Genomic DNA, 71305 nt, shown 5'->3' with positions numbered 1-71305 from the left:
TAAAGGAGATGGCACCAGTCCATGCCTCAGGGCTCATGTGGCACTGTAGGCCACAGAAGGCCCAGTCCACTGGGTGGTAATCCTCCCTGGTTTCTGCACGTGAACATAAAGTCCTCCTCAAAATGGCCTGTGGTCTGCCTTTCGGCCCTACCTTTAGGGTAGAAGAACTGATGTACCATGTCCATCAGCGAGTGAGGTTGGTGGCTCTTCCACCTGCTCCTGGCACACCCTTGCAGAGGTGGCTGGTTGCTCTTTGAGCCTGCTTGGCCTTGCCCGACACGCACAAGCCTCAGTGCAACTACCTTGCTACAAATGGAACCATATAGAGGAAACAAGCAGCAGGCTGAGGAGCAGGGTATGCGCTGCCTTTGGGGCTCCAGTCAGTGCATCAGGCCTTGTATGGCAATGCGTGCTTGTTGGTTGCCAAGAGGTGGACCACAGACCGTCTTGAGGAGGGCTTTATGTTCAAGTGCAGAAAGCAGGTGGGATTACCACCCATGGGACTCGACCTTCTGTGGTCCTGACCAGACTCAGACTTTGGGACAAGCTAATTCGGAGTAGGGTGTAAGTAGCTGGGGCCTGTGCATGCCAGGCAAGGCCAAGCCGGCTCAAAGAGCAACCAGCCACCTCTGCAAGGGTGCACCTGGAGCAGGTGGGCCAGCCAGCAACCTCAGCTACTCAAGGAAGCAGTGATGGCCAGGTTCCCAGAGGCTGAGTGGCTTCCACCTAATGACTGATGGAACAGAGGCCTGAGGAAATGCAGACGGTACGTTGAACTGTTTAATCCATCTTAAGTTAATTTTTGTATAAAGGAGATGGCACCAGTCCATGCCTCAGGGCTCGTGTGGCACTGTAGGCTACAGAAGGCCGAGTCCACTGGGAGGTAATCCTGCCTGCTTTCCGCACTTGAACATAAAGTCCTCCTCAAGATGGCCTGTGGTCTGCCTCTCGGCCCTACCTTTAGGGTGGAAGAACTGATGTACCATGTCCATCAGCGAGTGAGGTTGGTGGCTGGTCCACCTGCTCCTGGCACACCCTTGCAGAGGTGGCTGGTTGCTCTTTGAGCCAGCTTGGCCTTGCCTGGCATGCACAAGCCTCAGTGCAACAACCTTGCTTCAAATGGAACCATATAGAGGAAACGAGCAGCAGGCTGAGAAGCAGGGTGTGTGCTGCCTTTGGGGTTCCAGTCCATGTCTCAGGGCTCCTATGGAACTGCAGACTTGTTGGTTGCCAAGAGGCAGAGCACATGCCCTCTTGAGGAGGACTTTATGTTCAAGTGCAGAAAGCGGGCAGGATTACCACCCATGGGACTCGGCCTTCTGTGGCCCTTGCCAGACTTAGACTCTGGAAAAGCTGATTTGGAGCAGTGTGTAAGTAGCTGTGGCCTGTGCATGCCAGGCGAGGCCAAGCTGGCTCAAAGAGCAACCAGCCACCTCTGCAAGGGTGCACCTGCAGCAGGTGCACCATCCAGCAGCCTCAGCTACTCAAGGACGCAGGAATGGCCTGATTCCCACAACCTGAGTGGAAGCCACCAGATGGAGCAGAGGCCTGAGGAAAATCAGATGGCATGTTGAACTGTTTAATCCATCTTAAGTTAATTTTTGTATAAAGGAGATGGCACCAGTTCATTCCTCAGGGCTCGTGTGGCCCTGTAGCCACAGAAGGCCGAGTCCCCTGGGTGGTAATGCTGCCTTCTTTCTGCACTTGAACATAAAGTTCTCCTGAAGACGGCCCATAGTCTACCTCTTGGCCCTACCTTTAGGGTAGAAGAACTGATGTACCATGTCCATCAGCGAGTGAGGTTGGTGGCTGCTCCACCTGTTCGTGGCACACCCTTGCAGAGGTGGCTGGTTGCTCTTTGAGTCTGCTTGGCCTTGCCTGACACGCACAAGCCTCAGTGCAACAACCGTGCTACAAATGGAACCATATAGAGGAAACGAGCAGCAGGCTCAGGAGCAGGGTGAGTGCTGCCTTTGGGGTTCCAGTCCACGTCTCAGGGCTCCTATCGAAGTGCAGGCTTGTTGGTTGCCAAGAGGCAGACCACAGGCCGTCTTGAGGAGGACTTTATGTTGAAGTGCAGAAAGCAGGCAGGATTACCACCCATGGGACTCGGCCTTCTGTGGTCCTGGCCTGACTCAGACTTTGGGACAAGCTAATTTGGAGTAGGGTGTAAGTAGCTGGGGCCTGTGCATGCCAGGCAAGGCCAAGCTGGCTCAAAGAGCAACCAGCCGCCTCTGCAAGGGTGCACCTGGAGCAGGTGGGCCAGCCAGCAGCCTCAGCTACTCAAGGAAGCAGTAATGGCCAGGTTCCCACAGGCTAAGTGGCCTCCACCTAATGACTGATGGAACAGAGGGCTGAGGAAACACAGACGGCATGTTGAACTGTTTAATCCATCTTTAATTTTTGTATAAAGGAGATGGCACCAGTCCATGCCTCAGGGCTCATATGGCACTGTAGGCCACAGAAGGCCGAGTCCACTGGGTGGTAATCCTGCCTGCTTTCTGCACTTGAACATAAAGTCCTCCTCAAGACGGCCCGTGGTCTGCCTCTCGGCCCTACCTTTAGGGTAGAAGAACTGATGTACCATGTCCATCAGCAAGTGAGGTTGGTGGCTGGTCCACCTGCTCCTGGCACAACCGTGAAGAGGTGGCTGGTTGCTCTTTGAGCCAACTTGGCCTTGCCCGGCATGCGGAAGCCTCAGTTCAACAAACGTGCTACACATGGAGCCACGTAAAGGAAATGAGCAGCAGGCTCAGGAGCAGACTGTGTGCTGCCTTTGGGGCTCCAGTCAGTGCCTCAGGCCTCATATGGCAATGCGTGCTTGTTGGTTGCCAAGAGGCGGACCACAGGCCATCTTGAGGAGCACTTCATATTCAAGCGTAGGAAGCAGGCAGTATTACCACCCAGGGGACTCGGCCTTCTGTGGCCCTGGCCAGACGTAGAATTTGGGCGAAGGCAGGGCAAGCTGACTGAGCAGCGTGTAGGTAGCTGGAGCCTGTGCATGCCAGGCAAGGCCAAGCTGGCTCAAAGAGCAACCAGCGACCTCTGGAAGAGTGTACCTGGAGCAGGTGGAGCAGCCAGCAACCTCAGCGACTCAAGGAAGCCGGGATGGCCAGGTTCCCACAGCCTGAGTGGCTGCCACCTGACGGCTGATGGAGGTGAGACCTAAGGAAAAGCAGATGGCACTAGGACCCTACCTCTACGGTAGAAAAACTGAGGTACCCTGAACGGCAGCAAATGAGGTTGGCATCTGTTCCCCCTGCTCCTGACACACCCTTGCAGAGGTGGCTGGTTGCTCTTTGAGCCAGCTTGGCCTTGCCTGGCATGCACAAGCCTCAGTGCAACTACCGTGCTAAAAATGGAACTATATATAGCAAACGAGCATCAGGCTCAGAAGCAAGGTATGCGTTGCCTTTGGGGTTTCAGTCCATGTCTCAGGGCTCCTATGGAACTGCAGCCTTGTTGGTTGCCAAGAGGCAGACCACAGGCCGTCTTGAGGAGGACTTTATGTTCAAGTGCAGAAAGCGGTCAGGATTACCACCAGGGGACTCGGCCTTCTGTGGCCCTGGCCAGACATAGACTTTGGGACTAGCTGATTTGGAGCAGCATGTAAGTAGCTGGAGCCTGTGCATGCCAGGCAAGGCCAAGCTGGCTCAAAGAGCAACCAGCCACCTCTGCAAGGGTGCACCTGCAGCAGGTGCACTATCCAGCAACCTCAGCTACTCAAGGATGCAGGAATGGCCAGGTTCCCACAACCTGAGTGGCTGTCACCTAAAGACTGATGGAGCAGAGGCCTGAGGAAAAGCGGATGATATTTTGACCCTACCTCTAGGGTAGAAAACTAACGTACCCTGACTAGTAGCGAGTGATGTTGGTCACTCTTCCACTGGTTCCTGGCACACCCTTGCAGAGGTGGCTGGTTGCTCTTTGAGCCAGCTTGGCCTTGCCTGGCATGCACAAGCCTCAGTGCAACAACTGTGCTTAAATGGAACCATGTACAGGAAGTGAGCAACAGGTTGAGGAGCAGGGTGTGTGCTGCCTTTTATGTTCTGGTTTATTCCTTAGGTCTCCTATGACACTTCAGGCCTCTTGGTTGCCAAGAGGCAGACCATGGACCATCTTGAAGAGGACTTTACGTTCAAGTGCAGAAAGCAGCCAGGATTACCACCCCGGGGACTTGGCCTTCTGTGGCCTTGGCCAGAGTTGGAATTTTGGCCAAAACAGGTCAAGCTGACTCTGCAGCGTGTAGGTAGCCGGGGCCTGTGCATGGCAGGCAAGGCCCCACTGTCTCAAAGAGCAACAAGCCACCTCTGCAAGGGTGCGCCTGGAGCAAGTGGTCAGCCACCAACCTCAGGCAGTCAAGGAAGCAGGAATTGCCAGGTTCCTACAGCCTGGAGGCTGCCTCCTGATGGCTGATTTAGCAGAGGCCTCAGGAAAAGCAGATAGCACTGGGGCCCTGCCTGTAGGGCAGAAGAACTGATGTACCCCGCCTGGGAGCGCGTGAGGTTGTTGACTCTTCCACCGACTCCTGGCACACCCTTGCAGAAGTGGCTGGTTGCTCTTTGAGGCAACTTGGCCCTGCCCGGCATGCAGAAGCCTCAGTGCAGCAACTGTGCTACAAATGGAGCCATGTAGAGGAAACGAACAGCAGGCTCAGGAACAGGGTATGCGCTGCCTTTGTGGCTCCAGTCAGTGCCTCAGGGCTCGTATTGCAATGCGTGCTTGTTGGTTGCCAAGAGGCAGACCACAGGCCGTCTTGAGTAGGACTTTGTGTTCAAGTGCAGAAAGCAGGCAGGATTACCACCCAGGGGACTCCGCCTTCTGTGGCCCTGGCCAGACGTAGAATTTGGGACAAGCTGACTCAGAGCAGCCTGTAAGTTACTGGGGCCTGTGCATACCAGGCAAGGCCAAGCTGGCTCAAATAGCAACCAGACACCTCTGCAAGGGTGTGCCTGGAGCAGGTGGGCCAGCCACCAACCTCACCCACTCAAGGAAGCAGGAATGTTGAGATTCCCACAGTCTGAGTGGCTGCCACCTAATGGCTGATGCAGCAGAGGCCTGAGGAAATGCAGATGGCACGTTGAACTGTTTAATTCATCTTAATTTTTGTATAAAGCAGATGGCACCAGGGGCTCATGTGGCACTGTGGGCCACAGAAGGCCGAGTCCCCTGGGTGGTAATCCTGCCTGCTTTCTGCACTTGAACATAAAGTCCTCCTCAAGACGGTCCGTGGTTTTAGGGTAGAAGAACTGATGTACCATGTCCATCAGTGACTGAGGTTGGTGGCTGCTCCACCTGCTCCTGGCACACCCTTGCAGAGGTGGCTGGTTGCTCTTTGAGCTTCCTTGGCCTTGCCTGACATGCACAAGCCTCAGTGCAACAACCGTGCTACATATAGAACCATATAGAGGAAAGGAGTAACAGGCTGAGGAGCAGGGTATGTGCTGCCTTTGGGGTTCCAGTCCACGTCTCAGGGCTCCTATGGAAGCACAGGCTTCTTGGTTGCCAAGAGGCAGAGCACAGGCCATCTTGAGGAGGACTTCATGTTCAAGTGCAGAAAGCAGGCAGGATTACCACCCATGGGACTCGGCCTTCTGTGGTCCTGGCCAGACTCAGACTTTGGGACAAGCTAATTCGGAGTAGGGTGTAAGTAGCTGGGGCCTGTGCATGCCAGGCAAGGCCAAGCCGGCTCAAAGAGCAACCAGCCACCTCTGCAAGGGTGCACCTGGAGCAGGTGCACCATCCAGCAGCCTCAGCTACTCAAGGAAGCAGGGTCCCACAGGCTGAGTGGCTTCTCCTAATGACTGATGGAGAAGAGGCCAGAAGAAACGCAGATGGCACGTTGAACTGTTTAATCCATCTTAAGTTAATTTTTGTATAAAGGAGATGGCACCAGTCCATGCCTCAGGGCTCGTGTGGCACTGTAGCCACAGAAGGCCGAGTCCCCTGGGTGGTGATCCTGCCTGCTTTCTGCACTTGAACATAAAGTCCTCCTCAAGATGGCCTGTGGTCTGCCTCTCGGCCCTACCTTTAGGGAAGAAGAACTGATGTACCATGTCCATCAGCGAGTGAGGTTGGTGCCTGGTCCACCTGCTCCTGGCACACCCTTGCAGAGGTGACTGGTTGCTCTTTGAGCTTGCTTGGCCTTGCCCGGCATGCAGAAGCCTCAGTGCAACAACCGTGCTACAAATGGAGCCACCCAGAAAATGAGCAGCAGGCTCAGGAGCAGGGTGTGTGCTGCCTTTCGTGCTCCAGTCCATGCCTCAAGGCTTCTATGGCACTGCGGTCTTGCTGGTTGCCAAAAGGCAGACCACAGGCCGTCTTGAGGAGGACTTTATGTTCAAGTGCAGAAAGCAGACAGGATTACCACCCATGGGCCTCGGCCTTCTGTGGCCCTGGACTGACTTAGAATTTGGTACAAGGCAGGACAAGCTCACTCGGAGCAGTGTGTCGGTGGCTGGGGCCTGTGCATTGCAGGCAAAGCCGAGGTGGCTCAAGGAGCAATCAGCCACTTCTGCTAGGGTGGGCCTGGGGTCCGGAGGGTGGTGGACCTCTGTGGGGCCTGCAAGCCTGTATTTTCCTTCTGCAGTGCCTGAGCAGAGGTTTCCCGAGAGGCTCTGCCTCTGCAGCATGCTTCTTCCTGGAAACAGTGGGAGGTGGTTTTCCAGGGTGGAAGCCTCACCAGTGGTTAAGCACTGTCTTCTTGATGCTGACCTCGTGATAGTGAGTTCTCATGAGATCTGGTTTTATAGCAGGTTGTGGCACCTTCTTCCTCTCAGTCTGCTCCTTCTCCTGCCACGTGAAACATCTCCTTGCCCCTTGGCCTTCTGGTGTGATCAGGAGGCACCTGAGTCCTCCCGGAAGCAGAAGCCACTGTGTTTCCTTTGCAGCCTGCAGAACCGTGAACCCATTAAACTTTCTTTATGATCATACAGACAGTACTGTGAACTCAAGCCATGAAATGCCTTCAAGGCCTTTTCCCCATTGTCTTGGCAATCAGTGCTCAGCTTCTTTTCATGCAAATATCTGAAGCCTGCGTGAATTTTTTCCCTGAAATTGGACTTTTCTTTTACCACATTGCCAGGCTGTGACAAAGATAGCTGACAGTGTAGAAGCAGGTTCAGAAGTGGATAAAAGACAAAGGTCGGGAGAGTTGGGAGAGCTTAGAAGACATCAAGGTGAGGAAAAGTTTGGAGCACTGTAGAGAATTGTGAAATGCTTGTGATGAGAAGGCTGACAGAAGGATGGACAGTGAAGGCCAGACTTAAAAGGTCTCAGATGAAAATGAGGAATTTCCTGTGAACAAGAGCCAAGGTTCCATTTGATTGGCCTAACAGAGAACGTGGCTGCACAGTGACCCTGCCCTGGAGATCTGTGAAACTATGAACTTGGGGGTGATGATTTAGGATGTATCTTGTGGAATGAACATCTAGGCAGCATAGCTCAAGAGGTGTCCTGTCTGCGATGAGCAGCCTGTGTTATGTGTGAGCCTAAGGAATGACCTTAAGTTGGAACTTCTATTTAAACGAGAAGCAGAGCTCAAAAGTTTGGAACATTTGCATCCTGGCCAAGTGGTCAAAAAGAAATCCTATTTTCTTTTTGAAAATAGGATAGCTAACAGCTAATAGCTAATAAAATAGAAAATAGCTAATGGGGAAAATTCAAGAAGGCTCAGGGTATTTGCATAAAAAGGAGCTTAGTGCAAGCAGCCAAGACAAAGGGTAAAAGGCCTTGAAGGCATTTCGGAGACCTTTGCAGTGGCCCTTGCTGTCACAGGTCCTGGGGCCTAGCAGAGATGATTGGTTTCCTGGGCCAGCTGCATGGCCCCGCTTCTGTGTGCATCCTCAGGACACTGCTGCCTTCATCCCTGCAGCTCGAGCTCCAGCCATGACTGAAGGATGCACAGATAGAGCTTGGGTCACTGCTTCAGAGGTGGCTCCAAGCCTTGATGGCTTCCACATAGTGTTAAGCCATTCGGTGCACAGAGCAAGAGGCTCGGAGCCTCCATCTAGACTCCAGAGGATGTACATAAAAACCTGGGTGTGCAGGCAGGAGCCTTTCCAAGAGCCAGAGCCTCATGGAAAACCTCTACTAGGGCAGCAAAGAAGGGACATAGAGGGTTGAAGCCCCCACACAGGGAGGCTGCATTCTCCAAACCCCAGATTCATAGACCCACCAACAGCTTGCACCCTGAGTGTGGAAAAGCCACAGGCACTCAACATCAGCCCTGTCCATGAGAGGCAGCCTTGGGTGCTGAACGCTGCAAAGCCACAGGCGCAGATCTGCCCAAGGCCTTGGGAGCCCAGCCCCCATGCCCCTGTGCCCCAGATGTGGAACAAAGATTCAAAAAGGATGATTTTGGAGCTGTCGGATTGAGTGACTGGCCTCCTGGGTAATGGATGTTCATGTATCCTGTGAGTCCCATCTGTGTTTTGTTTTTCTTTCTGGCAATTTCTTTTTTCTGTTGCCTGGAATGTTTACCCGTTGGCTGTACAATCATTGTACCTTGGAAGTAGTTAACTTGCTTTATAATTCAGAAACTCAGGGGAAGAAAGGACTGTAGCCTTGTCTCAGATGAGACTTTGGGGTTTGGACATTTGAGTAAATGCTGGAATTATTTAAGATTTGGGGGACTGTAGGGAAGGCATCATTGTATTTTGCAGTGTGAGAAAGATAGGAGATTTGGGAGACCAGGGACAGAATAATATGATTTGGCTCTGTGTCCCTACCAAAACTCCTGTGCAATTGTAACGGGAAAAGTTAAATGTGGGGACTGGTGGATGGTGATTCAATCACGGTGGACAGTGGAGGTTGGAAGGTGGGGGTAGTGAGGAGCATTGCAGGGATTGTGGTGGGGTTCGGGGGAAAGGCAGGGGTGGGAGGCAGATCCTTCACAAATGGTTAAACACCATCTTTTTAATGCTGTCCTTCTGATAGTTTGCTTCATGATTTAGGGGCTTTGAGATTCAATGAATACTGGCCTGCTGGGTTTTGGATGTGCATTGGGCCTGTGGTCCCATTTGTATTATTTTTCTGGGAAATTTCTTCCCTTTGGATTGAGAAAGCTTACACAATGTCTGTACCATCATTGTACCTTAAAAGAACTCCATTTGAAATTCAGGGACTCATAGGCAGAAGAGACTGTAACCTTGTATCAGATAAGACTTTGAACTTTTTACATTTGAGTTAATGCTGGAATGAGTTAAGGCTTTTGGAAACATTTGAAGAGGCATGACTGTATTTTACTCTGTGAGAGTGACATGAGATTCAGGGGAAGGGGGTCAAGGGCAGAATAATATGGTTTGGCTATATTTCCCTAGAAAAACTCATGTGGAATTGCAATCCCGAATGTTGGAGGTGGAGCCTGGTGGGAGGTGATTTTATCATGGATGGGAGGGGGGTGGGGTTGGAGGGAAAAGGGGTGGGTAGGGTGGTGAGGAGTAAGCTGGCTGTAGGGTGGTGGGAGGGTGGGGGTAGTAGGAAGGAGGAGTAGCCTGCTGCAGAGGCAGAGGCTAGTGGAAAACCTCTACTAGGACAGTGCACCTGTGGCTTTGCAGGGTGTAGCCCCACGGCTGCTCTCATGGGCTGGGCTGATGTTGAGTGCCAGTAGCTTTTCCATACTGAAGGAGCGAGCTGTTGGTGGGGCTATGAACCTGGGGTTTGGAGGATGGTGGCCTCCTGCATAGGGGTTCCAAGCCCATGATTTTCTTCTGCACTGGCATGGTACAGGTTTTCCAAGAGGCTCTGCCTCTGCCTCAGGCTTCTGCCTGGAAACAGTAGGGGGTGGAGGTGGGTTGGGGGGTGGATCCTTCACCAGTGATTAAGCACCATCTTCTTGACGCTGACCTCGTGATAGTGAGTTGTCATGAACTTCCTCATAGTGTTAAGCCACTGGTTGGATGGAGCATGAGACTAGAGGCTTGGGAGCCTCTGTATAGATTTTGGAGGATGCATGGAAATGTGTGGGTGTCCAGGCAAAAGCCTTCCAAAAAGGCAGCACCTCATAAGAAACCTCTACCAGGGCAGTGCAGAAGGAAAATACGGAGTTGGAGCCCCCACACTGGAGGCCACCATCATGCAGACCCCAGATTCGTAGACCCCACAACAACTTGTACTGTCAGTGGGGAAAAGCTACACGCACTCAACACCAGCCCAGCCCATGAAGGCAGCCCTGGGGCATAAACCCTGCAAAGCCACAGGTGCAGAGCTGCCCAAGGCCTTGGGAGCCCAGCCCTTACATCCGTGTGCCCTGGATGTGGGACAAGGTTTCAAAAAGGATAATTTTGGAGTTGTAGGATTGAATGACTGGTCTTCCGGGTTTGGAGTTTCATGGGGCCTGTAAGTCCTTTCTGTGTTTTGTTCTTACTGGCAAAATTACTCCTTTTGGCTGGGAATGCTTACCTATTGCCTGTATAAGCATTGTACCTTGGAAGTAGTTAACTTGCTTTATATTTCAGAGGTTCATGAGTTAAGGGTCTGCAGCCTTGTGTTGGATGAGACTTTAAGCTTTGAACATTTGTATAAATGATGAAATGATGTAAGACTTTGGGGGATTGTAGGGAAGGTATCATTGTCGTTGGCAATGTGAGAAGGACATGAGATTTGGGCCAAGGACAGAATAATAAAATTTAGCTCTGTGTCCCTACCAAAACTCATGTGGAATTGTAATGGGGAATGTTAAAGGTGGGGCCTGGTGGAAGATGATTTAATCATGGTGGAGAGTGGGGGTTGGAAGGTGGGAGATAGGGAGAATGGGGCGATTATGTTGGGGGTGAGGGGTGAAAAATGATGGTGGCAGGTGGATCCTTCACAAATGATTAAACATAATCTCCTTATTTCTGTCCTGACAGCAGTCCCCCAGGGAGTGACCACATCACACATGCAGGGTCCGGGGAGCCTGGCCTGAGACATGCCCAGTGCACTGAAGGTGCACCTGAAGCCCACTCCACCTGATGCCTCCACAGCCCTCACAGGGTCTGACCCCCCAGCATGTTCTTGCCTCTTCCTGCACCCCAGCTGCCCACCTTGCCTGTTCCCTGAGTTCCTCCATCCTGTCCAGCAGGATGGGATGGACAGGGGGACAGCCTGTGTGCACATTTCGTGGCAAGTGGGAGTGGCACACCATCTCTGGGAGGCACCATGGTTCCTGCCAAATCTGACCCCAGGACTCTGTCCTTGAGGTGGTTTTACCAAACCCCAAACCCAGAACTGCGGTTGTGGCTCAGGGGTCAGCACCTGCTAGTGCCAGGACACTACTGGGAGGCTGGGACCTGACCAAAGCCCATGGTGTCTCTGACCTGAGGACAGGGTGTCTTGGGACTATAAGGCCAGGCAACCAATGGCCATTGGGTCATAGGGGTTCAGCCCCAATATTTGTCCTTCCCTGGCTCCTTCTGATTCAGGGCCATCAGGGCCCTGGAGCCCAAGACTCAGCATCCAAGGTCTCCTCCAGGAATCCAGGCAGCTCAGCATACTTTATCGCGTGTCATCTGAGAGCAAACATGTAAAATCAGATGCACAGAAAAATGACTCAAAGTGCTTACTGACTAGAAGAAATCTAGGAGAAGCAAGAAGGTAATGGGGAAAGGGAGGGACCTCCATGACTAGTGTCTGCTGAGCCAGGGGTACAGGCACCCAGTGCTGTGGCCTGGCACCAGCTGCCTCTCAGAGGGTGGGTGACACACTGTCCTTACCCAGAGGACAGCAGGCCTGGTCACCAGCTTTTCTACCTGTCCCTGTAAGCATCACATTGCTGGAGGAGAATTTCATCCCAGAGCTTGGACCATCCTTAGCTGAGGGGCTAGGGCTTGTCTCTTGGTGACGTAAATGAAAAAACAGGTCCAGATCAGAGTTCCTGACATTGAACACTCATCCGTTCTTTGAATCATGGGAGGGGAGGCCTGGTACTAGGTGGACCTAACCTCTTTGAGGAACCACAGAGCCCAAGGCTGGAAACCTCCAGAATCCTCCACCCCCGATCCTCCCTGGGACCCCTGTGTCCTGTCTCACCGAGCTCTCTCCCCGGGGACCCTTCTGGCCTGTCTCACTGAGCTCTCTCCCCGGGGACCCCTGTGGCCTGTCTCACCGAGCTCTCTTCCCAGGGACCCCTGTGGCCTGTCTCACCGAGCTCTCTTCCCTCCGTAGATGTCTCGGCTGCTCTGTGAGGGAGTTCCCTTTCAGGTGTGGGGCAGGGCATGGCTACTCCTGCTGGATGTCTAGATGGTGGAAACCAAGGGCCTAGGGAAATACCAGGTACAGCCTTTCCACGCTCATCCAGCGCAGGACAAACAGGCCAGGAGGTGTCAGGAGCCCAGATCTCCAGCTGGAGGGAACATCAACCTTGCAGTGGGAACAGGGGCCCATTGTACATCCTAGGCACAGACACCACAGGTAAGCTGGGCTTGGTACCTACCCCTCCCCAGATTCAGAAAGAAGCCAAACGAGGAGTTTTGTGCAGAATGAAGCCTCCTTCCTTCCAGAAGCCCTGCTGACTGTTTGGCGGTTGCCATTTGTGGCAGTGGGCCTTTTGTTTATTCTGAGGTTGGGCTGGTTTCTCCTCTTGGCCCTGACCTACAGATTATAAAGGAGAACAGCAAGAGGTCCCCAGGAAACATCCACAGATGGCATTGGAAATAAGTCACCTTCTGAGAAGCATGTCATGTTCTGGGAGGACTAAGGCATCAAGTAAGGCCTATGGGGTTGGAGGATCCCTGGGCAGGTGGGGCAATCCACAGCCTTGGGTTCTTCCCATGGGAATCGGGAGGTCCTGAGGCAGAGGCAGTGGTCCCACAGGAGGAGTCACAGAGCCACCTAGGGCTCTTCTGGCCCAGGGAGCAGTCAACACCATGGACTGAACACGTGCTGGGCTCAAAGTCCTGGTCCAGACTGGGGCATGTGGGGCCAGGAGGGAACTCGGAGTGGAAGGCAGAGAGACAAGTGTGCTCAGAGGGCAGCCGTTTCTGGAAGTAGTGTGGTCCAGAGATTTTGGCTGGGAAGGGCTTCCAGGGTTTCATATGTGTTGTGGAGCTGCTTCCTCTCCCCAGCCTCACCCTGCAGAAATGTCAGTGAATATGTTGCCGCCATCTTGGAGCTCAGTGCCCTCATAGTGTAAGGGCAGCAGCAGATCTGCCTGTGCACGGACTTCCTGTACTACATCATTCCTGAGGAGCAATGCTTCTGCAGGGCCTCTGACTTGGTGCACAACTTCAGACACCATCATCCTGGAGCAGTACTGCACCCTCTGGGGAGCCATGGAAGATGCTGGATAAAGGAGTGACAGTCAGATTCATCTTAGAGATGACTGTAGAAGGCTGCCTAGGAGTGAACAAGAGCCAGGAGACCAGGGAGGGAGCTTGTGGGGCAGGTCTGGAGATGGCAAGGGAGGGATCCTGCTTGGATGAAAGGTCTTCAGGCACTGTCTCAGGTTACACTCAGGTGCCCTCAGAGCTAGTACATTCAGAGTCTTGCCTCCAGGATGAAAATGGGAAGGAGTTGTCAGACGATGACATAGAAATGGAGGCTGGCATATTCATGAATGCCGGTGGTGGTCTCGGTGTGGGACTACTGTGGGAACAGGGGTCCTTCCATTCAGGGATGTGGTGGATGGACCCTACATCACTCCATTCTGCCCTTCTTTTCCCTCCTCTCATTCTCCCAAAAGCCTCAGTGCATGAGTGCTGTTCATCCTCTGGTGCTGAAGCAGCCAAGAGTCACAAGCCTGCCTGGCTGCCTCTGGGTATGACAGCAGAGCCAGTGGCCTCTACTGGATCCTGTACAACTTCACAAGACACCCAGACACCAGGAGTGCTGCCAGCACGTGGTGCAACAGTCCTGAGGGACCACAGTCCTGAAGACATTGAATGGTGGGTGCAGGGCCTCATGGCCTGTTCCCCAGCCCCTCTCATTGGCTCTGGTACAGGTGGTGAAGGGGGAAAATGTTTTTGTCAGTTCTGCTATGATTGCCTAGCAAGAAAAGGAGCAGAGCCCAGGAGCAGTAAAATCAGTTAGTAAAGTCAGTTTTCTTTTCTGAACTACATTTCTGCCATCTGTAAGTTGAGGGGAATTGCTTCTACCCTATGAGGCTGCTTGGGGAATGACAGTGTGTGTAGAGCAGGTACCACCAGCAGGCATTTGGTGTCCAGACCGCTCCTCTTCCCTCTTGATTTTCTGACTGCATTTGCATTTTGTTCCCAAGACCTTCACTCCCCTTAATTTTGCTCTTCCCTCTGATTCCCACCTTATCTTCTATCCCATGGATTCACCAGGATCTGAGTGGGTAACAGTCACGTATTCATGTGTGTGTATGTACATATACCCTGTGTTGGTGTTGGAGTGTGGTGTGTGTGTGTGTGTGTGTGTGTGTGTGAGAGAGAGAGAGAGAGAGAGAGAAAGAATGTGTGTGAGAGAGAAGAGGGAGAGAAAGAATGTGTGTGTGCGTGAGAGAGAGAGGGGGGAGAGAGCAATAGAGAGAGAGAGAGGGAATATGTGTGTGTGTGTGTGTGTGTGTGTATGTGTGTGTGTGTGTGTGTGTGTGTTGGGGTCACTGAGGGACTGAAATTCTCCACCCCAGGCTGTGCTCATTGCTGGAAGTGCTGTCAGGGCCCTTGCCGTTGACCCTCCAGGTCTCATTCTTGCAGTGCAGGCAGGGCATTCTGGAGGAATCATGCCCTTGGAAGAAGCCCTGAGAAGTGACTGGTAGGTAAGAGTGGATAAATACCCAAACTCCCTTGCTCTGGGTAGGATGACTCTGAGACACATGTTCTATGCTGTGTCTCAGAGGTACCCGGCAGGGCTGAGTCCTGACTGACCACAGTGGAAACTTTCTTGATGAAGGTCCCTTTAACTGCTGCATTCCATTCCTGTTTCAGTTCTCCACTCCTGTACTAGTGTTTCCTGCAATTAGTACCCTAAGGAAGAACTGGCAGCATAATTGCTGTCCTAGAGTCATCTCCAGATAAAATTTTTATACTTGAATCTTTGCCTCAGGATCTACTTCCAGGAAACTTAAACTAAGACACACATTTTTATTTCAGCTCCTCCAATCTTCATAGACCTGTCACTGTGCTGTTTTTACCAAAAATGATCATGAGGATCAGAGAGGGAAAGTCACTTGCCTAAAGTCACACAGCTGAACAGTGATGGAGTTCAACTTTGACTATGGGCTGTCTGATCCCAAGGTGTATACTTGTTCCTCTCCCAAGAGACTCCTCTCTTATCAGGCTCAAATGAATGAAAGGAGGATGTTAAAGGTAGGATCTCTGAAGCCTGTGCCAGAGGAACCCCAGCTCATTGCTGGCGCCTGTGTTCTCATTCTTACCTCATTAAGAGTAAAGTTTATTGAGTTTATTAAGTATCTTTAGTGAGAACTGGGACCAAACAGATTTTCTGACTCTAAAAGAGATATTTTTACAGGAACAGATACATACCTATAAGTATACAGACACGCATACACGTATTTCTTTACTGATCATAATTCATGTCAATTAGTCCTTATTAGAATGTGGGATGTATAAATGTAAGATAATTTTCATGTTAAAATTGACAGATACATATTTAAATAGTCCTAAAGGAATTTAATTATTTTTCTTTTAGAATTTTCCATTTTTAATGTTATTTTTATGAGAAACTATGTAACTTTATTGATAATACATGCAATAACCCTTTGTTTTTCACATTGAAAATACAATGTATTCTGCAAATAATTAAAGCCTAATTTTGTATTAGCATTTTAAATTTTCAATCTTTTTTATTATTATTATACTTTTAAGTTCTGGGACATATGTGGAGAATGTGCAGGTTTGTTACATAGGTATACACAGGACAGGGTAGTTTGCTGCACCCATCAACCTGTCATCGACATTCGGTGCTACATTAGGATGTGGAGAAATAGGAACGCTTTCACGCTGTTGGTGGGAGTGTGAATGAGTTCAACCGTTGTGCAAGACAGTGTGGCGATTCCTCCAGGATCTAGAACCAGAAATACAATTTGACCCAGCAATCCCATTACTGGGTATATACCCAAAGGATTATAAATCATTCTACTAAAAGACACATGTGCACGTATGTTTATTGCAGCACTGTTCCCAATAGCAAAGACTTGGAACCAACCCAAATCCCCATCAGTGATAGACTGGGTAAAGAAAATGTGGCACATATATACCATGGAATACTCTGCAGCCATACAAAAGCATGAGTTCATGTCCTTTGCAGGGACATGGATGAAGCTGGAAGCCATCATTCTCAGCAAACTAACACAGGAACAGAAAACCAAACACCACATGTTCTCACTGGTAAGTGGGAGTTGAACAACGAGAACAAATGGACACAGGGAGGGGAACATCACACACTGGAACCTGTCAGTGGGTGGGGCGCTAGGGGAGGGATAGCATTAGGGGGTTTAATAATTTTAAAATTCAATTCTATTGAAATTTTTACTCCAAGAAGCCATGTGTTTTTGAGAGCTAATCCTGATATATTCAAATCTTAATGACTTAAGTTGATGGAGCGAACTTCTTTTAAATTAGTGATTCCCCAATTTCCCTGACTGTTGGAATTTCCAGGGCATGTTGAAAACACAGATTATCCAGACTCTTACCTCTGCAGATGTATTTAGTGGTTCTAAAATGGCACCAAGGGACCTGGATTTTTCCCAGGGTCCCTGTGTAATTCACACTCATGAACAGGCAAGTTTGGGAAATAGTGCCTTAAGGAGATTTTTCACTGAGCAGTCTTCATTTGAAATGAAGATCATTTATCTTCTAATACCCATGCTTCCTCTTTCTCCTGCTCTCTTTATCTCCTGCTGTCTTTCAGTTCCTAGAAGCTTTAATTGAATGACAGATCCTAGTATATCTGTACCTACTAAAAACCACACTTCTGAAGCGACATGGCCACCAGAAGCCACAGCTAGTCTGCCATGTAAAAAAGGAAAGGTTCATGTGCCCTGAGGGTACAGGGGTGAGAGGCAGGGGAATGGAGACCCCCACAGCCAGCAGCAGTGGCCCTCATCACAGCCCTCTGGGAGATATGAAAGGAGGTCAGACGGTGGACAGTAGTCTTGCCTTCGTGCTATAGAACACGTTGTTAACACCAAAAAAGCTGATCTCTTCTAGGGGAATGGTGAAAGCTGATGCTAGCACTTGTGCTTTTTGTTTGTTTGTTTGAGATTGAGTCTTGCTCTTGTTGCCCAGGCTGGAGTGCAATGCATGATCTCAGCTCACTGCAACCTCTGCCTCCTGGGTTCAAGCGATTCTCCTGCATCAGCCTCCTGAGTAGCTGGGATTACAGGTGCCCGCCACCATGCCTGACTAATTTTTTATTTTTAGTAGAGATAGGATTTCGCCATGTTGGCGAGGCTGGTCTCCAACTCCTGACCTCGGCCAAAGTGTTGGGATTACAGGCGTGAGCCATTGTGCCCAGCCTGTGATTTAATTTAATTTAATAATTGCACAGCTTCAAAATGACAGCTAAGTAGCTGACATAAAAATGAAAATTCTGTGTACTTTGATGTTAGCAGGCTTAATATACAAACCAGAATATGATGAAATTTTTCTTAATCAAACTGAATAATTTTCACATAGGCAGGCCATTGGCAGGCCATTCAGCATCTGGCTTATGTTTGGGCCAGGCTGGGTGCTTCATAAAAGTCTGGAGGGAAATACAGAGGCCAATTCTCCATAAGCATTAGACTCAGAAATACCTTGCTTCCCAGTGAAAAGTTTAAATTGACTTTCCCGCCACCTTCATCAAACTGAGGTTGGTCAACACTTATCACCACTGCCACTGGACACTTTGACTTCCAATTTTGCTACCTGCTCTACAAAGATACCCCCTTCCTTCCTTTCCTGCATTCTCCCTACAACCTCATCTTCTTTTGAGTTCATCCACTCTGTCTCATCATTGTCCATCTCTGCTTCCCAAAACCTTATATAGTACAGAAATTGACCAATCAAGATTACAGTGTCGAAGAGCATCCGTTTACTGAATAAGGCAGCTGGCTTCTGGGGGCAGAAAAATGATTAGACACAGAGATAAAAATCATAATCCCTACTCTCCTGGATTCACTGTCCAATGGGGAGACAGACACATAAGCAAATGCAACTTGATAACTACAACAGTCAAGTGAATTATATAATCCCGACTGGAGAAAGAGCAAATGTTATCATAAGACAGTGTGTCCAGTACTTACTCTCTAACAGATTTCCTGATGAACGTCTAGGCTTGCCAACTTGTTGCATAAGAAAATTGGAACATGGGGGAGGGGAAGTACGTATGCTTCTTGGTATTTCAATCCATAAATGCATAAATAATGTAACTATTAATGATATCATCATGTTGATTCAATAAGTTTGAAACCAAAATTGAGAGTCATCTTTAGAAGAAACTGTGTATGTGTCTATGTGTGTACACATGTAGATATACACATATTGCTTTCTGAAATTTTCAATGACTTTGTGCTTCTTCTGAAGCAATTCAGGTTTAGAATTTGAGATCCATGGGTCAAAATATCTTCCTGAGTGTACTGAAGAACATTTAGATTAATTTCAGACATGTATTTTGGTTTACATAGTGTTTTTTATCCATACTAACTTATTTACTGTGTTTAAAATAAATTGAGAATAACAGCAGCAACCCTGAGTTGAGTGAAAGTCCTGAGAAGGGCATTGCCCAACCAGTGCATGTGCATGTTTACACTAATCTCCTGTCTGAACCTTGGAAGTGGCTCAATGAGCTAGCAGATGATCTCTTTGGCTGTATTACAAATGATACTTTATTTTTATTTGTTTCATTCATTCATTCATTCATTCACTCATTCATTTTGAGACAGGGTCTCACTCTGTCACCCAGGCTGGAGTATGGTGATGCAATTATAGCTCCCTGCAGCCTTCAACTCCCAGGCTCAAGCAATCCTCCTGCCTCAGCCTCCTGAGTAGCTGGGACTACAGGTGCACACCACCATGCCCAACTAATCTTTAAAACTTTTTTTGTAGAGACTGGGTCTTATTATGTTGCCCAGGCTGGTCTCAAACTCTTGGACTCAAGCGATCCTCCTTCCTTGGCCTCTCAAACTGCTGGGATTACAGGTTTGAGCTACTACATGTGGCCAGAAATGACATTTTAAAACCAACTATTACCTATGCAGACATATGATGCTTTCCGGTTGTTTTATTTAAAAATGGGAATGCCTTAGGTTTATTGGCTCATTTTGTTTTATCAAAGAGCTTAAATGCAGTTGTGAATATTTCTGTTTACCCTCATAATAGCCTGAAAATTTACAACGAATATAATTATTGCCATTTTCACAAGTAGAATTAGAATAAGATAAAACAGTGGAATACAGGTGTAGCTAAGAGTAGCAGAGGTAAGCCATCTATAGAATATTAAAATTTCTTCCATGTGCATTGTTAGAAATCTATAAAACCAAAATTTTTTCATGCCTGTAATCCCAGCACTTTGGGAGGCCAAGGCGGGCAGCTTACCTAAGGTCAGGAGTTCGAGACTAGCCTGGCCAACATGGTGAAACCCCGTCTCTACTAAAAGTACAAAAATTAGCCCGGTGTGCTGGTGGTCGCCTGTAATCCCAGCTACTCAGGAGGCTGAGGCAGGAGAATTGCTTGAACCTGGGAAGTGGAGATTGCAGTGAGATGAGATTTCACCACTGCACTCCAGCCTGGGTGACAAGAGTGAGGCCTCTTTTCAAAACAGCAACAACAACAACAACAAACAACAAACAACAAGAACAACAACAAAAAAACCCCAACATTTTCTAATACAAGCAAACTCACTAAGCTTTATGAGGCTCCCATTCCTGCAAGTATTATCCTTTCCATGTACCCCAACATTAATGACAGCAACCGATACTAGCCATGTGACATACAATCCCAGCACATTGTTGGGCTCTGATGTTTTCTAGGAATTTTTTCTTTACAGCTGTATTGAAATGAAGCTGTATTCCCTCAAGACCTGGTTTTTATAAACTCTCTATTTTTGCAGTTGAGGGAAAATAGTCTTAGGTCAGTCAATCCACTGTTGACCCAGAAATGGAATGAGGTAGGATTATTGTGAAGATGGAGAGGTGTCTGCAGCATCCTACACTCTTTCCAGTCGCTAGGTGACCATATAATTAAAATATCCTTGATATTTCTGTGTAGTTTAAGTAGTTTTTAATTCTAGAACCTCTCAATCTTTCTCTATTCAATTTAAATGAAAAGGCATTTGAGTATCCAGAACACACTCAACACTCAGAAGCAAAGCAAGAAAAATGGAAACATAATGGTCAATGCCCAAGTTCTCCCCCAGGATCAAATGAGGATTAATACTGAGAGTTGTGATTCTGAATAAGTCTTAACCTCATGAACATGTTAGTTGTTCAAAAATTTGTCATGTCAGCAAGGTGGTAACACTGAAGATTTTCTACAATCAAAATAGTATAGTTATGTTCTGTTGTATAAAATAGAAATAAATGTACCACATTGATCAGCAAAATCACACTAGCATATTCCAACAGCTTAATTTTTAAAAAGCTATGTTATATTAATAATTTAACCACATAGACCTGAGCTAGAATAAATGTTACATATTTAATTGACAATAATTTTTTTGCTCTCTTAGAGAGCTGTAGATAGATTTTGGGGTTATCAATCAAATGGTTCTGACTTTTTTTTTTGAGATGGAGTCTTGCTCTGTCACCAGGCTGGAGTGCAGTGGCACAATCTCAGCTCACTGCAACCTCTGCTCCCTGGTTCAAGTGATTCTCCTGCCTCAGCCTCCTGAATAGCTGGGATTATGGGCACACACCACCATGCCCAGCTAATTTTTGTATTTTTAGTAGAGACGGGGTTTCACCACGTTGGCTAGAATGGTCTCAATCTCCCGACCTCATGATCTGCCCGCCGTGGCCTCCCAAAGTGCTGGGATTACAGGTGTGAGCCACTGTGCCCGGCTGGTTCTGACACATTTTTAAGAAAGATTAGGCTGATGCTATGGTAACTCAGTTATTCATGATACATGTCATCTTGTAAGTAGGAGTATTCAATATTCATGATTTTCAAGCTGTTTCAGAGTGCTATAATCACCCCACTTGACAGACTTCAGAATTCGTTGAAAATCTCTGGAAATAATTAGCAAGTTATTATCACAGGCTCTAAACAGACCTTCAAAATGCATTACATAGTATTGGTAAAACAGATCGTCAGTCTGCCGAAAGTAGTCACTTTGATTTGATTTGCCTTGAATGAAATTTTTAAAATGTAAAGCTAAAGTCTTCAGGATCACTGCACTGGGTTTCTATGGGACAATACTGAACAGGGCTGCCACTGAAACACCTTGGATGAGAGCCTCAAACTCCCTGAACACAGCATCCAGCACACTACTGGGAGAATGACTGGGACTCAAAAATGTGTGCAATGAATGTACTTATGAGCTTGTTGGAGAGGAAGTAAAGAGGTTGTATGTAATTACCTCAAATTAGTACTACTACAGAATAATCACTACTGGTAAAGTAAAAGTAGCACTAAAGTAGTACTAATAAAGTAGTACTAATAGCCCTACACTAGTAGTAGTAATAAAGTGGCATTGCTATTGATTCTATCCATCTATCTACCTACCTGTCTGGATGGGAGGGCACAGGATTTGACTGATAAGATTGGGCTTAGCAGTGAAAAGAGCTCATGTATGCTTTAAGCAGGTATGCACTCAAACTTGGTATCATGTGACTGTTCTGAATTCCAGAACCATGGCTAAAGGGTGGAAGTTTTGTTTGACTGTGTCTCACATTTTCCTTTTGGTCTATTGTCTAACACATGTTGCTAGAATTCATTTTACTCTGACTACCTTTTATGTACAGACAACGCTGTTATTGACGAGATCACACCCAAGCGGATCGGAGATTGGCCCAATACTTACACCTACACCAAGGCCTTGGGAGAAATGGTGGTGCAGCAGGAGAGCAGGAGCCTAACCATCGCCATCATAAGGCCCTCCATTGTGGGAGCAACGTGGCATAAGCCTTTCCCAGTAAGCCCACTTACCTGGATTCTGTGTTTTGCTTTCAAACTAAGGTTTTTCTAGCCCAATTATTTTCTGATGTCTTTCTTCTTCTCCTCAGGATTTAAAGCTAAATGCAGCCAATCAAATATGAACCCATTATACTAGGGCAAAATCCCACTTTGGGATCATGAGGCTCTTTCTGGCAGTTACCCTGACTATCTTAGAGTTGGATGGAGATCTTAAATTAGCTTCTAACTACTCTAGTCTCAAAATTCCCATGGGTGATGTTTTTATATCTTGGCTTTCCCACTATAGCTTAAACAGACCAGAATGTTCTTGATGGCCAACTTGATAGTATTGCAACTAACTGCCAGGGTAAACAAGAGTTACAAAGCTCACAGAAGGATCTCAGTTTGGGAATAGTAATTTTTTTTAACCTCAGTATACTGCTGTGTCCTTCTGAAAGTACTTTGAATTATACTGTCTTCTTCAAAGCAGGTCTGTGAAGCTTTGGGGGCAGATAAATTCCAGCTCCACCACTTACTGGCAATGCGACATTTTTGAGTTGTTCTTTCCATAAAACAGGACAGATACTACTTTGGAGAGTTGGTTTAATGAGACAATGTATGAGGAGAGGAGTGCTCAGACTCTAGTAAAAGGCGGGTCCCTACTGAAAAGGCTCAATTAATATTAGTCCCTTCATCTTCTCCTCCCATATCTCTTGTCTCCCATTATACACATTTCAACTTTTATACTGTAAGGTAAAGAGACATAATAAGGTCAGCTGAATGGCTTGGGGCTTAGGAAACAAACTCAAAAAGACATTTCCCTCTAACTACTCTTAAGCATAATCTTTCCTGTAACATCTTTAAGCAAGTCAACACACATTATTACCAATCATGTTTTCAATGTTCTCCTAAGGAGGCTAAAATCAGGACTGAGGTGGAGAAGTATGGTTGGTGAATTGCTTAGCAGATCATGATATAAGGACAAGGTCCACCGTAGCCCTTAAGATGTCACAAAACGCTGCAAAACCATTCATGGCTCCTGCTATGAACAACAATCCTGGCCAAATTTTAATTATTGGACAAAGTTCACAAAATAGCCAATGCTTTGCCATTGATCTTTGGGATCTTAATAATACTGAATTAGATAGTTCTATTAGCTGGGGTCTCAGTGCCCTTGTTTGAAATTTATTGAGATTAGACTGCAGATGTTCCAAGATAACAACAATTTTCTAAAATGTGTAACCAATGGAAATCTTCTTTCTTTTAGGGTTGGGTTGATAATCTAAATGGACCTAGCCGACTCATTATTGCGGTATGTATAGGGATGAAGAAATAACTCTGAAATGTAGTGGAGGAATAGTAACAGAATTCTTAGTGCTGGCTTAGCTTCATTGATCCAAAAACGTAAATGCTACTTTACTATCAATTGAAGCATATTATTTCAACTATTCTGGTTATAATATGAAGGCAGGATGAAATTATTTTTATTCTTTTAGAATTTTTTTATCAGGAAAACAGGTAAAGCACTATCAATTACTATTTAAGAGTTCTATTTTGAAAAGTCTTTGAGAATTAAGGATTTTTCTTTTTTCTTTTTTTTTTTAAAAAAAAAAAAAAACTATTTTAAACTTAAAAATAAAACCAGCAAAAGTCTTATAAAAATGAAGCAAGTAGCCCAAAAAATGCCCACCTGCCGCTCTATATACAGTAATGCAATATTTATCACAGTTTTGTACAATATTATAAAAAATGTCGCAGACAGTACCAATTAAGGCCCTTATTTCTCATAGGACATCAAGCCTTATGACCTGGTGGGGTGGGAGGGAAGATGCCACTTAATTATTGCACCATTTTGAGAAACAGAACTCGTCAAGGCGAATAGTGGTCTTTTCCCACCTGGCCTTCAGTCACAGATGGGGGCTGGGGCGGTGGCGTCGTCTTCAGACCCTCTGTAGCCACACTGTGCCCTGCCCGCTTCTCTGGGTGCAATAAATACCGGTCACAGTTTGGGAGGGGGCCTTGCGCAGGTGGGCGGGGGCGTCTGGGCTGCATGTGCCGCTTCCTGTACAGGGCAAGGTGGGCTGAGCGCGAGAAGGCGCGGTGGCACCAGTGGCCCTGAAATGGCCAGTGGCCCCTGTGCTTGGGGTGGCAGAGCCATAGCTTGTCTGAGTGAGCAGCTTCCCGCTGCATCCATCCCAGTGGCAGTGGTTCGGCTTGTCACTTGTGTGCTGCGCGGATGTGCCTTGGGGTGAGATCTCTTGCTGTGGGGCTTGCCCTAGCCGCACAGGCATACATGGTGGTGCCTTTCCCAGGCCAGGAGCGGCCGCCACTCCTGGGCTTGGCCTCCAGCAGCTCCAGCCGGGACGCCGGCGCCACCACGAGGAGACCGCGGGCGACTGGGGGTGCCAGGCCTAGGCCCAGGGCTGTGGCGGCGGCGCCAAAGCTACCGAAAACGGACAGGGGTGGGGGTTGGGGAGCTGGGAGCTGGGGGGCGCCTCATAAAGGCCGGGTTGGGTGTCCTAAGCCAGCGCCACGGAAGGGCAGCGGGCAGGAGGGGCGCGGGCCAGTAGGGGCTGAGGGGCGGGTGTCGGGGGCGGCAGGGGGGACCCGGGACTTCGCATGTATGAAGCCGCCGGCCCTGGGCGCCCTCGTGTTTGAGGCCGCGAGGTCCATGGGTGAACCCGGGTGCGCCGCCCTGGCCGCCGCTGTCCGCTTCAGGGGGCCGGGCCTTAACCACGCGGCTCGGCAGCGCCAGTAGAAAGCGGTTTAGCAGGCCGGGCGCGGTGGCTCAGGCCTGTAATCCTAGCACTTTGGGAGGCCGAGGCGGGCGGATCACGGGGTCGGGAGATCGAGACCATCCTGGCTAACGCGGTGAAACCGTTAAAAAAAAAAAAAAAAAAAAAAACACGCACACACACCGTAAAAACACACACACACACCGTAAACACACACACACACACACACACACACACACACACACACACACACACACACACTAGCCGGGCGAGGTGGCGGGCGCCTGTAGTCCCAGCTACTTGGGAGGCTGAGGCAGGCGAATGGCGTGAACCCAGGAGGCGGAGCTTGCAGTGAGCGGAGATCACGCCACTGCACTCCAGCCTGGGCGACAGAGCAAGGTTCCATCAAAAAAGAAAAGAAAAAAACCGGGGGCCATCCGCGGCCGGTCCAGCTCCGGTCGCAGCGGCTGGGACCCACACCAGGCCATTCACGGGGGTGCCATAGGGCAGCTGCGTGCAGTATTTGGGTAGCAGGACGCAGACGGCGGGGTCGCGGGGGTTTCGGGGTGTCCTCGGCCCCAGGCCGTCCAGCCCTGTGGACCGAATGAAGTCCCACACGCCACGTGTTGAGGTAGTAGTGGGTGCCCCTTGTGCGGGGTCAGCCCTCCTGCAGGCGGTGCTCACGGTACGGGCTGGCGAAAGTGGAGACGGACGGCAGGATGGATTCACTTGGCCACATGGCCGGGAGCTAGGACAACGCACACCGGTGAGTGGCTGCCCGGGTGGGCTGGTCGGGGCGCGGGCAGGGGGGCATGGTTCTGCCAAGGATTTTGCTTTGTTTATCGCAAGATGGGGGTATTTCCTCCTTTCTGCAGTTTATAATTGCGTGAATTAGTGCAGTGAATTGAGGATGCAGTAAAAATAATATCTTCAAAGATTATTAAATTCGTTATTAACACATACGAGTTTACGTGTGTGTATGGAAAGCAGGTATACATCAAAAATTCTTAATGAATACAAGAAAGAGAACTACCAATATTGGAGCAAATTTTTCAAATACAAACACCAGTGAATATAGGCAAGGCCTTTTCTTTTATTATTATTACTATAAGTTCTAGGGTACATGTGTACAACGTGCAGGTTTGTTACATGGGTACACATGTGCCAGCAACGCCTTTTCAATAATGTCTTACAAGGAGAAACGTGGCTCCTCTAGGTAAACAGCCCTCAGTGCGCATCTCCCTGAAGTCCAGATGGATCCGGTAGAGCTGTGGGGTTCACAGCTCACACTGAGGCATTTAGGGCCTAAGCACCACTTTACTTTTTTGTACAGTGAGTAGGAAATGAGTGATCTAAATGAGTTTAAATCTTATTAGGGATTCGAACTGCGCTTCAGACTCTGTCTCTCTTCCTCCCAGAGCTAGATTCAACATGAATTAAAATACAAATATAAAACAATGAATTATGATAGTGACAAAGACCTTCCTTCGAACTTCAGATTTTTCCAGCAGCCCCTTTCTTTCTGTTTCCCACCTGCCTTCAACTCTTTCTCCTAAAAAAGTTCAGTTGGGGTGAAAGTTTGGTGACTTAGAACATCATTATTTTAACACGATCCCAAAGCGGTTTTCATTATATGAAAAGATGCATATTTATTTACATTTTTTAAAATGTTCTAAATTGGTTTCTTACGTCCAAAAGAAGGGGAGCTAGTTATAAGAAAAGAGAATTGAGTAAGGTAAGAAAGTGTTAATCATTTCAAATCAAAGTGGGAAACATGCAAAGCAGAAAGAATCAACTTCATAAACTCAACAAATTATTAATGTAAATAATTCCCAACTCCTGTATCTATATAACATTAGTGATCTGTGAGGTGAACTGAGATTCTGAATAAAAAGTAAATAATAAGACCATTTTTCTAAGCCAAAAAAGTTTTTGTCTTATTAATTGTGGAATTTCACCAATTAATTTTTTTTCAAATAAAATTTCTTAAACTTTTAGTGCCTACTATTGCTTGTGGGTTAATAAACCCTAGCAGAAAACAAAATCATCAAGGAAATGGTAAACATTAATGGGAAATTTGTGTAACCTTAATTCTTAACGTGTCTTATTAATTAATTTTTAAAATGTGAAGGTGTATTCTTGGTGTTTGGTAATTAACTAAGTTTATTAACCTCTCACAAAATATGAGGAATTTTATTCCCTAAAGGAACGTGAGGAACACTAGTAGTTCAAGAAAATGCTGAAGGTGACCTTGGCTGAGAAGCTAGGATAGGCTGACGAAGTCAGACTTAGTGTAGGAACCTGGTAAGCGATGGATCGATGTTAGCTGTCTTCACTTATTGCACTAGTATAATCAGTTTGATGATACATACTTTAGCCCCAGCTGTTACTTAAGACCTGGTTTCACATTTTATGTTCTTTTTCCTGTGCAGGCTGGGAAAGGGTTTCTTCTGGCCATAAAAACTACTCCAATGGCTGTGGCAGACTAAATTCCAATTCCGGTTGATACAGCCATCAATCTCCCGCTAGCTGGAGGATGGTGTGCTGCAGCTCACAGGTGTGGATGCTCAAGTGGGCTTTCAAAGATTTCATGAGAGGGAGGGTTCATCTATTAGGCACATTTTCCAAATATAGGCATTTCATTGTATAAGACCCCAAATGTGAGAGGGTGTTCATTTCAATATTTTATAGAGTTCCTAATATGCCATCATATATATGTTGAGTTGTTTTCAAAATACAGTTTAGTACTTGGCTACTCACAAAGTAATAAAACATTTAAATCACTTAACCATAAAATTCTTGATAACCAAAAGGCTTTTCTTTCTATTGGTAGTTTAACATTCAGCTTTCTTTTTTAGGGCAAAGGAGATAGAACTGGATGAAATGAGAGAATATTTTTTTTTAGTTGAACTCTGGTTAATGCCAAAAGTGTTCAATCGCTATGTGTGGGGAAGTTTCCTGGTACAAAGGAAAAAAAGAAAAACAGGTTGTTCATACATTTGGCTGCATTAGTAAGTGGTAAACAGAATTAAATTTTTCTTATGTGAACTCACACATATGTGCTTCATAATATGTCACTCCTATTTAACACGTCTTTCACACACACACGCACCCCCCCACACACAGCCTTTTGCTAGTCTTCTTCCAGTTTGCTTATTAACCCAAAGAAAGAAAAAAATACAGAAGCCTTCTTGCATAGGTTGCCTTAATCAGATGAATTATGGAAACAACTCTGTCTCCCTTATTTTTCTTTCATTAGTTTTCCATTCTGTTGTATTTATTTAATTTTTATTTCATTTTCCAGACCTAAGTCAATGTTAGTCTACCACTGTACATCTGGTAACCTCAATCCCTGCAATTGGGGCAAAATGGGTAAGTACTTTAGCCATGTATCTGCATAATTACTAGTGTCTGACACAGAGAAAAAATAGACAAAGTGTGTCATGGAGCTTAGAGCCTACATGGGGAGAAAGACAGAAAGTAAATAAAGAGACAAAATAATGAGAAATTGTGAATCTGTGGTAATTAACTAGAAGGTACTGTGGTTACCAAGGAAAGGAGTCATTGGGAACACATACATGATTGTAAGCAGTAGGGGGTCCATTGGTCATAAAGATTTTAAAAAAACAGTGATGAAATAAAGCAAAAGTTGGCAGTTATAAAGAATCTCAGTGATAAAATGCTGAAATACTCCTCCCTGCTGGGGCAGTGGGTCCTGTACACACCCCTTCCCTTCTTGATACATCACTGAGAATGTGACATGATCAGTGACCAATGGGATTTAGAAAAGTCGAGTGATCTTATTCCTTCCTGATTGCGTCTGTAATACTGACCATTAATTTATGTAACTTGCCTCTCTTGGGTGTGCATTAACTACTCTACTAGTGATTTGTAAAAGTGAATAGGAATCACTATGGGAGAATCAAACAACATCCAGATTCCTTAGACCCTGGGACCAAGGTCTTGGGTGATGCTGAGGAAACTATATTTTTAATAAGCATCTAGATGATTCTTGATACTTGGGGAAATGCTCTTTGAGAAACCCTGTACTATACAAATGATTAATTTGTCTGAAGGTAAGGGATTTAATCTGTTCAATGTACAAAAACCATGGAAATCAATTTGAGTACAACTTAAACATCTAATGATGGTAGAAGATAAAAATAGGGAATTTTGCTATTCTGTAGGATTTCTTAGTACCTGCGAACACATCCCTTCTGTCCCTGTTACATAGATGACACTGGCTCTTCATATTCCAATGGGAAGCCATGGTACCACACTGAGAGTTCTATTGCAGGACAGCTGGACACTGTGGCTCTACAGTTTCTCACACCTATAGCAAACATTGTAGGCTGATATGACATTGGTTATCCCTGTGCCAAGGCTCTGTTCTGGATTCCCTTCTAACACAGCATTTCTGGAAGCTATTACTAATTAATTTGATGTTGCATTCAAATTAAACTCATTTGTGTTTCTTATCGGGGACTCTTAGGAGGGATAAAAATGCTTCCTACTAGGAGCAGTAGCCATGTTAACAGGAGGTTGAGCATATATAGTCTCAGGTGATATTACAAGGAGTGATAGCTGTGTGGGTGAACATGGGCTATCTCTCCATAGAATTGTCTCCTTTAGTGTCCCTTAAGAAGAGTTTTTAATCTCCTGCATATAGGTCTTAAGCATCTTTTATCAGATTTATACCTGGGGCCTAGGTAATTGATGCTTTTTTTTTTTTTTTTTTTTTTTTTTTTACTAATTTAAATGTCTTTTGTAAAAATATATTTTTTAATTGTTTGTGGATGATGTCAAATGCAATTGATTTTTGTATATTGACCTTATATTCAGCTATCTTGCTAAACTTATTGCTAGAAATTGTATAAAATTTCCTCTTGATTTCCTATGTAGACAGTTACTTAATCTGCAAAAATACCAGTATTATCCCAATTTTTTCAAGCCTTAGGTCTTCATTTTTCTTGTTGATGGCACCATCTCAGCTCAATGCAAGCTCTGCCTCCTGGGTTCATTCACGCCATTCTCCTGCCTCAGCCTCCTGAGTAGCTGGGACTACAGGCGTCTGCCACCACACCTGGCTAATTTTTTGTATTTTTAGTAGAGACAGGGTTTCACCATGTTAGCCAGGATGGTCTTGATCTCCTGATCTCATGATCTGCCTGCCTTGGCCTCTCAAAGTGCTGGGATTACAGGCATGAGCCACCACGCCCAGCCTTCTTGTTGAACTTCTACTATAATGGTGAATACAAATGGCAATAGTGCATATTGTTGTCTTGTTGCTAATTTTAAGCAGAAGACTTCAAATATTAAACTCTCCTGCCATTTTTAGGATAAACCCAACTTGGTCATGCCATGTTATCTTTTTTTATATTTTGTTTAATTCAATTTGCTAATCATATAGTTCCCTTGTTTTTTCTATTCTCTGAAAATGCTTAGTGGAGTGAAAGTGTAATAGTGGAGTAATCTGTTTCTCCAAAACTTGGGAAAAGCACCTTTAAATTATCTGGATTTATAATTTTTGGTAAGAACATTTTTTATTGCTTCAGTGTCTTTAATAGTTAAAGAATTTTGCAGGCTTCCTTTTCTGCTGGAATCAGTTTTAGTTATATTTGTCTCTTTTTCTAAGATTTTATCTGTTTTAAAATGTATTTACATTGTTTTCATATTATATTAATATTTTTGTCCTAAACTGTATCTGTAATTATGCTTCTGTTTTAATTCATAATATTTGTGTATCTTATCTTTTCTTAGCTAGTCTCTAAAGGGTCTACTTTATTTCTTTTTTTCAAAGGACCAACTTCTTCTGGCTTTATTGACTTCTCTTCTCTTCTCTTCTCTTCTCTTCTCTTCTCTTCTCTTCTCTTCTCTTCTCTTCTCTTCTCTTCTCTTCTCTTCTCTTCTCTTCTTTCTCTTCTCTTCTTTTCTTTTTTGATGGAGTCTCGCTCTTGTTGCCCAGGTTGGAGTACAATGGCATGATCTTGGCTCACCACAACCTTGCCTCCTGGGTTCAAGCAGTTCGCCTGCCTCAACCTCCTGAGTAGAGTAGCTGGGATTACAGACATGCGCCACCACGCCTGGCTAATTTTGTGTTTTTAGTAGAGATGGGGTTTCTCCATGTTAGTCAGGCTGGTCTCGAACTCCCGACCTCAGGTGATCCACCCACCTCGGTCTCCAAAAGTGCTGGGATTACAGGCATGAGCCACTGAGCCCAGCCTATTGACTCTTTATTACGCTGCTGTGTTTTCTGTTGCATAGATGTATTGCCTTATCTCTTTTTTCCCCTTCCTCCTGTTTTCTTTGATTATGTTTTTCTTCTCTTTAACTTAGAAATATAGCCCACAAATATTCGGCTTGTCTAATACATGCATTCATGGCTTGTATTTCCCTCAAATGCCACTTTGGCTGTATCCCACACATTTTATTGTATAATGTTTATGTTATCATTATTCTCTAATCCTTAAACAGTTTTCATTTGAATTTCTTCTTTGACCTATGAGGATGTAGAGTGCAGTTTTCAATTGCCAAATTACATTTTCTACATGTGCATGAGTTTCTACTTGTCCGTCACATCAGAAAGACGGTAGCTTCATGGTTAAAAGTCTTGGGCTTTGGGATCTGATAGACTTGGATTCAAATCCTAGCTCATTCACTCACTCCTGTATTCATTAAATAGTCATTATTCTTGGTGCTGAGGATGTATCACTAAACAGAAATCCGTGCTCACATAGCTGTTATATGCTGGGATGCGTCCCACCATTCAGTAGACTCCACTGCTTATTAGTTGTATCAGTTTGAAAAAGTCTCTCAGTTTCTCCCTGTATATCAATTTTTTTATCTGTGAATGAGAATAATAATTATTCTATTCTAGGGAGCTCTTCGGAGAATGTAGGGAGATAAAGTGCTTCATACAGTGGTTAGAACAGTGAACATTTTAGTAAACGCCTGCGATCCCCATATGGACAGCTTTCTCAGAAAGCCTTCCTAACCCAGCCCCACCCCTCCCCTTCCTGGCACCCAGACAGAGCTAGATGCTTCTTTTGTATTCCTCCAGAGCTTACTGTCCTGGCCTCTAGCAGAATACTCAGGCAAAGTATTGTAATCATGAATTGTCCACATCTCCCACCAGATTGCCAATTATTTAAAGACAAGGAATATGTCATATGTAATTTTTTTTACCTCAGCATCTACCACAGTGCCTGGCAAGTGTTAAATGCTAAATAAATATATTTGAAATGACTAAAGGAAGGATTGACATAGATTTAGGAAAAGGAAAGTAATTGTATGTTGCTGAGATATTTATTCGTTCATTTAGTCAAAAACTGTTTATTAGTCACTGAGTCAGCCACTCTTTAAGGTACCGTATAAGTTCAAACAATGCACACAAAATTTCGTTCTGGTATTTAAATCTTAGGAGAAATATACATCAGATATGGTTGAGTGCAGAAAAATAAAGGAGATTAAAGAAGTAAATAGTGTTGTGGGAAGGCTGCTATTTGATATGTGATGGCCAAAGAAAGTCTCTCCGATAAGGTGTCTTCTTAGTAGAGACCTGAAATAAATGAGAGGGCAAATCAGAAGGACATGTGGATGAAATATTCCAAGTTGAAGAAACAGTAAGTGCTAAAGTTCTTTAATCATATTCAAGGACAGCAAGGAGGCCAGTATGGCCGCAGCAGAAGCACTGAGAGGGAGAGCGGTAAGAGATGAAGTCAGAGTGGTGGGCAGAGAGAGAGGATGCAGAGAGTGCAAGGCCTTGCAGACCATGGCTTTGCCTCTAAATGAGAAGAGATTCCATTGAAGGGCTCTGAATGGAGAAGTTCCTGTAATATACTCTGAGTTACATTTTAGAAGAATCACTCTGGCGGCTACATGGAGGTCCGACTGAGGATACAGGGGTAGTGGCAGAGACCACTTCGGACAGTATTGCAACATTCCAGGCTACAGTAGTGGTTTTGATCAGAGAGATAGCAGGTGGAAATTATGATTCTGGGTATTTTTCAAACAGAGAGCTGATAGATTTTGTTCAATTGTGTGTGGGTTGTTAAAGAGAAGAATCAAGGATAACCCCAAAGTTTTTGGCTGAACTACTAAACAAATTGAATTACCATTTGGTCAGAGGTAGAAGATTGGTGAAACAGCAAGTTTGTGTACGCATTGGGAAGGGGGTCATTAGTAGTGGGTGTATCAGGAGGCCCACTTTAGAGCTGTTAAATGTGAATGTCTATTACACCTCCAGTTGGAAACGTTGAACAAGTATATGGATATATAGATCAGAATGTCAGTGTGGAGATCAGAATCTCTTATGCTATCAACCTGTACATAACTTTTTAATTTACCACCATCTTTTTAAAGTATAAATCCCTATGGACCAGATGATTCTTGAGAATCTTCTCTGAAGAGGAGCTATATTTTTCAGATAGATTTTTAGCTGGCATTTTTAAAGTAGGGCAATAATCATATTACTGTAATAACTGACATCATAATTGAATAATGAGCTTAGGCATATGCTTTGCAAAAACCTACATACCTTAAATAAAATTGAATTCAAATGAGTATCTTTTTGAAAGAACTACTGAATTCACAAATGTATGTAAAAAGTTCTTAATTAAGCTTACTCTATAAAAAGACACTATTATGAATAAAACCCTGGATAGCAGAGTGGACAACTGAGTCTGCCATATTCCCAGAGAAATATTGAAAGTAAACTAACACAAGAAAATATTGCCTTTAGAATTTTTTAGTTAAACTTTTAATAAAGATTGAAATAAAATGTTAAGAAACTTTCTAAATGGTTCTGAAAGTAATGGTCCAGCCAGGGAAATAAAGTTTCTAGCCTCTGCCTTGGGGCTTTCAGAATAGACTAGATAACCTTAGAATTAAATGCAGATTTGTGTTTTTTCTGAACAGTATCCCCTTATATTGACTACGTGCATTTCCCCAGGAATTTGTTTTAGAGTAGATGTTTCAAATAGAGGATCCAATTCTTAACCCATTCACATTGTTTCATTTTGCAGATAACCACTTGCTTAGCATAAAAATGTTTATATTGTTCTCAGAAATTGATTCTTGACTCTACACAGCAAATCCTTTGTCTTTATTGCTGTGATCCATTACAAATACCTTCCACTATGATGGTTTATATCCTCCTATTCTCCTCTAGCACTCTCTCTCTTTTTTTCCCCAGGATTCCAGGTCTTGCCAACCTTTGAAATTCCAATTCCATTTGAGAGAGCTTTTAGGAGGCCATATGCTGATTTCACCACCAGCAACTTCACAACCCAGTACTGCAATGCCATCAGCCACCAGGCCCCTGCCATCATCTATGACTTCTATCTGTGGCTTACTGGAAGGAAACTCAGGTGAGAAGCTGAGTCAATGGCTTTGAGAGTGTCACTGCATATGGGAGATTGAGTCCCCAAAGTCTTTAGTGCTTCCTTCAGCCAAGGATTAAAGGAGACAACTGAATCTGACCCATATATACAAATTGAACACACCTACTCTGAGAATCCAAAATCTGAAATTCTCCAAAATCCAAAATGTTCTGAGTGCTGACATGATGCCACAAGTGGAAAATTCCACACATCTTACCTCATGTGATGGGTCACAGTCAAAACACATTCAAAACTTAGTTTCATGCATAAAAGTATTTAAAATATTGTTTAAAGATTACCTTCAGGTTATATGTATATGGCTAAGTGTGTATGAAATGTAAATGAATTTTGTGTTTAGACGTGGGTCCCATTCCCAAGATATCTCATTACATATAAGCAAATATTTCAAAATCTGAAAACAGTTGAAACTCAAAACACTTCTGACCCAAGCATTTCAGATAAAGGATACTCAGCCTGTATAAGTTTTGAACAAACAAAGCAGTCATAGTGAGAAGCTACAAAAGCCTCCTACATTAGAAATGCTCCAGCATAATAAAGGAAGGTAAATGTTAAAGAGCTTGCTTGATGAATTCAGCAAGTGATCATTCACCCAAAAAGAAAAGCAACTGAGGCTCTGTGACTAGGGTTTTTCAAATGGGTAGATCACCTTAAATATACAATAATGATGGCAACCTCACTTACTGGGAGCTTACTCATGGGGCTAAGGAGGATGCGTGATGATCCCATTTTTATTGTCAAAGCTACTGAAGGAAGATATCCTCATCAACCCAATTTTACAAATGGAGAAATAGAAGCTAAGGGAAGAATCTGAAGTAGTCTCAAAGGAAGTGACAGGAAGGATGTGGAGAAAGCAGAGTGTCAAAGTCAGTATTCAGGACCAGATTTACTGCCACCTAGAGATGAATGAAGAAATTAGAGGGAACACAGTGTGCTGATGCTACGTCAGCTGTCACCACCTGGCTTTGTGACATAGGACATATTCTTTCTCTGTCTCACTTGAATAATAATATGTGTCAGAGGAGACATTATTGTAATTGCCTAAAGCAATTCTTGTGATCAAGAATCAGAAGCATGAACAGTATTGCCCTCTGTGTTAGCCCCTTTATGAGGGAGGAAGTTGTCTTCAGCATGTTGAATTGTCATCTTTATTAGCAGTGCAAATGACTAAAACTTAGCCAATGTAGAGTTTATCCAAATTTTTTCAGACCTCATTTGGAGCTCATAACTCAGTTCTTGAGCAAAGGGAAAAGAAAACATTGTGATTATGGGGAAAATATTTGTGTGGGACTTATTAAGTAAAGATAGGAAAAGAAGAACACCCGAATATTATAGGCAGACATGCTAAAGGTTTTAAAATGTGTCAGGATTGGAAGAAGGCCTGGATAAAGAACAAAGTTCAGTTAGGAAAGAGAAACACGGAAGGAAGAGACACAATAAAAGTCATTATGTATTCTGCGAGAAGTCAGACAATAAGATTTGTGGGAAATGGGTTGGTTTGTTGTATGGTATGTATTTTAGCAATAATCTTTATGGCAGAGAAAGCTAAAATCCTTAACTTGTGTGAATGATCACTTGCTGAATTCCTCAAGGTAGGCATGGTGAAGGAGGGTGTAGAGGAGACACAGGTACAATGGACTGACCTAGATATAAAGCCTTAGTATACACTCAGCTAGAAATAGTGATTCTGAGGACATACTGTGACATGATTATGTCATTATATGTATGGTAGCGATGGGGATGATAGAAGGAAGAACTGATGGCATATTTTCAGTCCCCCTCAAAATCAGTTAAATATTGGGACACTAACTATCCAGGTCTAGAAGAGTCACACGCCATAGCCATGGTATGACGCATCATTCATCTTGCTTTCTTTGAGAATAAGAAGATCAGTAAATAGTCCAGAAGTGGGAAGCTTTGTCCAGGCCTGTGTGTGAACCCAATGTTTTGTTTAGAAATAGAACAAGTAAGTTCACTGCTATAGCATAACACACAATTTGCTTAAGTGGTGGTCAGCAAATCCTTGAATGCTGCTTAATGTGACAAAGTTGGTAAAATCTTTTGTGCAACACTCTTATTCCCTGAATGTTTTGCTGTGCCAGGGCCTGTGCATGCCAGACAAGTCCAAGCCAGCTCAAAGAACAACCAGCCACCTCTGCCACCTGCCACCTCTGCAAACTGCCACTTCCTGCTGGCAGGATTTGTTTTGCATCCTGTGAAGAGCCAAGGAGGCACCAGGGCATAAGTCTACTCACTTATATCTGTTTGTCTGGAATATAACCCATGTTTGTTTGTACAATAAATAAAATTGATCTTGAATGAAAACTGAGTGGTCATTGTCATTGATCTTTGAACCCAGATTAACCTTTTGGTCATGCCTAGTCTAAGAGAAAGGAGATATTCTTATCAATAAATACAGAGCCCAGCTATGTCAGTGAAGATCTCAAGTGCACAGATAGTAGTATAGGGAAGAGTCAGAGGCCAAAAAGACAGGGATGGCAGACATTGAACAGAGGAGAGTGTGGTGTTTGCCTTCGCATCAACTGAGATTATGCAATGACACCTGAGGCTTGGGGACAGCACCTGCAAGATACCAATAAAGCATTCTAAGAACATCTGTGAAGTGAAAAAATTTGAATTACTGTTGTTCTTGTGGTTGTGATTGTATTTATGGTTGTTACTTCATTCATATTAATCACCTATGTGCCCAAGTGTAATCATGGAGTTAGATTTTTCCCAGACTTTTTTTATTAGACTCAAGAATTCCCATAGACAAAGGCAATATCACTATCCTATTTATACATTTCTTCTCTCAGTTCTGCAGAGCCAAAATGTAGAGTCCAATATTTTAGATAAGTTATGCAATAAGGGCTGGTTTGGATTATCTAACTGGTACATGAGGCCCAGTGTGCTAGTTTACTCCAGAGGAAATTGGCACCTGTATATAATTGTAGTTAGGTTGATCCCTTGATATCAGAAAAGTTTCTGCTATGCAGTCCTTTTTGGTGATTTCTTAATATATATCCTCATTTTAGACAGTACTAGTGGCATAGATGTACTTGGCAGCAGAATATTACAGATGGTAAACCTTGAGTCTATGTTTTAGTAGCAAGAGCCTTTGGAGTCTTGTGCTTCCCTTGTAGACATCTTCTTAACATCTACATTCTATCTTTTGTCTACTATTGTTACTGCTACTCGTTCCATAGAAATTCTAATTTTCATTTGGGATATACATTTTTGTTATTTGTAAGCTCCCCCTTCTTTTTCATTTTTTCACCCCATTTTCAGACTGTTCTAAAATCAGAAAGGAAATTCTCCTTCATGAGCATGTATATATTTTTGGCTCTTGGAACTTGAGATGGTGCAAGTAAGTACAAGCACATTTTCCAGATAAGGCATGTGAAGTGATTTATGTTTCATAATATGATCATTTCGGATTGACCTTATGTATTATGACCAGCCATAGAGATGGTTGTAAAGAATTAACAACATCAAACAATGTGAAGTTGTTCATTGCATGTATATCAGAACATTGCCGAGATAAAGCCAGATGGAGTCATTAATTTCACCAGCTAGTTATTTCCTTGCTGCAGTACCAAAGATTGTCATTTTTGAATTAAAGCCTCTGGTTTTTCTAACTCATCTTTCATTGTTGATCATGGCAAGTGAATAATTAATGAATGTATATGTTTAGGTTATGAGGAATTTAAAACACACCCTAAGAATTGTAATGTTGATTGCTTTTAAATGTTGTAATGGTTTTGAGTCTGCTAATGATTCCTTAATTACATACTTACTTGTCTTAGAAAATCAACTCATTTCATTATTAGTGATTAATTTTCTCTTAAAATTTAATTTAATATTTTAATAAATCACTATGCCTGGGATTCCATTAGATATTTGAAAAGATTAATTTAGTTTTTTTACCCAGGTAACATATACAATGGCTCAAGATGTGTGTTGTTTGATCTCACAATTGAAAAAAATACACATTAAGCACCGTGGAAATCCCAAGAACTTCGGCAAGAAAGAGTATTTGTTTGATAGTTTCTTTGCTTGATAAATATGTGGACTAAATTAAATGGAATATCTTAATTCAAGTTTTGCTTCATGAGACTGATTAAGTGAACATAGGCCTACTGCTTTGAAAATTGGCCTATTGTAGAAGATTGATATTCTAATAGCCTAAAGAGAAACCATTTCTTATAAAATATATGTATTTTGGAAAATGTGGTATTTCTCAGAAAACTGCTGAAATGAATTATTTATCTTTCCATCTTTATCTTTAATTCTATTACTTTCAAAGATCTAAAGCTTTCACTTGAAAATTAGGCTTTTGGAAAAAAGACATTGAAACTAGTATTATATTTCATTGACGGAATGAATATGAAGATTCATCTGCATAATCTTGTGATTGTTTTTTGAGTGAAAAATATTTATTAAGATCATAGGAATCTGATACAATTAAAATGAATCATTGAGAAAAGACATCTTTCCCAATAAGAATATGATGGTCTAATACAGATTGAAAGTATATAAAGCAAAAACTATTAGAACTGTAAGAAAATAACAAAAAAAATTTAGTGATTTTCATATACTAGTCAATTTTTTCTCAGATCAATTAAATAATAATAATTATGAATAGAGGATTTGAATGCATTTACTTATATTATTTAATTAATAGTTAATAAGCTTTATTCTCTCTAAACCTAAGAGAATATATATATATATATTTATTATACTTTAAGTTCTAGGGTACATGTGCACAATGTGCAGGTTTCTTACATGTGTACACATGTGCCATGTTGGTGTGCTGCACACATTAACTCGTCATTTACATTAGGTATATCTCCTAAAGCTATCCCTATCCCCTACCCCCTCCCCACAATAGGACCCAGTGTGTGATGGTCCCCTTCCTGTGTCCAAGTGATCTCATTGTTCAATTCCCACCTATGAGTGAGAACATGTGGTATTTGGTTTTCTGCTCTTGCGATAGTTTGCTGAGAATGATGGTTGCCAGCTGCATCCATGTCCCTACAAAGGACAGGAACTCATCCTTTTTTTTTTTTAATTATTATACTTTAAGTTCTAGGCTACATGTGCACAATGTGCAGGTTTGTTACATATGTATACATGTGCCATGTTGGTGTGCTGCACCCATTAATTCGTCATTTACATTAGGTATATCTCCTAATGCTATCCCTCCCCCCTCCCGCCTCCCAACAATAGGACCTGGTGTGTGATGCTACACTTCCTGTGTCCAAGTGATCTCATTATTCAATTCCCACCTATGAGTGAGAACATGCAGTATTTGGTTTTCTGTTCTTGCAATAGTTTGCTGAGAATGATGGTTTCCAGCTGCATCCACGTCCCTACAAAGGACACAAACTCATCCTTTTTTATGGCTGCATAGTATTCCATGGTGTATATGTGCCACATTTTCTTAATCCAGTCTGTCACTGATGGACATTTGGGTTGATTCCAAGTCTTTGCTATTGTGAATAATGCCGCAATAAACATACATGTGGATGTGTCTTTATAGCAGCATGACTTATAATCCTTTGGGTATATACCCAGTAATGGGATGGCTGGGTCGAATAGTATTTCTAGTTCTAGATCCTTGAGGAATCACCACACTGTTTTCCACAATGGTTGAGCTAGTTTACAGTCCCACCAACAGTGTAAAAGTGTTCCTATTTCTCCACATCCTCTCCAGTACCTGTTGTTTCCTGATTTTTTAATGATTGCCATTCTAACTGGTGTGAGATGGTATCTCATTGTGGGTTTGATTTGCATTTCTCTGATGGCGAGTGATGATGAGCATTTTTTCATATGTCAGTTGGCTGCATAAATGTCTTATTTTGAGAAGTGTCTGTTCATATCCTTTGCCCACTTTTTGATGGGGTTGTTTATTTCTTGTAAATTTTCTTGAGTTCTTCATAGGTTCTGGATATTAGCCCTTTGTCAGATGAGTAGATTGCAAAAATTTTCTCCCATTCTGTAGGTTGCCTGTTCACTCTGATGGTAGTTTCTTTGACTGTGTAGAAGCTCTTTAGTTTAATCAGATCCCATTTGTCAATTTTGGCTTTTGTTGCCATTGCTTTTGGTGTTTTAGACATGAAGTCCTTGCCCATGCCTATGTCCTGAATGGTATTAACTAGATTTTCTTCTAGCGTTTTTATGGTATTAGGTCTAACATTTAAGTCTCTAATCCATCTTGAATTAATTTTCGTATAAGGAGTAAGGAAAGGATCCAGTTTCAGCTTTCTACTTATGGCTAGCCGATTTTCCCAGCACCATTTCTTAAATAGGGAATCCTTTCCCCATTTCTTGTTTTTGTCAGGTTTGTCAAAGATCAGATGCCTGTAGATGTGCGGTATTATTTCTGAGGGCTCTGTTCTGTTCCATTGGTCTATATATCTGTTTTGGTACCAATACCATGCTGTTTTGGTTACTGTAGCCTTGTAGTATAGTTTGAAGTCAGGTAGCGTGATGCCTCCAGCTTTGTTTTTTGACTTAGGATTCTCTTGGCAATACGGGGTCTTTTTTGGTTCCATATGAACTTTAAAGCAGTTTTTTTCCAATTCTGTGAAGAAACTTATTGGTAGCTTAATGGGGATGGCATTGAATCTATAAATTACCTTGGGCAGTATGGTCATTTCACAATATTGATTCTTCCTATCCATGAGCATGGTATGTTCTTCCATTTGTTTGTGCCCTCTTTTATTTCACTGAGCAGTGGTTTGTAGTTCTTCTTGAAGAAGTTGTTTACATCCTTGTAAGTTGGATCCTAGGTATTTTATTCTCTTTGAAGCTATTGTGAATGGGAGTTCATTCACGATTTGATTCTCTGTTTGTCTGTTACTGGTGTATAAGAATGCTTGTGATTTTCGCACATTGATTTTGTATCCTGAGACTTTGCTGAAGTTTCTTATCAGCTTAAGGAGATTTTGGGCTGAGACGATGGGGTTTTCTAAATATACAATCATGTCATCTGCAAACAAGGACAATTTGACTTCTTCTTTTCCTAATTGAATACCCTTTATTTCTTTCTCTTGCCTGACTGCCCTAGCCAGAACTTCCAACACTATGTTGAATAGGAGTGGTGAGAGAGGGCACCCCTGTCTTGTGCCAGTTTTGAAAGGGAATGCTTCCAGTTTTTGCCCATTCAGTATGATATTGGCTGTGGGTTTGTCATAAATAGCTCTTATTATTTTGAGATACATTCCATCAATACCGAATTTATTGAGAGTTTTTAGCATGAAGGGCTGTTGAATTTTGTCAAAGGCCTTTTCTGCATCTATTGAGATAATCATGTGGTTTTTGTCTTTGGTTCTGTTTATATTCTGGATTACATTTATTGATTTGCATATGTTGAACCAGCCTTGCATCCCAGGGATGAAGCCCGCTTGATCATGGTGGATAAGCTTTTTGATGTGCTGCTGGATTTGGTTTGCCAGTATTTTATTGAGGGTTTTTTCATCGATGTTCATCAGGGATATTGTTCTAAAATCCTCTTTTTTGGTTGTATCTCTGTCAGGCTTTGGCATCAGGATGATGTTGGCCTCATAAAATGAGTTAGGGAGGATTCCCTCTTTTTCTATTGATTGGAATAGTTTCAGAAGGAATGGTACCAACTCCTCCTTGTACCTCTGGTAGACTTCGGCTGTGAATCTGTCTGGTCCTGGACTTTTTTGGTTGGTAGGCTCTTAATTATTGCCTCAATTTCAGAGCCTGCTATTGGTCTATTGAGGGATTCGACTTCTTCCTTGTTTAGTCTTGGGTGAGTGTAAGTGTCCAGGAAATTATCCATTTCTTCTAGTTTTTCTAGTTTATTAGCATAGAGGTGTTTATAGTATTCTCTGATGGTAGTTTGTATTTCTGTGGGGTTGGTGGTGATATCCCCTTTATCATTTTTTATTGTGTCTATTTGATTCTTCTCTCTTTTCTTCTTTATTAGTCTTGCTAGTGGTTTATCAATTTTGTTGATCTTTTCAAAAAACCAGCTTCTGGATTCATTGATTTTTTGGAGGGTTTTTTGTGTCTCTATCTCCTTCAGTTCTGCTCTGATCTTAGTTATTTCTTGCCTTCTGCTAGCTTTTGAATGTGTTTGCTCTTTTTTCTCTAGTTCTTTTAATTGTGATGTTAGGGTGTCAATTTTAGATCTTTCCTGCTTTCTCTTGTGGGCATTTAGTGCTATAAGTTTCCCTCTACACATTGCTTTAAATGTGTCCCAGAGATTCTGGTATGTTGTATCTTTGTTCTCATTGGTTTCAAAGAACATCTTTATTATCTTTATTTCTGCCTTCACTTTGTTATGTATTCAGGAGCAGGTTTTTCAGTTTCCATGTAGTTGAGCGGTTTTGATTGAGTTTCTTAGTCCTGAGTTCTAGTTTAATTGCACTGTGGTCTGAAAGACAGTTTGTTATAATTTCTGTTCTTTTACATTTGCTGAGGAGTGCTTTACTTCCAACTATGTGGTCAATTTTAGAATAAGTGCGATGTGGTGCTGAGAAGAATGTATATTCTGTTGATTTGGGGTGGAGAGTTCTGTAGATGTCTGTTAGGTCCTCTTGGTGCAGAGTTGAGTTCAATTCCTGGATATCCTTGTTAACTTTCTGTCTCGTTGATCTGTCTAATGCTGACAGTGGGGTGTCAGAGTCTCCCATTATTATTGTATGGGAGTCTAAGTCTCTTTGTAAGTTTCTAAGGCCTTGCTTTATGAATCTGGGTGCTCCTGTATTGGGTGCATATATATTTAGGATAGTTAGCTCTTCCTGATTAATTGATCCCTTTACCATTATGTAATGGCCTTCTTTGTCTCTTTTGATCTTTGATGGTTTAAAGTCTATTTTATCAGAGTCTAGGATTGCAACCCTTGCTTTTTTTGGTTTTCCATTTGCTTGGTAGATCTTCCTCCATCCCTTTATTTTGAGCCTATGTGTGTCTCTGCATGTGAGATGGGTCTCCTGAATATAGCAAACTGATGGGTCTTGCTTGACTCTTTATCCAGTTTGCCAGTCTGTGTCTTTTAATTGGACCATTTAGTCCATTTGCATTTAAGGTTAATATTGTTTTGTGTGAACTTGGTCTTGTCATTATGATATTAGCTGGTTATTTTGCTCGCTTGTCGATGCAGTTTCTTCCTAGCATCGATGGACTTTACATTTTGACATGTTTTTTGAATGGCTGGTACCTGTTGTTCCTTTCCATGTTTAGTGCTTCCTTCAGGATCTCTTGTAGGGCAGGCCTGGTGGTGACAAAATCTCTAAGCATTTGCTTGTCTGTAAAGGATTTTATTTCTCCTTCACTTATGAAACTTAGTTTGGCTGGATATGAAATTCTGGGTTGAAAATTCTTTTCTTTAAGAATGTTGAATATTGGCCCCTACTCTCTTCTGGCTTAGAGAGTTTCTGCTGAGAGATCTGCTGTTAGTCTAATGGGCTTCCCTTTGTGGGTAACCTGACCTTTCTCTCTGGCTGCCCTTAACATTTTTTCCTTCATTTCAACTTTGGTGAATCTGACAATTATGTGTCTTGGAGTTGCTCTTCTCGAGGAGTATCTTTGTGGCGTTCTCTGTATTTCTTGAATTTGGATGTTGGCCTGCCTTGCTAGGTTGGGGAAGTTCTCCTGGATGATATCTTGCAGAGTGTTTTCCAACTTGGTTCCATTTTCTCTGTCACTTTCAGGCACCCCAATCTGACGTAGATTTGGTCTTTTCACATAATCCTATACTTCTTGGAGGCTTTGTTCATTTCTTTTTACTCTTTTTTCTCCACACTTCTCTTCTCGCTTCATTTCATTCATTTGATCTTCAATCACTGATACTCTTTCTTCCAGTTGATTGAGTCGGTTACTGAGGCTTGTGCATTTGTCACGTAGTTCTCCTGTTATGGTTTTCATCTCTATCAGTTCTTTTAAGGTCTTCTCTGCATTGATTATTCTAGTTATTTATTCATCCATTCTTTTTTCAAGGTTTTTAGTTTCTTGGCACTGGTTACGTAGTTCCTCCTTTAGCTCTGAGAAGTTTTATCAACTGAAGCCTTCTTCTCTCAACTCATCAAAGTCATTTTCCGTCCAGCTTTGTTCTGTTGCTGGCAATGAGCTGAGTTCCTTTGGAGGGGGAGATGCACTCAGATTCTTTGAATTTCCAGCTTTTCTGCACTGCTTTTTCCCCATCTTTGTTGTTTTTATCTTCCTTTGGTCTTTGATGATGGTGATGTACTGAGGGGGTTTTGGTGTGGGTGTCCTTTCTGTTTGTTAGTTTTCCTTCTAACAGTCAGGACCCTCAGCTGTAGTTCTGTCGGAGTTTTCTTGAGGTCCACTCCAGACCCTGTTTACCTGGGTATCAGCTGTGGGGGCTGCAGAAGATAGAATATTGCTGAACAGCGAGTGTTGCTGCCTGATTCTTGGTCTGGAAGCTTCGTCTCAGGTGTGTACCCTGCTGTGTGAGCTGTGAGGTGTCAGTCTGCACCTAGTGGGGGATGTCTCCCAGTTAGGCTACTCAGGGGTCAGGGACCCACTTGAGCAGGCAGTCTGTCCATTCTCAGATCTCAACCTCTGTGCTGGGAGATCCACTGCTCTCTCTTCAAAGCTGTCAGACAGGGGCATTTACCTCTGCCGAGGTTTCTGCTGCTTTTTGTTTAGCTATGCCCTGTTCCCAGAGAAGGAGTCTACAGAGGCAGGCTGGCTTCCTTGAGCTGCGGTGGGCTCCACCCAATTCGAGCTTCCTGGTGGCTTTGTTTACCCACTAAAGCCTCAACAATGGCGGCACCCCTCCCCCAGCCTCGCTGCTGCCTTGCAGTTAGATCTCAGAGTGCTGTGCTAGCAATGAAGGAGGCTCTGTGGGCATGGGACCCTCCGGGCCAGGTGTGGGATATAATCTCCTGGTGTGCTGTTTGCTAAGACCCTTGGTAAAGCGTAGTATTAGGGTGGGAGTTACCTGATTTTCCAGGTGTTGTGTGTCTCAGGTTCCCTTGGCTAGGAAAAGGGATTCCCTCCCCCCTTGCGCTTCCCAGGTGAGGCGATGCCTCGCCCTGCTTCAGCTCTCACTGGTCGGGCTACACCCGTGGACCAGTGCCAATGGTCCGACACACCCCAGTGAGATGAACCCAGTACCTCAGTTGAAAATGCAGAAATCACCCATCTTCTGTGTCGCTTGCACTGGGAGCTGGAGGCTGGAGCTGTTCCTATTCGGCCATCTTGGGCATGCCCCAAGAATATAAATCAATTTTGTGATCTTTTAAAGTAGTTTTTTGTGCTTTTAAAAATAACTCTATAATGGTCTGTGTGTATATCGGTTTTTACAATAATTTGTCAAAACTTTGACTGATACCAGTGTGCGTGAAGAATCTAGTGCCGTCTGAATTAGCACAATGCAAATAGAAAACCGACCTTTTATTTTTCTCACAAAATTATATCTGATAGAAACCTTATGTAAAATAAAGAATTTTTAAGTACTCATAAATTAATAACAAAATCATACATAACGTCAGTGGAGAAGAAAAATTAAGGATTTTATATCACAGTAAAATGCATTTCTAAATTGACTTAGTATTGTTATAAAACATATTCTTGAATATTGTATCAGAATTTATCACCACTATTGAAGTCAAAATAAAGATGGATCTCTAAATTATACAATTTATTTGGGAATCACCAAATTGTAGTTTAAAAAAAAACTGAAAACCACGGTGGTCTTCTGTATTTGTGAAGGACAAAGAGAAGATTGGGGGTTTACTAGCAAGAGAAATGCTACACATTGTTTTGAAAGAAAGCTTACAGATCCTAGAGAATATTTTGGGAGCTGGTCAAACAAGCCTAATGTGAGACACATCTTTTGAGACTTCCCAGGATCCCAACTAGAAAATCCCTTAGTCAATTTTAGGTTAAAAAGAGTTAAATTTGAATTTGATTCTGGGGAAGTTTTTCATTTTTTTGGGTGCAAAAAGCCTAAAAATATTTAATTAAAGTAAAATTACATATCCTTGAGAGATAATGGTCACTTATTTAACCAGAGTAATAATGGAAAGACTTCAAAATAAATTCAAAAGTTACATAATCAAGAGAAAAAAAATACTTAGACCTGCATTAGAGATGAGTTAGTTTGTTCAGGTGGTCAAAACCCGAATAAAGACAGCCCAAACCACAAAAGGCTATCTTAAAACATAAAATATCTGCTTGTTAGGTGGATTACTTAGAGAGAGAGCGAGAGAGAGAGAGAGAGAGTGAGAGAGAGAGAGAGAGAAACCTTTTGTAGCATGACCATTTCTCTTTGTATATGCCCTTTTGAGTAAGCTGGAAATTAAACCCCATGAAAAACTACTTTAATTCAATTAGAGGCTGGAAGAGTGTGTGTCTAATATTATAAGTAACCCGTATTATGGAATAATAATACACACACACACACACACACATATACACACACACACACACAAGTAGTACCTCCACCAGGTGGAATGGATGGCTTTTAGAAAAAGTAAGAGCATGTGAAATTTCCTGGTTACAAAGAACAATTTGGATACATCAGGAAAAGCCAAGAGTACAGAATTAATCTATACTGGAAAAACACTCTTTTTCCAGGTTTTTTTGAGACAAACATTCTCAGTGTCAGGATATAATACTAGAGTGTGAAGTGGGGAAAAATGCAATAGGAACTGACAGAAAAAAAAAATGAGAGTCACCACTTTAGTTAAGCAAAAAGATGTACTGTTTTGAGAAGAAAGAAGAGCAGAAGGCATTGATGTATTAACTGCAAATTACACGTAGTGAGATGCACAAAAAGCCAAACCGTTGAGATAAAAATCTGAAAAACTTTAAGAGGAAAACTCTACCTCCTGAAATGAAGCGATCATTTATTTTTCTTTATTTCTTCTTCTAAAAAGAAGATATATGTACAGAATGTGCAGGTTTGTTGCACAGGTATACGTGTGCCATGGTGGATTGCTGCAGCTATTGATCCATCCCCTAAGTTCCCTCCCCTCACCCCATCCCCTAACAGACCCTGGTGTATGTTGTTCCCCTCTCTGTGTCCATGTGTTCTCAATGTTCAACTCCCACTGAATGAGAACACGCTTGTCTAGTTTTCTGTTCTTGTGTTAGTTTGCTGAGGTTGATGGCTTCCAGCTTCATCCATGTCCCTGCAAAGGACATGCTCTCATTCATTTTTCATGGCTGCATAGTATTCCATGGTGTACCTGTAACATATTTTCTTTATTCAGTCTATCATTGATGGGCATTTGGGTTGGTTCCATGTCTTTGCTATTGTAAATTGTGCTGCAATAAGTAGAATGATTTATATTCCTTTGGGTGTATACCCAGTAATGGGATTGCAGGGTCAAATGGTATTTCTAGTTTCAGATACTTGGGGAATCACCAAGCTGTCTTCCACAATGATTAAACGAATGTACATCCCCACCAACAGTATAAAAGCATTCCTGTTTCTCCACAGCCTCGCCAGCATCTATTGTATCCTGACTTTATCACCATTCTGACTGGCATGAGATGGTATCTCATTGTGGTTTTGATTTTAATTTCTCTGATGATCAGTGATGTTGAGCTTTCTTTCATGTTTGTCGGCCAACTTCTTTTGAGAAGTGTCTGTTCATATCCATTGCCCACTTTTTAATGATATTGTTGCTCATATTAACTTTGAAATTGAAAATTCAAAATAAAGACAAGAAACATAAAATTATATTTTTTAAGTTATAGGTATGAACTATTTTTGAAAGGAAAGAAACCTCTAGATTATATACATATATATGTGTGTGTGTATATATTTATATGTATGTGTGTATATATGTGTGTGTATATATAATATATATTGCTTTCAACAAGAAAATTATTAGAGTCAAAATAGTACCATCTCCAGATGTTTTTATTTAGCTTGGTATCTAAAATCATTTAGGTGACTCATTCCCATGTTTGGAAATTTTTTTAAATTTGTTGTCTACATCTATGGTATTCAGTATAGTAGCCACTAGCTGTATATGGTTCTTTAACTTTTAATCAGTTATAATTAAATGAAATTTAAAATTCAGTTCTTCCATCATACTAGCTACATTTCAAGTGCTCATTACACACACTTGGCTAGTGGCTACTTTATCGGACAGGGCAGGTACAGAACATTTCCATTATTACAGAATATTTAACCAGAAAGCATTGATCGAAATAGTTAAGGTTTTTGGGTTTTTTTGTTTTTTTGTTTGCTTGTTTGTTTTTTACTGGAGTGCAGTGGTGTAATCTCAGCTCACTGCAACCTCTGCCTCCCAGGTTCAAGCAATTTTCTACTCAGCCTCCCAAGTAGCTGGGATTATAGGCGCCCGCCACCACACCCCGCTAATTGTTTTATTTTTAGTAGAGACAGGGTTTCACCATCTTGGCCAGGCTGGTCCTGAACTCCTGACCTCATGATCCACCAGCCTCAGCCTCCCAAAGTGCTGGGATCATAGGCATGAGCCACTGCACCAGGCTAAGTATCTTGTAGAGAAAGTTTATATTATGATTCAGGTTTCCATGTTGCCCACCCTTTTTATTAATCTTATAGACACTTATTGGAGCGCTTATTATGTCTTAAGTGCATGAGAAGTGCAGAGAGTGTAAAGACAAAAATGATGTAGCCGCATCAAGTGGTGAAGACAGACATTTAAAACATGATTGCAACCAAACATGAATTCTCCAGGGAGAGAAGAGCAAAGGACAATGAAGGCAGAAGGAATCACGCTTGCAAATCCATGAATGGTGTGATGTGTTTGGGAAACTCTGGGTAATTTATTTAGCCCTAGACAAGTAAAAATAAGGACTAGAAAGGTATGCTGAGGCCAGATCTTGAAAGATTTCAAATAACTACAGTCAGGTTACATTCCATTGAATGAAAACTCAGTTGAAACTGGTCTAAAACACAAAGGTGGTGTATTGATTATACAATGCAAAAAATCCAGCACTAGAGTGGTGAGCAGCTGTGATTCAACTAGAGCTCTGGCTGCCTTGGTCTTTGAGTCTCTCAACTCTGCCACTTTGTTCTGGTTTTATCCTCATGATGAGTAAGATGTTTCTGTAGCTTCAAGCTTTACACGCATATATGGCAATCTTTGGATGAAGAGAGGCTGGCCCTCTCCAAGATTTTCTCCCAAGATTGATGAAACTTGTTTTCTAAAAACCCTCAGCAAATTTCCCTCCCATCACATCAGCCTAGTTAAGGTTACCTGTCCATTTCTGGCCAGCCCCTGTGACCTGAGGTTATGCCATGTACTAATTTGTTGAGAAACCTCAGACGTAAGCCAATCACTGTCTAGAGGATAAGAGTGCATGGAGATCAATCAGCTTTTCTCTGAAGCTGGGGTGAGAGTATGTGTTTCTGAGGCAAGGAGGCTACTGGAGAAGGGCGAATACCTGAGTGATAATTCAGAACTCATCAAGAGATAGAAGAATGGGTGTTAGGGGGTTAGCATCCTGAGTGGAACATGGTTTCTGGAGTCAGAGAGACAGAGATGGTGCCCTTTATCCACCACTGGGTGGTGTAACTTTATGTAGCTGAGCCTCAGTTTCCAAATGGAGATGATAGTGGTCATTGTCTTTGGTACTGTTGTGAGATGTAAAGGAGTTAACATAGGAAAGGCACTTAGAATAGTACCTGAACCACGGTAAATGCTCAGCAAATACTAGCTTTAAATTCATACTCAAATATGTGAGAGAGTTTGAGCTTTATCTTTTACAGCCTGACACTCTAGAGCTTTATCTTTTAGAGCCTGACATTGAAGGTCTTTTGTGTCTTGACAGCTGGATGATTTCCTGCTACTTAAATCATAATAACAAATTAGAACTCCAGTGATGCTGATGTTGACAAGACATGTCAATTAGTTGAGTAGTTGGGACAGAAATCTCATGGCCAGCAAAGCTGAGAATATTATCTGGCCCTTTACAGAAGTTTGCCAACTCCTGAAATAGAGGACCAGAAAAATGCCTTCTGATATAAAACACTTAAGCATGTTAAGCCCAGGTGCAGCGGCTCACCCCTGTAATCCCAACACTTTGGGAGGCCAAGGTAGCTGAATCCTCCCACCTCAACCTCCCAAGTAGTTCAGTATCAGCCTGGCCAACATGGTGAAACCCTGTCTCTACCAAAAATACAAAAATTAGCTGAGAATGGTGGTAGTTGCCTGTAATCCCAGCTACTTGGGAGGCTGAGGCAGGAGAATGGTTTGAAGCCAGGAGGCAGAGGCTGCAGTGAGCCGAGATCATACCACTGCACTCCAGCCTGGGCAACAGAGTGAAACTCTGTCTCAAAAAAAGAAAAAAAAAAATCAATAAAACATGTTTTTATAAAATAGTTTTAATGCATAGCTGAAATTGAGGCAAAATAAGGAAATTCCTAAGTGTCCCTGAAATGACAAGAAAGTACACACCTACACACAGAGTGAGATAAGTTGAACAACCACACTCACAAATAGGACAAATGTGTATCGAGAGCCAAATATATGTCAGGTACACATTGCTCTGTGCCTGGGGAACAGGGGCAATAAGGTAGAAAATAAAACAGACGTGAGATTAACCTCACAGATCTTAAAGTCCAGTGAGGTAAACAACTTTTATAAGAAATAAATGTATATTAAATATTTTGAAAAGTACTGTGAAGAAAAAGAGCAAGATGCTTTGAAATAGAATAACAAGTGACACCTGCTTTAGGATTATGTGCCTCAAAAAGGACTCCAGAAATAGTGCCACTGGAACTCGGGAAGAGTTAATATATACACGAAAATGTGAGAGACCATTTCTTTTAGGCAGACGCCTAGGCTCTGCCAACTTTGCTTGATTCTATCTGACTATATAAGACAACAAGTTATAGAAGTATAATAATGCCTTTGCTGCAAAACCAGAAATGGATGCTTAAGAAGAAATTTTCACATCTCATGAAATGTGCATTTTGATGCTGTAGTAATTGTTCCAATTTAAAACACGCATTTATACATATATTCTTCTTTTCTTTTCTTCTTCTTTTTTTTTTTTCTTTTGAAACAGTTTCTCCCTCTGGTTCCCAGGTTGGAGTGCAGTTCGTAATCAGCTCACTGTAACCTCTTAAATTCCTGGGTTCAAGGGATTCTCTTGTCTCAGCCTCCTGAATTGCTGGGAATACAGGCACACCCAGCCTCAGCTGGCTAGTTTTCATATTTTTTGTAGAGACGGGGTCTCACTATCTTGCTTAGGCTGGTCTCAAACTTGCTTAGGCTGGTCTCAAGCAATCCTCCTGCCTCAGCCTCTTAAAAGTGCTGGGATTACAAATGTGAGCCACCACACCTGGTTTATACATATTTCAATAGTTTTAATATAACAGCAAAGTCCCTTTGAGGCAGAGGACAACCTTTTTTTTTTTTTTTTTTTTAATTATTGAAACATCTGTCTTGCTCTTATCACCAACGCTGAAGGGTAGTACATGACCATGGTTCACTGCATTCACTGCAGCCTCAACCTCTTGGGCTCATATGATCCTCACACCTCAGCCTCCCAAGTAGCTGGGACCACAGGTGTGTGACACCATGCCCAGCTACTTTTTTTTTTTTTTCCTTTTTGTAGACATGGTGTTCTCACTACATTGTACAGGCTAGTCTCGAACTCTTGGTTTTAAGCAATTTTCTAGTGTCAGCCTCACAAAGTGCTGGGATTACAGGTGATCCCCCACCACACCTGGCTAGACAACAGACTTTTAATAATAAAAGAAAAGTTATTTTTATTCTAAGGTTGTCTTTAGGAGCCTGTCTAAAGTAAAGGTGGGTAGATGAGACTGATTGCTTACAGAAAGCTAGCTTTGTGTGCTGAACTTGATACTATTAGAGGTTTCTTGAAAGATCTGGGAAAAAAAGTTTAAAATTGCAACTGGAAGATATTTGCTAGACTAGAAATGGAGAGTCCTAAGCACTCAGGAATTCAGCAAATTGCTGCTGGTTGGGTTTTTATTTTTATTTTTTGGATTTAAGATACCCTCAAACTCTAGTTATTTCTGAATTTATATTCCACATTAACAAAACCCATAAAGAAATTCTAGTTTGCTTTTGTAACTCATAGGTCAGCTTGGGTATCCCTGCCCTTTAATAAAATGTAATTAATGACATTCCCCAAGAATCGTTGAGGATTCTCAAGTGGCTAATTGTTCATGGTCATCTCTGCTGTTGCTGGGGATGAATCAGTTTTGTTTATGAATCATTTTCATTTTGCATGGGCTCCATAACAAGTTGATCCAGACCAGGTCAAGGCCCTGTTCTTCATTTGTCATAAATTTAGAATTAAACAACAAAAAGAACACGTGCCTAGGCCTGCCTAACACTCATAGGACCTGCCTTTACCTCCCACACATGGACTCCCAATCTTTCAATAGGTCATCCTCTACCCTGTTAACTGAAGTTTTCTGTGTTTATTTTTCTCATCTTTTAAATCTTCCATTTATTGTAATTTGGGAGAAAATGAAGTCACTGAGTTAATTCATTTCGCTGAGTTTAGTACACAAATTCTAGGCAACATTTCACAGACCTGGCTCTTTCATGATGTAATAAATATGGGCTTTTGTAAACTGTTTTCCTCTTTTTGGTCTCATGGCTATGTTTTGGATGATTAAAGTTGCTGAAGGTCTAAACACTCAATAGCAGGTTACTAGTAGGTTTTGTTCTTATATCTGCACTGGGCGGTAGCGTAGGGCAGTAGAAAGAACACTGAAGCTCTAGATATTACTATCTTCTCAATCAGAGAAGTAGAGCTTGGTGGAGAGACCATAGCCTAGTTAGCTAACCCATACGAGTCTTGTTTTTATTATGCATAAACTGGATCTGATAATAATAGCTGTTTCACAGGGATTTGTAAAGATCAAATGTGATCCTAGGTATAAAATAATGTTTTACATTGTGCAATATAAATATTAGTTTTGTTATGAGTAACCTCACATTTCTTTTACCCAGGTATGTTCTTTTGTTCATTGCCCCTAAGCAAGACTCTCTACATTGCCTGCATCAGTTTCACACTCTTTGCAAGGATGTATACATTCCTACATTTTCTTTTCTACAGTTAGTCATCATTTCATTAGAAAGACATTTAAGTATTCACATTTATATTATAACATTTAATTTTTGTTGTTTTGCCCATTTCAAAACAAACATGTTTAAGTTAATAATGTTAAAAACTCAGCTTATAAAATTGAAAGTTGCTAGGAGTGGTGACTCATGCCTATAATCCAATTATATATATATACATATAGATATAATCTCTTCTATAATTGGTTTCCATTGTCATATATGCCTATTTTAAATTTTATTTTATTTTTTTTAAGAGATGGGTCTTACTATGTTGCCCAGGCTGGCCTTGAGCACCCATGCTCAAGTGATCCTCTTGCCTCAGCCTCCCAAGTAGCTGGGACTACAGGTGTGCCACTGCACTGGACGAACATATGTCTATTTGTCTATACGTATAAACTTACCCATCCATTAATATTAGTGCATAGAATTCTATTACATAGATGTGCTTTAATGTATTTAAGAAACCCCCCTTCTGAGGGACTTTTAAGTCTCTACTTTTTTACCATTATAAGCAATACAGCAATGAACATGAATTTCATGTATTTGTCCCACTTTGGTATTTGTTCCCTTAGAAAAAAATTCCAAGATCTGGAATTGGAAGATTAAAGAATGAATATTTTGGCTAGGTGTGGGGGCTCACGCCTATAATTCCAGCACTTTGGGAGGCTGAGGCTGGTGGATCACCTGAGGTCAGGAATTTGAGACCAGCCTGGCCAACATGGTGAAACCCTATCTCCACTAAAAATACAAAAAAAAAAAAAAAAAAAAAATTAGCTGGGCGTGGTAGCAGGGACCTGTAATCCCAGCTACTCAGGAGGCTGAGGCAAAAGAATCGTTTGAATCCGGGAGGCGGAGGTTGCAGTGAGCCGAGATTGCAGCACTGCTCTTTAGCCTGAGCGACAGAGCAAGACTCTATCTAAAAAAAAAAAAAAAAAAAAAATGAACTTTTAATTATGATACATATCACCATATTGGCCTTCAAAACTGTGGGACTAATTTATGCTTTTAAGCGAAGAATACAATAGTGCCCATTTCCCCACAATCTCACCAGCTTTCTAATGGGCTGTCTGTCCTTTTATTACCTTTTTATAGGCACTCCTTGTTTTTTCTGATCTTCAGTACTTTGTCATTTAGATGTTTTGCAAATATCCTCTCATGGTCTTTTTACTCTGTTGGGCCTTTTGATAAACAGAACTTTATGAAGGTAGTCAATTTTATTCATTTATTTGTATTAAAGTTATATTATTTTACAGTATCTTCTAACAGTTTTAGAATTTTTTTCTTTCATATTTAAGTTTTCAATCTACCTAGAGCTTATTTTTTGTAAGAGAGAGGTTTCCAACTTTACCTTTTCCATCTGGATGCCCAATTATCCCAGAACTATTTATTGAGACATGCAGTCTTCATTGATGTGCCCTATCTTTACTTACATGTATAGATCTGTTTCTCAACACTATTCTGTTTCATCGGCCTGTTTATCCTTGGGCTAACAAAACACTGTCTTAATAGCAGCAGCTTTACAATCATTGCTATCTGATAAATCTTGTCCTCTTATCTTGTGCAATAGAATTGCCTTTTCCTACACCTTTGCATGTTCTATGCATTGTCCCATGCTACAAAAATGAAAAATAAAGCTGTTGAACATTGACATATTGTCATTATTTTGTTTCCCTTAAGGTCTAGAAAGCATCACATAATTCTATTATTTAGTCTTCTGAACAATGAAATGATCTGTCTCCATTTATTTAGATCTCCTTTAATATATCTATAATTTTAAGAGGTTTTACACATTGTTGTTAGATTAATTTCCAGTTACTTCTACCTTGAGATGCTATTATAAATGACTTTTTTGAAAAGATGGGGTCTTGCTATGTTGCCTAGTTTGGTGTCAAACTCCTGGGCTCAAGCGATTCGTCTGTGTCAGTCTCCCAAAGTGCTGGAATTACAGGCCTGAGCCACTGCACAAACTTTTTTTTTTTTTTTTTTTCCGATATGGCATCTAGTTCTGTCACGCAGGCTGGAGTTCAGTGGCATGATCTCGGTTCACTTTTTTTCAATTTCTAATTGTTTGATGGTAGTTTTTATGAATACAGTCAATTTTTCATATTGACCTTATACCCAGCAACCTTGCTAAATAAATTTATTAATTCTAATAGTTTGTAGATTATTTTCAGTTTTTCAGGTGTAAAACTGTCCAGAAATACAGTTTTCTTTCTTTCAATTGTGAATGCCTTTTATTTATGTTTCTTCCCTTATTCTACCGGCTAGAACTTCCACCAGTGCTGACTAGAAGTGTGCCCTGTTCTTGACCTCAAAGGAGAACTTTCAACATTTTGCATCGTGTTTATTCTAGAGTTTTGTAGATCTCCTCTATCAAAATTAGGAAGTTCCACTGTATTTCTAACTTTGCTGAGAACTTTTATTAAAAATGGATGTTGGATGTGGACAGAGGTGGCCCACACCTGTAATCCCAGCACTTTGGGAGGCTGAGGCGGGAGAATCGGTTGAAGCCAGGAGTTCAAGACCAGACTGGGCAACAAAACAAGACACTGTCTCTACAAAAACAAACAAACAAACAAAGAAACTAGCCAGGCATGGTGGTGCATGCCTGTGACCATCCCAGCTACTTGGGAGGCTGAGGTGGGAGGATAATTTTAGCCAGGAGTTAGAGGCTGCAGTGAACTATAATTGTAGCTGTACACTCCACTGTAGGTGACAGAGTGAGACCCCCATCTCTGAGGGGGTGGAGAAAGAACGGATATTGGAATTTATCAAATGCCACTTCTGCATTTATGAAGATATTCATATGATCTTTCTCCTTTAATCTGTTCTTACATATATTGTTTTTAAAGTTCGTTATAAATCAAAGTCATCCAAATGAGACTTATTTATATACAGATGAGACTGTAGCAAGCCATTCACTTCCATTGGGTCTTTTTTTTTGCACTTCGTTTTAGGCAGTTGAATTTGAATGACGATATAAGCAGGAGTTTATCATGAGTGTGGACGAGGCTCCTTCCTGAGCACTTTGTATGTATTATCCTATAAATGATCTCAACACTCAGTGAGATAGCTACTGCCGTTCCTGTTTTTCAGATGAGAAAACTGATTTGGAGAGATACTGAGTGATTTGTCCAGGTCACAGCTGGTGGGTAGCCACGCTAGGATTTCAATCTGGTCTATCTTCAAAACATTTGATCTGAAGCCATACCAGTGCTTTTTACTCCATCTACCCATCAGAATCACATGAGAAACAGTCCTATAATACTGTGCCCCAGAGAGTAGCCAGACTAGCTCTCAGGGAATAGTGTACCGTCCAAAAGACATGTATTAGAAAATAAGAAAGAAGAAAAATAAACAATCCAAGATAAGCCAGAGAAAAGCAGCAAAATAAACCCAATGAAAGTAGTGGAAGATACAATTTGATAGACAGTTTGATTGCAGAGTGCCTTCCCTGATGCTGCAGCCAGAAGTGATCCTTCCCTCCACCTGGCCCCTGGGACACTGTGCTGTGTAGTGTGCAGAGTCTGATGGCGCTGCTAGATTGCTTTTTCAGCTCAGGGTCACAGCTTAAACGGCTTTACCGTTCCCCTCAGCCCCTGTCCCACTACTTTGCACACAGGTGCTCTAACCATGTTTATTGAACAAAGAAGGGAAACTGATTTCACTTTCACTTGTTCATTATCATTCCTGGGAGGCAGAGCTTGCAGTGAGCAGAGATTATGCCACTTCACTCCAGCCTGGGCAACAGAGCAAGACTCCGTCTCAAAAAAACAAAACAAACAAACAAAAATAGCCAAACATGGAAAAGATACAGTAAAAATGTGGTGTTCTAATCCTATGGAACCAGTGTCATATGTGCTGTCTGTCATTGATCAAAATGCCAATATGCAGGCAAGCCTGTATAAAATCTTATCATCTTATTTGGGGTATTATCATGGCTTAGATGCAAAGGGGGAATCTAATGAGCAAATGGTGCAGATCATTCCTTTCACAGACCTATAAACATCTCAGCGAGGTAAAGTAACTTGCCCATTATCACACAGAGAGGCATGATTCTGGGCCTCGTGTTTCCCACCTCCTCCATCACCCAGGAATTTAGTAGTAAGTCTGTGAAGTAACAAAGTTAAAAATGGGGACATCTTGGCTTTGTGTGGTAGTCACGGTGGTGATATGGGAGAAGCAGCTTTATGTTGATTTTGGACAAGAAAAGGCCAGAGGCATCTTGCTGGAAGCAAACATGGAAAGAAACCTGGCTACACTGTTTTCTTACCCACCCTCAGGTTTCCAAAGCACATAGAGTTGGGAGAAATAAAAAAGAAAGAACAACAAAAAAAACAAAACAACCCCCCCCCCAAAAAACAAACTAATGACCTCAGAACTTAATAGCAGACCCAATTTATAAACTGACAGTGTTTCCTACATTCAACATGTTTATGACTCCATGCAGTCTAAGCATGGTTTATAAGCCACAGTGTTAACATAAGCCTAGGTTAGGTTTCAGAGTTATATTCCAGATGTGTAAAGAGGCTTTTTAACAAAACAACTTGCCATCTCAGAGAGCCCTTATATCCTTACACTGAGGGTCTGAGAACATGAAAGAGAAGTCAGGGAACCTGCAATTGAGGTCAGAGAGCACACTGCAATCACATTTTTATCTTGCTAGGGCCCTTTCTGGAGTCTCATTAATTAAAGCTCTTAGTTTAGCAACCTGGGTTGCGAATGTTCTTCCTTCCCTTTCTTGTCAGCACAGTGAAAAAAATGCTAGTAAGGTAGCTGTGTAATACACTTTAAGACCATGGACACATTCTCTCTGCCAGGCTCTTTGTCCACAACAAATTGTGAATTACATTTCCATTTTCATCCACACTGGACAATAAGAGTCTTTAATGTTCACAGTTCTCTTCTTGAAGAGATTTGTGCTCTAATTCCACAGTAAACATTTAAAAATCCTACTCAAAATACTGTATTTCCAATTTCTGCGAAGCATTTTAAGATGGCCTCTAAGCTTTTACAAAGGATTAAGTACACCAATTATCTCATTTCTATTTGTAGTAAGTCATAATGCTGGATTAAGAGAAATACTTTTGGTATACAACGAATACTGTTGAGTTACACCGGTGTTGGAAGAAATGGAAAAGTAATATTTAAAAGTAAGAAAGAAACAAAAATGCTGTTCAGGGAAATATTCATGAATGAACTTTTACTTACTTTTTCCTTGTATTAATACATTGCACAGGGTGAAATTGATGAAATCTTAACATTGTTATAAATGAGAGGAATGGCATCTGTCATAGAAGGTAGGGAAGAGTTACCTAAATCTCAAGCACATAGGGGCCACCTCCACGACTGTAATCATGTCTACAATACATCTGAATTTATTATTTATGATTTAAAGCAATTCACTTTTTTTCTTGTTTTTTAGACTGAGTCTCACGCCGTTGCCCAGGCTGGAGTGCAGTGGTACGATCTTGACTCGCTGCAATCTCCACCTCCCAGATTCAAGCGATTCTCCTGCCTCAGCCTCCCAAATAGCTGGGATTACAGGCACCCACCAACATGCCTGGCTAATTTTTGTATTTTTAGTAGAGACGGGGTTTCACCGTGTTGGCCAGGCTGGTCTCAAACTCCTGACCGCAAATGAGCCGCCTGCCTTAGCCTCGAAAAGTGCTGGAATTACAGGCACGAGCCACCGCACCTGGCCAGCAATTCACTTAAAAAAAAAAATTCCTAAACAAGAATAATTATGAAATTCCAGACTTGGTTTGTTCATTATATTTTTTTCTAATGCATATGAAAAGAAAGGACAATTATTACCTAAAATCACCACGCATACTAGTGATACATTTGATACACTTAGAAATCAGAAAGTATTACCCTACTAGTTGAGATTGAAGCATGGGATTTAACCTGGAGCTCTAGCCACAGCATTTTAGACAAGTTTTTCACCTTTCTGGACCTTGATTTCATAATTAAATAATTGAAATACCACCCCAAACCTGTTAGAACTAATACACAAATTCAGTAAAGTTGAAAGATACAAAGTCAAAATGCAAAAATCAGTAGCATTTTCATACACTAACAACAAGATATCAAAAAAAAAAAAAAAAAACAAGCAAGTAAGCAATCCCATTTATAGTAGTTAAAAAGAAGTTAAATACCTAGGAGTACATTTAACCAAGGAAGTGAAAGATCTCTACACTGAAAACTCTAAAACATTGATGAAAGGAACTGAGGTCACAGATAAATGGAAAGACATGCCATGTTCATGTATTGAAAGATTTAACATGTACATTAAAATAGGACACAGCATTCCCCCTATCTATCGGTTAAAAAATAAATAAATAAATACATATATGCACTTCGGAAACTTATATGCCACTTCAGTATTTTCACAAATAATTGATATCACTTTTGTTATTCTAAAAAAGTTGAAAAACAAAGTGAGTCAAAAAAACAGTACAAGAAAAATATTGCAAATATGTGTATGATATTATGGGTAGGAGAAACCTAAGTAACATCTCAGAGGCAGGAGTTTAAAATGAAGACTAAACAGTTTATCTAGATAAGAATTTTAAAATGTTCTGTACATTTAAAAATGCATGAAACAATTAAAAGGCAAAGAAAAATCAAGGAAAAATAATTTCCAAATAAATGCCACAACACTGTCACCTATGGTCAAGATTTATATCAGTTCTACTGTGAAGTCTAGACAGATTCTTGGGTGTCTGGAGTAATACTGGGTCAGTATACCCCCAGAAAATTCAAGACTAGTACAGGCACACAAACTTACAACACTGAAGCATATCATCCCATAAGGGTCTTGTGAAGTTTGCTAAAATGTAATATAGCACCTATCCCAGAGAGAGCATTTAAGTGATGTTGGGTATGGTGTAGCATAGAAGTAAACAACATTAGAATTAGGCCACAATGTTCTTAAGGACATTGCATAACCTATTTTTATTGTCATTTAATTAAAAAATATATATATTTACTTTAATTATGCAATTACTTGCCACTGTATCTGTCTCAGAACGCTAATCCAAGTACAACAAAAATAGTAGGAATGATACTCTCTGCTAATTAAGCAAATTTCCTTTATTTCTTTGTGAAATCAATTGACTAAATTATTCATTTTTTGATATTTAGGAATAATTTCTACTACTAATTTATTTTCAGTGGAGTTTTGCAGATTTCTCAAATAAAGAACTAACAATGATCAATTTAACTGGGAAAGTACTAAATTTAACAAACGATATTTTTCGATCAATGAAGACTAATTTTTAAATTATATTTAAACTCTTTAGATTTAGCCTTGGACAATAAAATTAATATAGTGAATGTTTACTAACATATATAAACTCAAATGACTTGGTAGTTTAGAATGTCAATTTAATGTTAATCAAAGTTGCCTAAAATTATCAGGAAAGAAAACTTTAGGTGAGCTCAAGACAAGTTTGATTGCATTCTGTTTATAATCTTGTACCTCTGTTTTCATTCTGATTTGGCATTCTGCGTAGTTCATTTTTTTAAATTTCAGGTGGTTTGTGGCCATTCCTTTCCTTTTTCTCTCTCTCCCTTTTTTTTTTTTTTTTTTTTTTTTTTTTTTTGAGACAGAGTTTCGCTCTTGTCCCCCAGGCTGGAGTGCAATGGTGCAATCTGGGCTCACCGCAACCTCCATGTCCCAGTTTCAAGCCCTTTTCTCTCTTAAGTCTCATTTACATGTTCTTCCAGAAACAATTTTAAAATTTGCAGAGCTGCATCTGAATCAAGCAGTTTGGTTGGAGGAATTTAAGCCTTTAGATCACAAAAGAGCTTATTTTCAATTGCCAGAGCTGGCATTGAACATATGCCTAACGATGCAAGCAATGTAATATTGGAATGTCTCTGAGTTTTGCACTCATGAATTCACTAGCCAAATAATTGATGTACTCATCTGTTGATAGTCTATATGAAGAATGAGTAAAAGCCATGTAAAAATCTTCCAGAAAACTGAATTTATCTTGGAATTCTTTGTAGAAATAAATTCTGTGAGATTAAACTTGAGGAAAGATTTTCTGTAATTTCTTGAAATCAAATTTGATATTACATTGTAGTCTGATAATTCTGTATTCTTCATTCTGATTTTCCAGCAACTTGTATTTTTTTCCAACGGCTCAAAAGTTGTGTTTCTCAATAAAATAATTACAACAGAACAGTCTCCTTTCTATAAAATGAACATCAACATATGAAATCCAAGGCCAGAGAGCCCCATTGACATGACTTGTTGAGAATTCTTCAGAATCAAGCATGATTCAAGATACTGATGGATATGGGGTATTTGAAGAATTGGTATTCCTCTGGTGGATAATGTTTTTTCAGCTGTCATCCAAGATTCAAGACTCCCCAGTTAATTGATTGTCCAGTGAGACCACAATTCCTTTGACAGTAGCAGAAGATATCTAGCGAGGAGTTAGCAGCAATATAGTTGGCTTGTGTTGCATTTTTAATTAAATCAGAAACTGTTGAATAGCACTCAAAGTAATCAAGTTCCTGCCTTCTTGACAAAAGGTGAAAATATACTGCTCCAGCTACTTTGGGGCTTAACACTTTCTCCAATCGAGAAGAGATGTTGACAACTTCTAGGGGCCCATCATCCAAGACACTGGCACTAAAGAAATATACCTAAGATTTTGCTCTGGAAAGGTATTTTATTAAATGCACTGCCTTTTTCATGGTTTCATTTATCATGGGTTTATTATTACCTTTCTGTGCATTAAGGAGATCACAAAAACACCATCCAAATGATAAGCCAAAGTGCACTGACTGAATTTTCTAATAAAAATAAGACACAAAAAACTAGTTACAATTTGCCTATTTATTTTTGTTGAAACAAGTATGTTATAATTTTTGTAATCTTTTCAAGAGACAGGTTCACACTGTGTTGCCCAGGCTGTAGTACTAGAGTGCAGTGGCTATTCACAGGCACCAGCATTTTATGCTACAACCTTGAAGTCCTGGGCTCAAGTGATCTTCCTGCATCAGCATCTGGAGTAGCTGGGACTTCATTTGTGTCCCACTGCACCTGGCTTTTGTAATTTTCCCTTAGTTGAAAAATGGTCAAACCTTAGGAAAATTTCTTAAAATTAATCAAGCATAGTTGCACTATTTTTTCTTTATCAGCTCTATAATTGATACACCTTGTCATTATTGGATTCATTTTGGGATCCCCAGAAATGGACTCCTACCATGAGGGAAATCACATGTTGATACTATGGATCTCGGTGATCCAGAGTGTTCCTGGTTGTCTTCTTAGAGAAAGAATTCACCAAAAAGACCAATTAGTAAAGCAGGCAAAAGTTTTATTGGGGGAAGTAAAAGTGAACTTCAAGACAGGAGTGCACTGACCCTGCTGGAAACAGCCCCAGGACATTCTGCATTGTGGTCTTCTGTGGTCTTCTTCTCCTTAATTAATTAATTAAATTTTTGAGATGGGGTTTCACTCTTGTTGCCCAGGCTGGTGTGCAGTGGCACAATCTCAGCTCATTGCAACCTCCGCCTCCTAGGTTCAAGCAAGTCTCCTGCTTCAGTCTCCCAAGTAGTTGGGATTACAGGCATGCACCACCACACCTGGCTAATTTTTTCTATTTTAGTAGAAACCAGGCTTCACCATGTTGGCCAGGCTGGTTTTGAACTCCTGACCTCAGGTGATCCACCCACCTCAGCCCCCAAAGTGCTGGAATTACAGGCGTGAGCCACCATGCCTGACTGGTCTTGCTTCTCCTTTACTGTTCGTAATGCATGTGTACTGGACCTAGAGATCAATATAAATCTTACCCAATAGTGACATTGCTCATTACTGCCACCCAGAAAGCTCATATAGCAGTCAAATTTGTACTCATTGCACCAGCGCAGCTCTCAGGAATTCTACTTTTGCCTTTTTCCTTCCTTATCAGGATCTAGTTAACCACATTTTGAGTTTGACCATAGAGTGAGTACTGGTCATCTGAAGAGGTGTTCTGAGCTGTTCCTTCCCACATGGATACCTCCCCTCCTGCCTGCTCATATCTGACCAACTGCCTCCTCTTACATTTATCCCTCAAGGAGTTGGGACCCAGACATCTTTTGGGAAATGAGATGGGGGGCATTCTGTAGATACTTTCTGCTAAAAAGGGGTATCGGGGGTCTTCAGGGTCCCTGCCTTCCTTGCTGTCATGGTGACAAGGTTTCAGAGATTGTTGCTGTATCTCTAAAGGTTTGAACCACAGTGTCCAGTGGAGACGTGCAAGGATTTGATTGTCCTCAAGGGTAGGAAAGAGGTTGATAAACCTAGTTAGCAGGTTCAAGAAGCAAGGCCCAGAAAGGAGAAGAAGGAAGGTAGAGGCCAGGGGTCCTAGGAAGGGGATGAACCGTAAGAGTCAGAATCAGGAGAGCCAACCCTCAGTAGTCCTTTCCCAAAGACGAGAGGCCTGGTTTATGAGATCTCTAATGTGCTCCTGGGTCTGCCCTGGTTTCTTAACCCAGATTAACACTTTTCTCCAAGCGTAGACTAATTTTTCCTAAATTACAATCAGCATGTCAAGACCTCAGCCACTTTTGAGAACTAGAGCTGCAAGAGAATTGACTTGCCACTGTAACTCTGTTACAGTTCAAGCAGTGGTTCCTATCTCTTGAGTCAATTCTAGAGACAGGCTGTGGTAGATTGAGGAATCTGTGCCAATGCTGGCCATTCCTATCATGGCATCTGTGGTGATGCCAAGTCTGATGAGAAAGGGAATTAATTGTATTGTTTGGTGGGCCCAGTGTGAGGTAATAAATAAGGGAAAAGGCAGAGAAGCATCACTGGCAGCAATGGTGATGTTAGCAGTGAGATAAGCCAGAGAGCAACTTCCAGTCCAGTTTGCAGGGAGACAGAGGTGGGCCTGTGTCCCACATAGAAAATAAAGTTCTGTTATAGGTAGACAAGGACGGACACTGAAGGAGGCAAGGTCAATTCCAAACATTGACCAATATACCTGTTGGCTACCTGAGACGTGATATTCTGTCACTAAAGATTCAGCTGCCAGGGGAGCCAGACATGGGTGACTAATTTGAATAGAAGGATGGTTCTTCTTTCCCAGAGGATCATGTGTCCAGTAACGGTAAGGAGAAGAACCTCCCAAAGGGAGTTAAAGATTTGAAACTTTTTGCATGACCCAATGCTGGTTTGGTTGGGTAGAGAACCTTACTTAGTATTTGGAGATTTTAGTTTGTAGAGAAAAAAAGTATGAGAGATACTAACAATGGTGATGGTTGTGTTGAAGTGTTCAAAGTTAAGAGAACCCACAAAAGTTCCAGAATCTCAGGTAGTAGTGATGCCTAGGGATGCCTGGCTGATGAGGGTAATGGGGGAGTACAAGGGGCCTAAAATAGTGCAAGTGGGCTTAGACAAGGCTTGAATGTCCACTTTAACTTGTATTAGGTACCGTATGACATCTCTTGGAATGTTTTGTATGCAGAGCTCCCAATGATAGGTGAATCTAAATTGGGCTTGAATAGTTGCCTACTCTTGTATCATGGCTGGGGAGCCTGTTCCTGCCCTGGGTGGAAAGAATTCATGTATAGCCAATAGGATGAGGCACAGGAAGATTTGGTGAACTTTAGTAGTTGTTGAGCTGCTTGTAGAGATTTTTGTTGTGGTTGTGGGCTGCTGGGGCCTATGAGGGTGATTTTAGGTAGAAGCATTAGTGAGCATAGAGCACTGAGTTGCATGATCCCAAAGAGAACAGATTAAAGCCAAATCAAGATGTCTCTTGATTATGGAAACAGAAGCTGTTAACTCAGTGAGTATTAGAGAGAATGCCGCCCAGATTATGGCTTTGAGATTTAAATTCAGGTAGTACAGAACAGACCTTTTCTTGGAGGGGATTTTGGTTCATAGTAGCAAAGACATATTAGTAAACCTGCAAGGAGTATTATGACTCATGGTATAACAGGCCAAAGCATTACTAATTTACCTATGTTTATTCTTTTGGCTTTGCTTGAAGAGGAGTTTGAGACCCTGGAGGAGACAAGTGGTCCAGGTTTCCAATGGCACCTCTAGGACTTCCTCTGCCCGAGACGCATCATATAGCTTTACCTTGGAATAGTGGATCCACTTGGTGATCCCTGGCACCATAACTGCTATAGGAGTGGAGAGTAAAACAGTGTAAGGACCTCTCCAAATAAGACTCAGTTGAGAGTCTGGAGTTCCATCCTTCCAAATCTTGATGAGAACTTGAGTACGGGTGGGTTTAAAATTTGGTCAGAGTTTTCAGGGTGTGAAAATATATTTTGGCCTAGTTTTTGAGCCACCAGCAGAAACTGGGAGAGGGAATTAACATAATTAGAATTGGTAAGGTCAGTATCCAATAGGAAAGTGAAGAAAGGGTCTTCCACATAATAACTCAAAAGAACTGAGTTGTAAATTAGAGATGGGTATGTTTCTCATCCTTAGTAGAGCAATACGTAAATGTTTTGGTCATGGTTTGAAGTTTTTTGGAATAATTTTTCCAAGGTTTGCTTGAGAGATTTGTTAATTCTGTCAACCATTCCACAGTGTTGTGGGTGCCAGGAGGAATTTAGAAAGTAACTGATTCCCAAGGCCTGGGAAACAAGTTGAGTAACCTGTGAAGTGAAGGATGTACTATGATCACTTTGCAGTGACCTGTGGATGCCAAACCAGCGATGACCTTCTTAAGGAGGGCCTATACTACACACATTGCTTTTTCCATTCACATGGAGTACGTTTATATTCAACCTGTAAATATGTCTACAAAGACCAGAAGATATTTAATCCTTGACAGGCAAGAAGTCAGGTAAAGTCAAACGGCCAGTCCTCCCCAGGATAAGTGACCTTCCACTGGACTGGCTGGAAAAGAAAAGGAGGTTTGGTTCCTTGTTTAATGTGCAAAATGTTTAATGTGCAAAGGGCACGGGCCCTACAAACTTGTTCTATAGTCTTGGAAATATTTTTTTCCCAAAAGAGCCGTTTGCACATTATTGAAAGCTGTTTCTTGAGAAAGTGGCAATAGTCATGCAAAGCATAGCTAACTGCCCATTGAACATTTTAAGGCAGATGTAGAACTTCTCCCAGTTGATACCAGCTTCCAGGGCCTTGTGTCCCAGTGCCCATTCCTATTCCTCTGGTGAGAACAAGGAGCTGGTGGCTTTGGATCCTCAGTGGGAGGATTAAAGGAAGCTGAGGATGCTCTGCTGGGAAATTTCCTAAGACATTTATGGGAGAATTATCTGCTGAGGGGCTCATGAGAGCCAAGATGGCAGAGTCCCATCTGCATTTTTAGCAGAGATCCTGGTCTTCTTTTAGAGCCTTAATGGCCTGGACATAGGGCACCTCTGACCATTTTCCCTGTCCCCTGCAAAGTAGGTCCAACTGCAAGATGGTGTTAAAGTTAAGGCTACCATTTTCTGGCCAGTCTTCCTAGTCATATAGTTTGTATTGAGGCTATGAAGCATTACAAAGGAAAACTAATATAGTTTTCTTTAATGTCTGGGAATCAGACTTGTCCTAACTGTTGAGAATGCATCCAAGGGGAGAGTCCTACAGTATGGAGTGCTGAATGCACGTCTGAAAAACAGAGAGAAGAAAATGCTAGTGGAGTGTGAGCATCCTCGCTCTCTGTCCATTCTCATCCATTGTGAAAGGGAGAGAGCATCCTTTCCATCCCTTTCCCACACTAGACCAGGTATCCCTAGTCTGTGAAGAGCTTCAGATTTCGTGCACCCTTACTACATGCTCCCAACCGAGCAGTGACCTCTTCCCCTCATTTGGTCTGTGGACCTCCTAGGTCCATAGGTCTTGCATCTAATTATAGATGACTCTGCCCAATTATAATTTTGTAGCCTTCAGTGATAATCCTCTGCATACAGGCAAAGCATGTCAAGGACAGCGGGGAGGGCTAGAGACAAGAGGGAAGTTGATAGGTAAATCCCTGAGAATTCAGTGGTAAGAACATGGAGAGAAAATTGGGTACTAGGTACATCCAAGGAGACCCCTAAACCTAGACCATAGCACCCAAAATTTACCTACATTCCATCTGGAGGTGGAAATAGTGCAGAGGAGGTGGTGACAGAGCAGGCAAAAAGCCATTCTACTGGGACCTACCTGGGAACAGACAGGGCAAAGAAGGTGGCATTGGCTAGCAAGAGAGATGCCATGATGGCATGGGCAGCAGGAGCAACTGTGAAGAAAGACAGGGTGGTGAGACCCCAGAGGTCAGTTGTGAGAATATGGAAGTAATCAGAAACCTTAGGTTCTCTGTCAAGAAAAAAGCATTCTGTGCTTGGGGAGCTCTGTTGGGCATTAGGTGAAAGTGCTCTAGTTGAACACACAAAGTGGAGATGCTAGGGAGATTGCTCAGCATGCTCAGCATTCTCACAGTCTATGCTGCATAGGAGCAGACATGTGAGAGGAGACAGTGTCGAGCACAGTCCCTACCTCATGACAAGATGCAAGTCACAGCACCAAAAGGTATGGACAAGCCTGGAGTTCCAGAAAGTGTCCTCAGTTCTTGTCTTTTTGCAAGAAAGAATTCAACCAAAACACCAGTTAGTAAATCCAGCAAAACATTTATTGTGCAAGTAACAGTATGCTTTAAGAGAAGAGTGCGCTGACTTGGCTGGGAACAGCCTCAATACATTCTGCATTTGATCTTTTCTCTCACTTTCTTCTTTAGGTTCCTGCCTTTGTTCTTGCCCAGTTCACACCCAGGCTGGCAGACCCTCTCTTACTCTTGGTTAAAGTGCATATGCAGAACCCAGTGATCAAGACAAATTCTACCCAATGATGGCATTGCTCATTACCTCCACCCCAGGAAGGTAGTATAGCACTCAAATTTGTACTCATTGTGCCCACACAGCTCTTAAGAATTCCCCTTTTGCCTTTCTCCTTCTTTATCAGATTGTAGTTAACACATTCTGACAGTTCAACCATAGAATGAGTAATTACTGAGCATCTTAAGAGTCGTTCTGTGGTGTTTCTTCCTACATAGCTACCTTTCCTCCTGCCTGTTAATGTCTGGCTAACTGGCTACCCTAACAGTTGGATTGAAAAGTTCTTGTTCAGTTGAACCTTGAAAGTTTGAAAGTGTCATGTCCTAGGGAGCTGGGAACCCTGTGCAGTTTTACATGGAATTCTGAGTAGAAAGAACAGAATGTATTCTGTTTGGTCACATTTGCTATTTAACTACTCCTGATATCATTGCCATCTCAGCCATAAATCATTTGAGTGATGGTAAGATAGACATAAGTGAACTTCACTTTAAGAATTCAAATATTGCTTTAAGTATTTAAAAACCACTGTACAATTGCACAGCAACAGGCACATTTTGCAACAATTGAATTGAAATGCTGTAAGTACAACGCAATTAAGGATGTAATCATGTAAGAAAAAAGAATGAGTTCATGTCCTTTGTTAGGGACTTGGATGCAGCTGGAAACCGTCATTCTCAGCAAACTATGACAAGGACAAAAAAATCAAACACCGCATGTTCTCACTTATAGGTGGGAATTGAACAATGAGAACACTTGGACACAGGAAGGGGAACATCACACACTGGGACTGTTGCGGGGTAGGGGGTGGGGGGAGGGATAGCATTAGGAGATATACTCAATGTAAATGATGAGTTAATGGGTGTAGTACACCAACAAGGCACATGTATGCATATGTAACAAACCTGCACGTTGTGCACATGTACCCTAGAACTTAAAAAAAAAAAAAAGAAAGTAAGCCAAAGCATCTCCAAGTATAACTTTGGTTGTTAGGCAATATCAGTATATTTCCACAATCTAACTTAAATGCAATTTTTACAGAAATTTAAAATGTGCTGGTATAGTTACATTTGTTGAGTAAAGTTAAAAAATGAATATCTTTTGACAATTAAAACCCCAGGGACTTAAAAAAAAAAAGCTGTAAGATTTGTTTCCTTTCCTTAGAAACACAGATAATTAGGACCTTTATTTAAAATGCATGAGTCAGTTAGACAACTCAATATCTTGCCAAAAATATAGAGAGAACTATATCAGAAGTCTGAAAACCAAAGAAAAAACAATACTATACCTAACTTTTGACAAGTCGTTCTCCATTCTGATATTTGAAGACAATGAGCTTGAAGTAGGAATCATTAAGGTTTCTCTTGGGATATGTATTCTGTTGAGATGTAAATTATCATTAAGATTTCCATTGCATGGTGACTCTAGGACTGGCCTTGTAGTATGAGAAGTAAATAAAGATCTGCTCCACTCATTTTCTTGAAGAAGTTTGGTACTGACATCTGCTAGAATTTCTTTACGTCTGTGAAGATTGCAAAAGACAGATACTGAGTATTTTGTTTTTTAACAAATGTGTCTAAATGACTTGCGTTGTTTAAACAGTGACCATGAGTCAATGAAAGATACAACAAACCATGTTTTAACTCTGAAAGTGTATTAGAGCCTATATGCTGTATACAGTTATAATTTTAAAGTTGTTGTAAAGAAGTCCATATATTTCTCGAGGATTTCTAACAAATAAGTAATTCAAACAAAGTAGGGAGGGAAGAGCAAAAGCTATTAATGATGTATGGATTAACAAGTCACACTTGTTGCCTTCTGAAATGGCTCTACTTATAAGATTCTTAAAGATATCATTAGAAATATTTGTGTTTAGCCCAGGCACAGTGTCTCATGGCTGTAATCCCAGCACTTTGGGAGGCAGAGTCAGAGGATCACCAGAGGTGGGGAGATTGACACCAGCTTGATCAACACGGAGAAACCTTGTCTCTACTAAAAATACAAAAATTTGCTGGACTTGGTGGTGCATGCCTGTAATGCCAGCTACTCGGGAGGGTGAGGCAGGAGAAACACTTGAACCCTGGAGGCCGAGGATGCGGTGCGCCAAAATTGCGCTATTGCACTACAGCCTGGGGAACAAGAGCGAAATTCTGCCTCAAAACAAAAACAAACAAACAAACAAAAAGAAATATTTGTGTTTAGGCCGGGGTTGGTGGCTCACACCTGTAATCCTAGCACTTTGGGAAGCCGAGGCTGGCGGATCATTTGAGATCAGGAGTTTGAGACCAGCCTGCCCAACACGGTGAAACCCCGTCTCTACTAAAAATACAAAAATTAGCCGGGTGCGGTGCTGGGCGCCTGTAATTCCAGCACTCAGGAGGTTGAGGCAGGAGAATCGCTTGAACCTGGGAAGCGGAGGTTGCAGTGACCCGAGATTGTGCCACTGCACTTGAGGCTGGGTGACAGAACAGAGCAAGACTCCATCTCCAAAAAAAAAAAAAAAAAAAAAAAAAAAAAAAGGCCAGCAGTGGTGGTGTGGTGGTTGCTCACCCCTGTACCCAGCACTTTGGGAGGCTGAGGAAGGCGGATCAGCTGAGTTCAGGAATTGGAGAGCAGCCTGACCCACATGGCAAGAAACCCCGTCTCCACTAAAAATACAAAACTTAGCGGGGCGTGGTGGTGGACGCTTGTAATCCCAACTACTTGGGAGGCTGAGGCAAGAGAATTGCTTGAATCTGGGAGGAGAAGTTTGGAGTGAGCCGAGATCCCACCATTGCACTCCAGCCTGGGCGACATAGGGAGATTCCATCTCAAAAAACAAAGAAAGAAAGAAAAGAAAAGAAAAAAATACTTGTGTTTCAAGAGTAACTACATGAAATGTTAAAGATGCTAATTCGCTGGACCAGAGTAACCATTGGACTGTGTATAAATATATTAAAACATCATATCTTACTCCTTAAATATAGACAGTAAAATAAATAAAATGAAACTTGTATTTAGTAAACCAGTTACAGCAAACAAAAAAAAAGACACTGTCTCTCAAAGACATTTTCTTTTTCTTTCTTTTTTTTTTTTTTTTTTGAGATGGAGTCTTGCTCTGTTGCCCAGGCTGGAGTGTAGTGGCCAGATCTCGGCTCACTGCAAGCCCCACCTCCCGGGTTCACGCCATTCTCCTGCCTCAGCCTCCCGAGTAGCTGAGACTACAGGCGCCTGCCACCTCGCGCGGCTAGTTTTTTGTAGTTTTTAGTAGAGACGGGGTTTCACCCGGTTAGCCAGGATGGTCTCAATCTCCTGAGCTCGTGATCCGCCCGTCTCGGCCTCCCAAAGAGCTGGGA

General features: G+C 42.3%; 2 protein-coding genes across 14 annotated transcripts; both read left to right on the top strand.

Moving 5' to 3' along the window:
- The first annotated feature begins 12301 nt into the window (after positions 1-12301).
- Positions 12302-23590, top strand: LOC139356310 (fatty acyl-CoA reductase 1-like). Of its 4 annotated transcripts, XM_071070039.1 has the most exons (7): positions 12347-12684; positions 13044-13107; positions 13661-13862; positions 14570-14694; positions 16210-16289; positions 21845-22014; positions 23263-23590. In XM_071070039.1, the coding sequence occupies exons 3-7, from the start codon at positions 13860-13862 to the stop codon at positions 23329-23331; spliced, it is 447 nt and encodes a 148-aa protein (XP_070926140.1). In that variant the 5' UTR covers positions 12347-12684; positions 13044-13107; positions 13661-13859; the 3' UTR covers positions 23332-23590. The 4 variants fall into 4 exon arrangements, 1 of the variants encoding a protein (XP_070926140.1); XR_011607966.1 differs by lacking the exon at positions 23263-23590 and adding an exon at positions 15033-15248 and having other exon boundaries at positions 12302-12390; positions 12577-13862; positions 21845-21978; XR_011607967.1 differs by lacking the exon at positions 23263-23590 and adding an exon at positions 15033-15248 and having other exon boundaries at positions 12335-12684; positions 13044-13862; positions 21845-21978.
- Positions 23591-25147: 1557 nt separating this feature from the next.
- LOC139356311 (putative inactive fatty acyl-CoA reductase 2-like protein) lies at positions 25148-47502 on the top strand. 10 transcript variants are annotated; one of them, XR_011607976.1, is made up of 7 exons: positions 25148-25496; positions 26937-27034; positions 27163-27287; positions 27589-27741; positions 28035-28102; positions 33924-34098; positions 36231-36453. XR_011607976.1 is itself a non-coding variant. In XM_071070040.1 (6 exons), exons 3-6 carry the CDS (start codon positions 28045-28047, stop codon positions 37424-37426), a joined length of 372 nt encoding a protein of 123 aa, XP_070926141.1. In that variant the 5' UTR covers positions 25503-27287; positions 27589-27741; positions 28035-28044; the 3' UTR covers positions 37427-37505. The 10 variants fall into 10 exon arrangements, 1 of the variants encoding a protein (XP_070926141.1); XR_011607968.1 differs by lacking the exon at positions 25148-25496 and adding exons at positions 37417-37495; positions 47488-47502 and having other exon boundaries at positions 25503-27287; positions 36231-36359; XR_011607972.1 differs by having other exon boundaries at positions 25149-25496; positions 26937-27287.
- Positions 47503-71305: the final 23803 nt, after the last annotated feature.

This window comes from Macaca nemestrina, chromosome 9 (genome assembly GCF_043159975.1).
Source record: "Macaca nemestrina isolate mMacNem1 chromosome 9, mMacNem.hap1, whole genome shotgun sequence".
NCBI classification, from domain to species: domain Eukaryota; kingdom Metazoa; phylum Chordata; class Mammalia; order Primates; family Cercopithecidae; genus Macaca; species Macaca nemestrina.
This window is presented reverse-complemented; position numbering and strand designations above follow the sequence as displayed.

Coding starts and splice junctions, on each gene's coding strand:
- LOC139356310 (XM_071070039.1), top strand. Junction 16,290..21,844: donor AACACCACATGTTCTCACTG/GTAAGTGGGAGT, acceptor TTTTATGTACAG/ACAACGCTGTTATTGACGAG. Junction 22,015..23,262: donor CGTGGCATAAGCCTTTCCCA/GTAAGCCCACTT, acceptor TCTTTCTTTTAG/GGTTGGGTTGATAATCTAAA.
- LOC139356311 (XM_071070040.1), top strand. CDS start 28,045: ATGTTAGTCTACCACTGTACATCTGGTAACCTCAATCCCTGCAATTGG. Junction 28,103..33,923: donor CTGCAATTGGGGCAAAATGG/GTAAGTACTTTA, acceptor TTTTTTCCCCAG/GATTCCAGGTCTTGCCAACC. Junction 34,099..36,230: donor CTTACTGGAAGGAAACTCAG/GTGAGAAGCTGA, acceptor TTGCTGTGCCAG/GGCCTGTGCATGCCAGACAA.